General features: G+C 36.8%; 1 pseudogene; it reads left to right on the top strand.

Annotated features, from left to right (window-relative positions):
- Nucleotides 1–20,562: 20,562 nt before the first annotated feature.
- LOC149265607 (monocopper oxidase-like protein SKU5) lies at nucleotides 20,563–52,237 on the top strand (annotated as a pseudogene).
- Nucleotides 52,238–72,089: the final 19,852 nt, after the last annotated feature.

Consider the following 72,089-nt stretch of genomic DNA (forward strand, 5'->3'; position numbering starts at 1 on the left):
TAAATGTTCATATACTCCATTACAAGAAACTTGTCTTTTAAATATTATTTTAGAATACCTATCTACTTTAGGATGCCATTCTGAATAATTTTCCATCTTTCATTGAATTCTATAGTTGTATCCCTTGAGATCGTCATCTTTTTTGAATTGGTAATGTGACCCAATTGTGTTGATTGCTATTTGTGTTGGCTGTTGCGCATAAAACAAAAGAAAGGGATTATGTCTCATTGTGAGGAAGAGAAAAGCCATTTTGATATATTTATAGGGAAATCACCACTCCATATCTAGGTCGTTAATTAGGCAGATGATATGACGATAGAAATTATGTTAATTTAGGATTTTTCACTAGAAGGCAACCCTCGGTTTATATGAGGGAATTGTATTATGATTGAGTATTATGATTATGAGAGAGAAAGATAGAGGAGACTAAGTGAGAGTATTAAATTTCTCCATTTTTTTGGATAATATAAAAGGAAGGACTAGTTGTTTCTCCATGAATGTAGCCCAAATTAGGTGAACCACATATATATTTGTCTTTCTTGTTTTACTCATTTTTGTATTTATGTTTCTGCAATTTATCTGTGTATTTCATTTCTCTGTTAATTAATTTCTAACATTTTTCAATATGTAGTAAAACCAAGGGTATTATTTAATATGCCATAAATTCATGTGATATGTCATAGGTTCATTGAGTGAAGCCTTAGTGAGGCTATCGTTGCTAAGGTAGGTTGCCATTTGATCTCTACAACTAGCTAATGGTGTAAGGTTTTTCTACCATAAATACATAAGTCCTTAGTTAATTGTAGAATAGATCTGGGCCCTAGATCTAAGGAGATCAAATGCTTTAGTTATTTGGAAGGAGGTTATTCACTCTTTTGACGTGATTGAAAAAGGATTGGTTCCGAAAGTAGGTAATGGGGAGCAGGTTAGAATTGGATCAGATCCATGGGTTGGGAGTGGCCTAAAGTATTGTCTCCCACAAATATGGTATATCATCTTTCAGAAAATGGATTTAAAACATTGGCTCATGGTGAAGATCAGGGACGTTCCCCAATCTGGGAGAAAGGCTGACACTCAGTGCATCACCTTAATCTACAAGGAAACTGGACATATCTCTAACGACGTTTCAAAGCCTATCTAAATGAATTCGATGTCGGCATCAATGACAGGGAGGATTCACTGATGTGGACTCATTCAATCTCTAGAGACTACATATATGTTCAAATCAATGACAACACCATTCAACAATATCCCCTTTGTCATTGATGGAAACACACATGCTCCCCCTGAGATTTGTGCTCCCCCTAACTCCATGCTTCGATCTTCCTTTCTTGATTTCTCTCCCCCTTTGACATCAATGGAAAAGAGTTACTACCCATAACGAGAAAGACTATTTTTCTCCCCTTGACATATTATGCCTTTCACAACTATTACCGAAAAGATTTATCACAAGTCCATCTATAATCTTGTTGCTCCATAAAGCTGACAAATCTGCCCACTGTGTTGATTACTAATTTGGTGACTTATTCCAATCTGCTATTTTCCAATCTACTACTTAGACTCCCCCTCTTAAGAGTCCACAGGATAAGGTGTCTTCAAGTGAATTTTTCAGAATGATATATGTATCTATGTTGTTTCAGGATCATCATCATGAACTTTGATATTTTCTTCTCCATTTGTAGATTCATCATGGTTTTGTGTCTTTTCAATTCTTAAAAGCATGGCCTATGGCATTTCTCCATTCACCTATTCTTCTTGCTCTTTTTTTCTTATCCAAACATTCTTGTTTCTAAAATTGTTTTTTTCTCTCATGGAAGACTTCATTATGCTTCTGCAATCACGAGAGCTATGTCCATAGTTGTGGCCTTTGAATCATTTTACATTTTTCTTCTAAAATTCCTTTCTTAGAGATACTATCTTTACTTCCAATTTTTATTTTTCCTCTATACTTTTTTCTAGTTGGTTTTTTAATGTTTCTTCAATATTTACGACCTCTTCTTATTGGAATTTTAGGTTGGTGATGATATTCTTTGATTATTTAGCCTTATTGTTGAGGCTTTTATTGTTTTCCTCTAGTGCATTCAACTCATCTTCCAAAGTCTTAACGTTATTCCTTTGTTCTTTTAGATACCCAAAGCATTGATAAGTTCTTGTTGGACACCTAATCCTAAATGGGTTAGTGTGGAAGCTGAATAGAAAAAGTATTCCAAGAGACCTTGGGATGTGGAACCCAACGGTCACATAATGTACTATAAATGTATATCTCTTGTTAATAAAAATTGTACTTGCATGTTTTATCTTTCATATTCCTCTGCTACCCATGTGTGTGCAACATGGTATCAGAGCCAACTCCTTTTTTAGCTCTCATGATCCTTGTTTCTCCACATGATGTTCTGGTATATGCTCTTGTTTCACCATCTAGTGTGCTCAAACCTCGAAATCATTGCACTTTTTTGTACAAGTTGGTTGAAAGGGCGGACATTTCAAGTGAGAGTTATTGAACAAGTAAAATTGGGAGAATGGTTTTAAGGTCAAGTTAGAGTTTTGAATGTTGTGTCCATGCTAACATGAATGCCCATAATCTCGATGCATAACAACCGTGTGTGAGCTTTGGAGCAGCGTGGTTGGCTTTGGTGGTCTGTTTTGGTAACCAGTGTGGCATTGCATTTAAAACTCATTATAGTGCATTGATTCCTTGATTCGATTGTTGCATAAAGAGTTTGGTGGGCTGATCGTAATCTTTTATGTTGCACATTGATCATTTGCTGACATTTATAAAAGATATTGCTATGTACTGTGAGTGGGTATTACTTTTCTGCATTGAGTAGTAGTTGTGATCAATTTTTAAGGTGTAAATCTGACATTGAAAAAAAATGGCCAGAATCAGTGAAGTATTAGAGTTCCTCAAAACTCTCATATTATCTACTACTCATGATACACTAAAACTTAGCAAAGTTTCTCTTAGAGACATTTAGGTCTGTCTACAAAATGCACAGGAAAAGATTGATTTTTTGCACCTTCAATCTTAGCCACAGCAAGAAGAATTAAAACAGAGGAGTCATTCTGAAGATGTTTCTGTTCAGAACATTGAGACTGCAACCCATCAGAAGCAAGTCAATAATGTTACAGTTGGTTCAAATTTAGTACCCAATAAAGCAACAATTGTACATGAAGATGCAGAAACTCAGTCTGCACTTCCCAAGCCCATCATCAGACCTTGGGAACAGCTTGTCCACAACAAGCACAAAACTGGTCTTGGCTATGACAAGGACTTTTCCTTTCATATTCCAGACTACACCAAGCCCATTTAGTTTTAGAGTGTTGGATTCATTCATGATAGTTCACCTGCTCATCATGATAGTTCAGCTTTAGCTGTTCCAGACTCTGCCCCTCTTCCATAGCAACAACAACAACAACAACAACAGATTGTGAAATGCCAACACTGTGACCGAGTTGGCCATTTGAAAGATCACTGTTTTGATCTTCATCCATGTAAGCATTGTCATAAAACCAACCATTCTTCACACAGATGCTTCAGAAATAAATGTCCTGCAAGAATAAAGATTCATCTTGGATGGATCACTTCTTGGCCATGGGCATCAACAACCAAGAAAATATTCCAATCACATGTCAGAACTTGTTCCAGAGTATGTAACAGTCTTGCAGTTGAGTTTTCTCCATCATCTCACCTTGTATCTGACAGGGGGGGAAATGATGGTCATCTACAAGCTTCAAAGTCACATCAAGCGAGCCTGAGCCACAACCTGCCACACCAATTTCAGAGTTGTAGCCAGAGACAAAGATGCCCGTGAACATGCCTTCAGTTGGTAATTTGGGACACTTCCTCTAGAAGAAGACTTCAGCTTCTTGCCAGTTTTGGAAGAATTCCAGGAACGAAATTGAGGACACTTCCTCTAGCAGAAGACTTCATCTTCTTGCCAGATTTGGAAGAGTTTCAGGAATTGCATTAAGAATTCTAGTGTTGGTGGTCATCCTTAAACTACCACCCTTTATACCAACATTTCAGAGAGCACATTCAGCCTAGTGCTGCCATGTATTTTTGCACATTTTGTATTACATCTCTCTTCTTGGACTCATACATAACCCTTTGGATTAGGGGGGGAATGTTGGACACGTAATCCTAAATGGGTTGGTGTGGAAGCTGAATAAACAAAGTAGTCCAAGAGACCTTGGGATGTGGAACCCAACGGTCACATAATGTACTATAAATGTATATCTCTTGTTAATAAAAATTGTACTTGCATGTTTTATCTTTCATATTCCTTTGCTGCCCATGTGTGTTCAACAGTTCTGTTTCAAGGTCTACTTTGCTTTCTTCTTCAGCTTCTTTAGGAAATTTCTTACGATTTTCATTTGCAATCAATAAAATCCTTCTTGTGTCACTTTCACTTTTTCTTTCTTCATTAGAAGATCTGTTGTCTTCCTTTGAGTAGAGAATTTTCTTGAAGACCTTCCTTTTACCTTGTTTCTTGTATATTTTCTGATTTTTCTGCTTATGAAGACTTATGCAGCATAGGAGCTCAATATGGCTAGTTTACTTCTATTTGTTAGATGGAATGACCCTCGCATAGTGAGTTAAGTAACTATTGTCACAACTAAACAACAATCTTATCAGATTATGGAACCTTGGTTCAAACAATCCTCCAAGGCACCTAGGGTGAGATTTCATTGTCTGTGGGTGATGGTGAAAGGGTCGGTGGTGCGTGGGTTTTTCAGGCGACACCTCACACCAAAATAAGTTCTATCTGAACCCCACCCCAATAAACAACAATACTAACACTAGAATAGGGAAATATTTGTGTGCATGTTGAAGACATGCATGCACACTCAAACAATTTTATAAGTGTACCAACATTCTACAACCAATATTACACTCTCATGAAGGAATCATCCACAAGGGGGCTAGTTAAATATTTAGAGGGAAGCTTACTGCCTTATATCCTAACAATTATGATACATTTAACTACATTTTAAGGGGAGTATTAAAATAAAATGCCTAAGATTTAGCTTTGTTGATGCCCATGTTTGATGTGTTCATGAACTCCTCGAATAATTTTTGCAGAGCTCTTGATTATTTAACATTGGGGATGTACACATATGGTATCATCAACAAATTTTTAATGTGATATGGGTAGATCTTCCTAAAATTGTTTAATTTATTCCTTCCATTGCAGGGATAAAAAGGAAGGGAGACAAAGGATCCCATTAATTCATTCCTCTTGATGGGGAGAAAGTGCTTGTAGTGGATCCATTTAGTAGCACTTAATATAATGATGAAAATATTAATTTTTTTATCCATTTAATCCTATCTCTAGAAAAGATAAACACTAAGAGGACTTGGAAGAAGAAGGATTGACTTATTTTATTAAAAGCTTTGGGCAGGTCTAGTATAATGAGCATTCTTGTCCTTTTGCAATTTTTAAGTAATGCATGACTTCATATGAAACTGGGACCCCATCTATAGTATTCCATCCTTAGACATATCATTTTTTCTTCGATGAGACTAATTGAGGGAGAATAGTATTTAATCGATTCTTGTTTACCTGTATGATTATGTTTTATATCACATTACATAGGGAAATGGTACTAAGTCCACTTGGGTCAACTACTCTCTTCTTATGAAATTTATGAGGAACGATAATATTGACACATTTCTCCTATACTTTTATATAGTTTCATAAATATCCTCTCCAACTATTGGCCAACAAGCCTGGAAGAAATCATTTGCAAAACTGCCTAGTCCTAGCCCCTTGATTTTAGGCATTGTCTTAATAGTTGTTTCCACCTCCTCTATGGATATGTTTCACATCAATGCACCATTATTCTCTTGAGATACCAATCCAGGATGTGATGAGTCATTATATTTTTAGCTTCTTCTCTATTTGGTTTTATATCTGTCAAAAGAGTTCCATAATAACACACCACATCAAATTCCATTTCCTTCTTGTCCTTAAGTTTGTTTCATACCAGGTCTTTGAATGTTGTTATTTTATTGTGGTTCCTATGTTGCATAATAGAGTTATGGAAGAAGTATCTATTCATTTTCCCCTCCTTTAACCATCTGATACACTATTTATACCTCAACAAAACCTCTTCCTATTTCCTTCACTATTCTGGTTAGGATAATAAGCTAGCTTCCTCCTTGATCAATTCCTCCAATTTTCCTTCTCTGATTACTTCTTATTGAACTTGGCTAATTATTTCCTCTAACTCTTTTTTAACTTGGAATATGTTTCCAAATTTTTCCTATTCCATTTTTTGACTTGGGCTTTAACATGTTTCATATTTTTCTAGAATCTATACATCGGATATCCTTCAATGTTATTAACTTCAATCCACCATTATTTAATTTTTTGTTTGAAGAATGTAAAATATAGAAGCACTAAGCCTGAATGGTGTGTTTTTGGGGCTTTCTTTGATGTATAGATTTAGGTTAATCATCCAATGATCAAAACCTCCACATACGATAATTAATGGTTACACATAAATATCATTTTCCATCAAGATTTATGAGATTAAAAATTTATCTAGGATATACACCATCTATTGGTCTCCTCCCCTTATATCATTCTAGGTGAATACTCCATAGATGATGTCCCAATCTAGAATATGTAAGTTTTCCATCACCTCCTCTAATAGTTTTTCCTCTCGTTCTAGATTTTGAATTCCTCCTTTTTTTTTATAGTGATTTGATCAAATTAAAATCTCCTCCCAAGATACAAGGTATATTCCTTATGAGCGGTTGAAGGTTATAAATAGATTTCTGAAAACTTGTTTTATCTCTCGAGAATTAGGTCCATAGATATTGGATAAAAGTAGACTTGATTCGAGAATATAGGTTGGAATTGCATGATTAACATTCCAAAAGAAGAAAACATGTACAATACTAATATTTATTTAGGGTTCCATATAATTTCCAATCCCCCTACGTTTCCTTATGCATCTATTATTGTAGATTAACATATTCTAATGTTTGGTGGTTGTTGATTATATCTTCTTGGCGGTACTTTTTGTTTCTTGAATCATCATGAAGGTTGGTTGATCCTTCCTACATCTATTTATGAGAAGTATTTTCTTACCTTTATAATTTAGGCCCCTGTTATTCTAGGATATGATCTTCATTAGAGTTATGGTTACTAGAATTTCTCCCAATTCTTCTAAAAGAATTTAATTGCTTTTGAATTCCCTTTCCTTGTCTTCACTATGCATATTTGGGGTACTTTTGAAAGAGTGTGTATCGACACCTAGATTAGAGCTAGAATGAATGGGGATCTTTTCCTTTCTAGGCTGCTAACATTCTTGGAAATTCAGGTGGTTCTAGATCCATGTACTCTACTTTTACAATTTCCCACTCCACCTTTGTTTCTGTCATGATTACTTATTGCATGACGATCTTTGATGAAATCCTCATTTTTCTTCGGTTTTCAACCATATTGTTTGAGGCAATTATTGAAGCTTATTTCCTCTGCTTAAGGTGGTATGAGCTTTCTATGTGAGAAGTTTACTTTGTCTCTTATCGAGACAAAGTTTTTGGATTTTCTAATGATTTAAAGTTATTGCTAGTTTTGGGGATTTTATAGAAAGTGGAGGTAGAGGAGCTCTCTAATTTCACTTGTAGAATAGGGGATCTTAAAAAACTTAGGATCCTCGTTCTCCTGCTAAGTTTCTAGGGAAATGTTTGCAATTAGGGGAAATCCTTGAATAGATGTAAATATTCATGGCATATCCTGCATCTAAATGGGATCTGCTCATAGTCTAACATCATTTTACATACCATGTTGTGGTAATAGATGTCAATAAATTTTGGAAATAGTTAAAATATGTTCATATACAAAAATTCTTGCATAGAATATATATGATGCTAGCTTTATGGCTTCTAAGGTTTCTAGAAAATTTCCCAATGAATTTCCAATTCCTTCAAATTTCTCTTCTTCCCATAACTCCATTAGCAAGGAATGCATTCAAATTCAGACTAAGGTTGCCTTGAAATATTCTTTTCTTAGACTAAAGAAATATGTTTAGAATCTTAGAGATAGACTAGTTGAGTTATAAAGGTATGGGATGTTTTCAAATATTGATATTTTATCTTCCAAATTAGAAAAGATGATAGTGCGAAAAACAAATTTGGCTCCTAATTCAAGCTTCATTATCCTTTTGGCTTCCACTTCTATTGAATCCAATATGTTAATGTTTTCTCTGAGGGCCACATCCCTAGATGTTTAACAATCAAGGCATGATCCTTTAGATATTGAATGTATTCTCCTATCTTTCTCAATTAAACCTCAAACTTCACACAAAAAACTATTTTTGGCAAGCATCTACATAGAGTTCATCATTGGGGTTGCGATTTCACTTGACCTAATGGTGAGTTACTTAATTCTCCATTTGAGATGAATTATGAGAATGGTTTTATTAATATTTAGGAATTGCATTCTAGTGGTTCAATTTATTGTCACCGGTGATTAAAATATTGTAGGAGGAGAATCCCTCCCCACTATAGCCCATGTCATGCATAGAGTCATACAAATGCCCTAGAAAGTGATGTTAGAGGTTAAGTTTTTTATGGCTACATAACTTGAGTGTTTTCTACTCAAATAATATGCTATTAGTTCCATTGTAAACCTTAATTAACTATTTTTGTGCTAGAATTAAAATAGTTAGCTTGTGTTTGATTCAAGAACATTATAGTCCTTTCATGTTTATTTACAATGATGTCTTATAATTTGCATGAAATTCTTATTTGATGAGTTTTCATGTGTATTCCCCTTATCCATAATGATATAAGTCAATACTTTCATTGGATTTGTTAGAATTGACTTTGGTTCTTTTCTCTTATTCTCCTGGGGTTTTTGTTCACTAGCAAGGATTTCATAACAATGTTCTACCACACCTTTTCTATCTCATCTTTATACATGTGTAACAATTAACTTAAATGTTGTCTTTATTTTCTAAGGAATAATTACATATATGGTAATAACATTTTTGAAAGGCGTAAAATCAATAATGACTTTATTCAATATATATGCTTAAAGAGATATCCTCCATCCCCATAATCATTTTGATTGAGTTGGGAATGTTATATTCATCATTTTCATATTTTATCATTCTGCATTTTCTTATTAATAATCATTTAAGACTCAAAGACGACCAATAGAGTTTCAACGATATCAAACTCTTATTGTTTTATTCCCCACTACCCAAGGAAAGATTTTTAATGAATCCGTAATTTCTTAGGCTACTATTCGGATGCATACTTTTTGTATATATGATTTGTGCAAGAAAAACCTCATACATTGGTTCTTGATGTCTCCTATAAACCACATACACTATAGAGCAAGTCTCAATGCATTTTTCATGTTATTTACCTTTCCAAGTCTATTAATATACATATATTAGAAGTATTCCTAACTTTCTAAATGCAAACTCATCACTTGCCCCAATGCATTGAATGGAACAAGAAGCATTCCCCTCAAACCATCACAGGTTGAAACTATAATCATTGTGTACACCCCATTATCATTGGAAATATATGAAGTCAAATTCCTATACACTATCTATAATGCAATGTAACGAAATATCTTGCCAGCCCTACGACTAACACTTATATCTAATATGTTAGTTATGTAATACCTACCTTCCAATAAATTATAATGATAGACTATCTCCATTACACACATGCTAGTTATCTCATGTAATGATACCTCAAAATCTACACCTCATATATGCATATTCTCATCAGTGGGAAACTCTAGTGTATGTTTTCCTTTTATCAGTTGTTGTGGCATCTCATCCATTGTATCTTTTATATGTCTCTTTCATTCCTAGTTAAAGAAAAGCATAGAAAGTGGTAATAAAAGTGGACTTTAGGAACAATTCCTCACTTTAGATAAGTAGGAATTACTTAATTAACCAAAGGAAGGACAATGAGAGAGAGAAATGGGTTGTATAAATATATTATTTATTTCCAATGTTTTTTTATAGTGGATAGTATAGTGATAAGGAAGAAACTAGTGATTTACTTTAATCACCCACTAGAGTTTCCCACCATAGACTGTTAACCCACTTATAAATGAAATTCTTACTATGGAATCAATTTGGTAATTGCAAAATTCATCATAGGATCAACTCTTTCTCGATTCATTGAAGTGTAATTACATAGATAATATAACATAACTAAACATATATGAAAATGACTAGAATAAATGGAAAATGGTAGTGCAAAATCTTAGAATTATTAAAATGTCACTAATTTTTGCACCCACCCCATAGAGGGAGGAACAAGTGATAAAATAAATTCCCTAGTTTATAAGAATATCATATATTTTGAGGTAACTGTACACCAAGATATCCAACAACAAAAGGCATAATGGGCGGGGCAAATGACCAAACAACATCATTGCTACTCCAAGTCACCTTTTCCTCAACATCATGGTCAGCTACATATTCATTACATATTAGTGATATACCTATTAAACATCATTTTTCTTTATTATACACACTATGACCTATACGTTAGTTGTCCACATCTTCAAGTGTCATGAGGTTTCCCTATGTCTCTATGTATTCCATCTAAGAATTTGTGTCTACTAATGCTTCATTGCTTCTTAAACTTGCATACTATTTTAGTGGGTGAGCACAATTTTGATAGGAGGGTTCCACTCTTCCTACCCTTATTCCCCCACATGGATGGATGGGGAAAGCACATCATGTTTAAATTGAATGAGTAAAGCATATATATAGAATTTTTTCAAATCATGTCAAAATATTGTTTTTGGTATGATACTATGTTATTTTGAACATAAAACATAGATACATATTGAACTAGTAAATATAATTAGCATGACAATTGTATTATATAGCAACTATGTTCCAAATCATTGGAATGTTGAAAATGTAGTTCTTCTAGTCACTCTTTATATAAGTAAGTATGTTGCACGCTAGCTATTACATGAACCATAGCTAATAGAACTGGAATTTCCTAGGTAAATAACCTAAAACTGCAATAAGGCTTGATTTGTATTATGTGTGGAATAGAGGCAACTTGGGGAACAAACCTATGATATATAAAAAAGGATATATGGAAAAATCCATTTTCCATAGAACCCCAAGAAGTTTTGGGGTCATAGTGGTTGTACTATGAGGTGATGGCTTCAAATTCAAAGTGGGATAGGGTATATACACCTCCATAATTATTATTATTATTGCATATCGACATAAATTTATTTTATATTCTCTTCCTTCACATAGAGTATATTAGTTATTATTAGTCATGCACCACTATCTAATAATTATGGCATGGTATGATAACATTGATTAAACACCTCCTTTTTGCATGCCTTTATCAACATTTTGGTGCCTTTTGCAACAATATTTCAATTGAAATTCAAAATATGAAATCTCATTATGAAAAATTTCTTCATATTAGTGATGGATCATATTTGCTTCTAATTTAAAATCCCATTAACCATGTATGTACATATATTATGGAGATTTATCTTAATCAAGGTTTCTTTTGTTTTAAATTCTACAAGAGTTAAGAATAACGTATCTATGCATTTCTTAGTAAAGGCATGTGCATCTACCATATATGTACATTCCTTAATTAAGGCATCAATTATATATGTACATTTCTTATGAAAGGTATCAATTATATATGTACATTTCCTAGATAATGCGTCAACAAAGATAAAATAACATTAAACTTACAATCCAAACAACATTAACCTCATTATGTTCATTATCATGTGCCCAACTTTATGAGAGGAACATCCATTTTGACACCAAGAGGATTAAAAGAAATTTTTGAAAGGTTTCCACTATCTTGTAATGACTGAAGATAATGGGAATAAGTGGGATACAATGCCTTGAAAATGCATTTTGACACTAGTGGCTTCTATGTCATGCATAATGGTTGTTATTTCAGAGGCTAAGGAAAGAGGATCATCATCCTTCAATTCTAAATTAAATAGTTTTGGCATTAATTGTACTTCTAGCTTCTTTAAAGCACCAAAAACATTTGTAAATGGCGTAATATGATGACTCACCTCTTCATTGATTGATGTTACAATCAACGCATAGGCCTTGTTTTTCTTGTTCTCCCATATGGAAAGCTCCTTGCCAGACATGGGCTTCTTAGGAGGATTTCCTCCTTCTCCTTCACAAACTCCTTTCCAGAACTCATTGAAAATCAATGTGTGCTTTCTCTTTCTAGACGACTCATGGGACTTCTCTTTGCTAGTGAGAACTACTCCCGCTATGGAGATGAGTGAATGCATCATATAATTCTGAATTGCACCCTTAATAGTAATAAAAATATGAAATGTATCTACAATAAAATCGACATTACTTTTATATATAAACCATCCAGCTTAGGAAATCATCCATTCATAAAATAGATATGAATTGAAATACATCAAATATATATAACCTATATGTATTTTATCCAAATCAATGCACCTTAATATATGAATTATGTATACCCATCATATATTATATATGACAACCTTTCAAAAAACTCAACACACTTATCCAACATTCAACAGAATGTCGCAAGGAATTTAATATGTCATTCAACACTATTAACCAATGGATATAATGGCTTCAAGACAAAAACCAATGCACAAAACAAATATATGTATGCACAGTCATGCAACACACAATGAACAAAGAATTTCAACACACATTCTTCTTATATATGAGCCAAATACCATCCTCCAACATACCATTAACGCAACAATATTTACACAATATAAACGACCAATGCGCAAAGCATAGCTTAAATATGGGAATTCAAAAACTTTAAAACAAGGCATATTGTCTTCAACGATCAACGTTACATTCATGGTTTTTAGCGTTGTTAGCTACCTATACCAATAGGTTTCATTTTTCATGATTGGCAGGGGAAGTGCCAATATGATCTACTTTGGTGATGCAAAGATCTCATATTTGTGTGGAAAACACCTATCTGTAGTTGGTTGATGTTGACCTACTTCTGAATGGGTGATCCAACAGTCTAAGCTGGGTCATGCCATGTTTCAATTGTTTGTTGTAGATTAGAGAAAGAAATCTGTCCAAACTGTTTAATCTTGGCAGATAAAGTAGTTAGGTAGAGAATGAAGGTTCCCAACTGTTTAATCTGGGGCCTTGGAAGTAATAAGGCTAGCCTTAGATAGAAAATCAAAAGGAAAAAGCCAAAGGAAAAGAAAAGGAACATGAGGGTTTGCAAGTCTAAGTGCACCCTCCTTGAAGTAACAAAAAATGCTTGGCAATAGAATGGGTAGGTAGATGGGGTTGCAGAAGCATGATTTATGACCTTTCACTGGCCTAAGCAAAGGAAAAACATGGTGTCAGTGCAGATCTTCCTATTCAGCAGTTTTGTAGCAGCAAAATGAAGCATGTCTAACTTCCCAATCATCCCCCATCACATTCCTTGCTAACATCCCAATACCACCTTTGCTCATGAGATAAATCAAACTCATGGATTGATCCATGTTGCATAAAGAGCCACATTTCCTGTGTAAAATTCTTTTCATTTTGATCTACTCCCTAACTAAGTTTGTTTCCTAAAAACTTAGTATCTATCACTTCCCATTCACATTCCCCTCCAAAACTAACTACTAACTCTATCTATACCTAACTCCCTATGTTCCCCTCTCCCTATTACTATAGCATCATTGTGTATAAAAAACCCCAAAAAATAAGTATATTCCCTTCCCCTAGGCAATATAGCCTAATAGTCCTAAAGGGTTGCAATACAAAGAACTCAAAGCGCTAAGGCAAGACAGCGCTAATATAATGTTTTGGGATTAAATCAAGATCTGCTTGATTTATAGCCCTAACCCCATTTTTGTGAGTTAATGCCAATAAACCCATTTTCACCCACAAAACATTGAAAAACCCACTATGATGTCTAACCCGCGCTATTTGCAATAAACACCAATAAACCCACTTTTGCCCCTTACCCAAAGTTTTGATTAAAGCGCGCTTTTCACAAAAAACAAAAGAAATTATTAAAAAATGCCGCCGGTCCCGCCGTATCGTCCTATTACATTGGTTTCCCGTCGACCGTCGGATTTGGGCTTTCCCATCCGACGGCCCATATCAATATCGGGCCGCCCCCGATGTCCGGACTATAGCACCCGAAAAGTGTCAGAGGGTGACGTCAGGGCAGTGCCACGCGTCGCTCCCAGGTTATATCGGGAGGCCGCCTGCCAATACCACCCCCGTACAATAAGCGGTCCGAAATTACCGCTTACCGCTTTGGTTTACCGCCCGCCCACGCCATGCCCACGTCATGCCAAGTCAGCGTCGCGTCAGCGCCCGGCCCGCCATCGCTCCGACCTGTCTGCCACCTCATCAGTCCCCGTGGACCACTCACAGGCCGCCACGTCACCCTTCCGTACCCGACCCCACCCGATGACGTCATCCAAAAAACGCGCCAAAAGCCCAAAATGTCCATATTTTCGCCAAAATTCGCGTTTTTCTCATATTTTCACCAAAAGAACTATTGAGCTCTCTGCATGTAATTTACGATGTTCTCACCTCCAACCTGCAGAAATCGATTTTAGAGACCGTGGGCGCCCTCAATTCACCTACATTGCCACCATTTGCCGTCTGCACCAGGTATTTATCCAAGTTTCTCCTCCGCGTCTGGTTTTTTGCATAAATTCACCAACACAAGTGAGAAAAGAGAGGTCAACACTGTAATTACCTGCAAATTCTCGCTAACCACCATTTATCTCCAACTATAAGACCGAATTTACCTACAGAAGTCCCCATTGAGCTGAATTTTCACAAATTTACAGCTTGTTTGCGCAGTCGCAAACTGAAACCGCTGTTGCACAAATTCACCGGGAAAATAGCTCTTAAGTCCCAGCATTTGCTCATTGAACCTCTTTCAAGAGAATTTTAACTTATTTTCACCATAATTCAGCCTGTTTTCCTCTACAAATCGCCCTGCTCTTGCAAAATTCACTGCCCTGTGTTGCTGTGCCCAGAAAATCAAGTTCAAATCCATTTCCAAGTGTTAGTGGACCATGGAAACACCAGTAGCATTGAACATTCCACCCTTGAATGCCCCACACAGAGAGCTAGAATGGCAGGACCTGGGTGATAGAGATTACCAGATGACAGAAACACTCTCAATGGACACCAAATATAATATTCATGTACTCAATGAGCTGAAGGCCAAGCACCTCAGTGGAACTGATATTGTAGGGATTTGGGACTCCAATTTGCCCATTTATAACCTTCGTCAAGTCAATGTCCTTCCAGATTTAATTCATAGATGCAGTGCCAACTATGACCCATGTCAAAGAGCTGTCCTCAATTCCTCAGGTTCAGTGTTGTTCCATGTCACCCCTGAGGCTATAAATCAAATGCTGCACTTTCACACTACAAAGCCATTGACTCCTCTTTCCATGATCGACTTGCTAAAGAAAGGAGGCAAGCTGTCTAGTGCCCAAATCATAAAGATTAATCAACTATTCATTGAATCAGGCTCTCAAACTGTGAGGACCCCTCCTATAGGAAATGTATATTTCAATGAGTTGGGCAAGTTGCTTGTGGATTTGATCAGTTATGTCCTAGGTTACAGATCAGCTGAGGATGCTGATGAAACCATTCTGGCAATGATGTCTATCTTCTCCCCTGGAATGCCTCCTTCTGTGCACTATGATTATGCTGCATACATTGCCAATAAAATTCATGAGCAATTGATGAATCTAGAGAGGGAAAAGGTGTTTAGATACACTTCATACATCTATCACTTGTTCCTATTTTATCAACCTGATGGCTTCCCTATTTCTCTCAAGAAGTTTGATGCTCAGGGAAACCCAAGGTCTGTGGTATTTTGGACTTCAGTCTTTCATCACACATCTTATTCACCATACAGCTACTGTGAATTCATAGACCTCTTTATCCATCCAGCTATGTCCTTGCTATTGGGTACCCCTCCTCCAAGATTAACAAATGAGATGCAAAGGATTCTCCAGCTCTCAAAGGCCTACAGCATTGGGGATTGGTACTTTTACCAAAACCATACAGTGATCAGAATATATGGCTGTGAATTAGCCCCATATAGGCTGCCAAGATATGTCCCTATGAGACTCTTTGCCTTAGAATATTTCAGGCAATTTGGAAATGCAGACATGGTCCATTTCCACAGCAAAAACAAGAAGGTACAACTCAAAATCAGAAACCAGCTAGGCCCATTTCTTTATAATAAAAGGGAAGAAGGATGGAAAGAAGCAGATAAGATCCTAGAGGGCCTCCAATTGCAAACCAGTTTCCTCTGGTCACCCTATGACCCCAATCACTTCATTAGTCTTAGAAGGGTCAAATATAAGATGGCTAGTTATGATCATGTCAGGTTGCCTCATATTGAAAAATATGCGAATCTATTAAGATGGAAAGAGGGCACTCTAGAAGAGGCAAGTACTAGAGAAGAAATAGCACAAAGAGAAGCAAAGAAACTTGAGACGGAAGCTGACTTGTAACATTGTGGACAGGTTTCTTCTTCTTATCATACTCAACTTCGAGCAGCTGCCTCATCTTCTACAGCTCCCCAGTAAAAAGCTCAAACTACTCCTCAGGTAGTCAACAAAGGTAAAGAAAAAGAGATGGAACAGGAGCAGCCACCCCCTAGAGCAGAACAATAGAAGGAGCAGCCCAAACAGCAAGAAGAAATGGCTGAAGCTCCCATATCTACAGAGCAGCAGGCTCAAGAAAATGTGCCTCCTAGGCAGGAAACGATAGTGGAGGCCTCGGTGCTCCAAACTCCACTAAATGAAGAAAGAAGCAGGAAGAGGGATAGAGAGCAGGAAACTCCCCTCACCACATCAACAAATCAAGGGGAGAAAAGGCAGAGATTAAATCCCCTTTCTGAAGAAGAGATGCCTATTGGGCAATCCTTGGGTATGGGCCCCCCTAGTATGGAGGCATCTGCCAGTTCCTTTCAACAGGAACAAGAAAGAACAATTGGAGGAGAGGTCAGCTCCTCAAGCCAGCAAAGGAGAGCTGAATCAGGCATAAAGCAGCAGTTTATTGACATCAAGAAGAGAAATGAGCCAGTCAGGCTCCAGCTGTACAATCACTTGCTTAAAATGGCCCCTACAAACCAGCAGAGGCTTATGTCAGCATATGACATAACAGAGGGGAAAATGACTATGAGTCATTTCATGCCTACTATGCTGCAGCCACAGTCAGCTGCAGATTATATAAGAACTAATCTTGAAGTACTTGCAAAAGACATCCACCCAATGGACCAGATAGAGCTTCACAAGCAAACGGGTGAGATGGTTTATTCAACTCTTGCAGACAAGACCTTCCTTGCGCACAAATTACAAAACAGTCTGCATAATACAACTGCCCAACTTGAGTTGGAGAAGGCATCCTCTCAGGCCAAAGACAACAGGATCAGGTCTTTGGAAGATATTATTATAGAGCTTGGGCATGACCCAAAGGATCCCAAAGCTGTACAAGCACTGCTAAAGGAAAGAGATGCAGATATAGCAGCTTTGAGAAAGATGGTAAAAATTCCAGCAACCCTTCACCCTCAAACAGAAGAGGTTGCTCAGCAGAGGAAGGACCAGGATGTAGCAGCCATGCTGCTAACAATACACAAACAACTAGTACAAACAAAAGGGAAATTAGTAGAAACAGAGGTTGCATTACAGGCAGCCCTGCAGCAGAAAGAAGGATGCCAGACATCTCAGCCCCCTCAGCTAGTGATCAACCTTGAGGAGCCCCCTCAAAGTATCAATCCTCCCACAGGACAGACAACTGAAACATGTCCAAAAACATCAGCACCAGCAACAACATCAGAACAGGCTCCAAGCGTTGACATGCAGAAGATGATGAAAGAGATTCAAGTTCTAGAGGCCCAGATGGCAGAGCTGAATGAAGCCAAGGAGAAATTGGCCACAGTGAATGAAAAATATGACAAATCAAAACAAACTGTAGCTGAAAGAACAAGGGAAGTAAGAGCCGTTGAGAAGAAGATAAAAGAGCTGGAGAGAGAGCTCTCTCTTGACAAGGTTGTGGCTGAGATTAAGAAAGTCCCGTGGGCCAATATTGGCCAATCAATAACAAATCAATGGCAATACATAGAAACCATTCATGAGCACATGGATCTCATAGGCAGGGCACACCAGGAAAGTCAAAGAGCAATGGCATCTCTAGGCACTATGCCTGAGATAGCCAATAGAATGGTCAATGTCCTCAATATCTGCACAGGCCCTCAGCTGGCAGCAATAGGAATCACCAATAGAACTGACACCATCTTACTGATAAAGAGGGTCCTCACTTTGAGAAATCTGGTGCAGACATTGGATAGAAGGTGCCAGGAAATGCAAACAGAGGTAAACTAGTTCACAGATAAATTCACAGCATTGCATAGCAGAGGCCTTCCCAGCCTACTAAACAGTGTAGGTAGGTTGCTGTCCCATGATAACTATGCAAAAAGGGTGAATACATTTGCCACAAATCAGATCAATGCAGGATCAAGTATCCTAGAGGAAACAGGGCCTGCATCTGGCCAGAGCCTCTATGAGAAAATAGAAAATTTGTTTTTTATCATGAATGAAATTAGGCATCTGTTTGGAGTGCCTCCTAATTACTTCAAATATACTGAGGCAGATGAAACATTAGGCACAATTTTGAGACATCAGTTGCCTACACAGGAATGGTGGACCAGCATGATACAGACATTGCTGTGAACAAACAGGTCTTCATCAAGTTTTTTCATCAAAATATAAGTCATCATGTTCAGAAAAATTGATGCATTCAGTATGACTGGAGAAGAGTGGACAGAGCCAACTCAGCAGACAGATTCGGCCACTAAAGCAACACTGACAGGTACAGATGACAAGGCCGAGAAAGCTACAACACGACAGAAAATTAAAGGCATATCATTCAGAATTAATGCAGAACGCTCAACCGACTCAGTGGCCTCCAAAAGTCAAAAAGACTTCTGACAGAACTGAAGGGTATTCATTGTATATTTAGAATAGCAATAACTCTCTTATCTGCTATTCTGAAAGTTGGTGAACGCATTTATTAAGCAAATGACTCAGTGTTCAGATATTTTGTAAAAACCAATTGTATATATATCCCCTCGCATAAGCTTGTTGGGGTTGTTGATTTTCTCTTCAAAAGAACCTATGCTGTAAATTTCAGAGTTTTAATATAGAGAGCTAATGGAATTTCCAAAGTTCTGAGTTGTTTGATGTGTTGCGTTGTGATGGCTTACTGCTACAGGATTCCTGTGTATTTCATGGCACAATAAGATTTCTTGAACTCTTTTGTTATGTATTTCATTCTTTCATAATCCGTTCATGCTCTATATTTCACAGTTTAATAGCACAGAAAAAGAATAGTTTCAGGATTTGTTCATTAAATACCCTGAACTCAATCTATGCTGTTATGACTATTTTCCTCTAAGTATTAGTTATGAAAGTGTAATTCTTAACTGCTTCACCTTCAGACTAAAACTTCACAGTGACTATTATTCAGGAATTCAAATCTACTCCTGGGTGATATATCTCTTTCTCACATCACCAGCTTAGTGGAAAAACTCTTAATTGGCTTTCACTGGCTAATCATATTTCATCATCATAATTTTAAGTTTGTTTCATGACATATCTAAATGGCCCTGCAGTTCTAAGCAATCTTACTCAATACCTCAAACAACCCATAATCACAGACTCCATTGCCCAATGGAATGAAACTGTCTGAAGATCTCATCTTATATACTGAAAGACATCACTCAACCAAAATTTTAAAACAAACCCTCACCTCATAACTAGCCTAAGATCCTCAAGAACAAAGTTAAAAACTAAAAGAGAGAGCCCTATATGATTACAGGTTGGCTAGAACCTGTAATCCAAAGCTTGGTTAGTGGTTACCCCGGCCGTATTCCCTCAGGAGTCAAAGGGAACAACCTGGGTGTTAACATAAATGGTGACTCCACTGGGGAATGAATGAACTTTGTAACCCCCTGTCTGATTCTTAATACTGTAGATAAAGCCTGACTGACAGCCAGATAGCTTTAGAAACTGCCTCTGCTTTGCATTTGTAGGAGTGTATAAAAGCTGCCTCAGTCAATCTTTATTCAGTCTTAAGTGCCATACAGTTGTGCTATGCCTGATCAGTCCTTGTCAAACATCACTATCTCTTAGAAATTTCTCCTAAAGAAAATCACAGAAACTGGCTCCTAAGAAGAAAACTCGCTACACAAGGTCAAACCCAGATCCTGATCCATCACCTGAATTCGAAAATCCAAACTTGATTTCAAGAATCCTCAAGAGACATAAATCAGAAGGGACTCTATCAGACTCGAGTTCTGAAGCAGGTCTTCAAACTGACATTCCAACCCCTGCTAAGGTTTCTCCACATCCTCACACCACTGTCCGACAACCTCCTAGTTCTTCATCCACTTCACAAGGTATCATTTCAGCCACTCCATCAACTACACATACCCCTCTCATCCCCTTTCCTCCACTTGTCCCATTCGTTCCTGTTATCCCTATTGTCCCACCAAACATGGCTAATAGGTATGCTCCACTGTAGTTACCTGCCAATCCAGGGCCTATGCCTCAAGATTACCAAAGCAAGATTTCATATTTTGATGGTGCTGGCTCTTACCCAGCCCTTCAACATACTAAGAAAATGCAGGACTACTTTGAAAATTATGAGATAGATGATGATGGGGTTAGAATGAAAATTTTTGTGCAAAGCCTAACAGGAGATGTAAGATCATGGTTTAGGTCACTCCCAGCAAACTCCATAGCTGACCCTGAAGCCCTATATCAAACCTTTATCAACAGATGGGAGAAGAAAAAGGATCCACTTCACATTTTATCTGAATACAATACTATCAAAAGAGGTCCCCAAGAAACTGTCTTGGACTATTGTGCTCGGTTTAACAATATCTACAATGTTATTCCCCAAAATCTCAAACCCCCACCTGACCTAGCTCTATACACCTTTCCTGATGGGTTTGATTCAGATATGGCATACCAATTAAGAGAAAGAGCTCCCCGAACTTTAGCTGAAATGCAAGACATAGCAGTGAGTGTAGAAGCCAACCTGATAGCTAGGAGAAATAGGACTAGAACTGAAAGAAAGACTACCTTCAAAGAAGAGCCTTCAGGTTCGGATCAAAAATTAGATGCAATAATCACTGGTATGCATAGATTAGGTGACAAAGTAGAATCAGTTGAGAGGAAGTCATCATGGGAAGCACCACAGAATAACCCTATCAGGAATCCCAATTTTAGAAGAAACCAAAATCCTAATGTTGGCAAGGCCAGCACTGAAACAGAGGTTAGGCCTCCGTTCCAAGAAAACTATGCTGAAGCATCTACTTCTAATGAGCAGATAGATGATACCAACATCAATTTGATGGGCCTGAACGATGATCAACAAGTTTTTCTGAGTCAAGAAGATCATGAAGACGAAGACATAAGCCAGTTCCAAATTAGATCAGGTGAATCATTTGATTTCAAACAAGGCTATGACACAGCTGTTTTTGAAGTTCATAAACAATACAAATTGAGAAGCAGAACTATAAATGTGCCACAGCCTGAGAAAACAAAGGATAACCTGCAGCCTAAGAAAGCTATTGTCACAGAGCCTGTTAACAAAACTGATTCAATTACAAATGAAGTAATAGTTGAAAAGGTAACAGAACCATTTCCCTCAAATCAAGAACCAAGGGCTACACCTCCTTTACAGCACAATCCAAGCAGCACTTTCCAAAAGATGAGCAAAAAGGACAAGCCTCAAGATCAAAATGAGAATCAAGAAGAAAACTATAAGAATTCAATTGAGAGAGAAAGGGTTGTTAACTAGAACACCAAGACCCAATCTGAAAGACCTTTTGACTTAGAAGCTGAAATTGGAAAATTGAAGATAGCCATTCCTCTTTCAGAGCTAGCCAAGCATAACATTTACAAGCAACAAATCAAGAAGTCCCTTAAACTTACTCATAATAAAGATGATGTCAATTTATTGGATGACACCCCAGAACTACTTTTCGGTCCAGAGGTTGATGGAAAGATAGCAGTTACAGGAATACTACCTTTTTATGTCAGCTTGCATGTTCATGATAAGATATTACACAATGCAATGTTTGACTCAGGCGCCTCTCATAACCTGATGCCCAAATCAGTCATGAAGAGGTTGAATCTAGATGTTACAAGACCATATAAGGACCTATTTTCATTTGACTCCAGCCAAGTTAAGTGTTTAGGCTTGATAAAAGATCTATGTGTGTCCCTAGTCCAGTACCCAAATAAAACAATCTTAATGGACGTTGTAGTTGCTGATATCCCACCCAAGTATGGAATGCTGTTATCAAGATCATGGGGGGCTAAACTCCAAGGTTCCCTGCAATTAGACATGTCATATGCCACCATCTCTGTCTTTGGGCAACCCAAGAGGCTATACAGAGAGTCACTCATGAAATACATGGTGAGCAGTGAAGAAAAACCTCAAAATTTCCCTATTTATGCAGTCCATTTAGACATGGATTCCTTCATTCTGTTTAATGATGATATAAGCCCAATGAGTGATAACAAAGCTGTCATACTTGAACAAGATCTGAATATGAGTGAGCAATCATGTTCCCAAGAAATCAAGGTTGTGCAATCAAGTGATGAAACTGTTCTAGAAGGCAAACCAAGTGAAAGACAAAAACTCCAACTTATAATCCCAATTCATGGAGAAAACGTTGAAAATCCCCTAAATCAAGATATCCTATGGTTTCTTGAGTTTGATGGATCAGTCAACAAATTAGGGGCAGGAGCTGGAGTGTGGATTCATAACAAACAAAGCAATCATGCACAAGGTCGAGCCTATAGGCTTAATTTCAGATGTACTAATAATATGGCAGAGTATGAGGCTCTTCTGCTAGGCCTCAAACTGGTAAGATCATTTCAGGCCACAAAAGTTTCAATCATGGGAGATTCAGACCTTATTATCCAACAAGTGAATGGTAATTTTGTTACCAATGACAAAAGACTAATATCATATAGGTCTGCTACTCTTGAAATACTGAAGGCTTTCACTAAATTTCAGATGACCAAAATACCGAGGACCCACAACCTTCATGCACACAGTTTGGCTACATTTTCCAGTACATGCAAATTGCCTTTTGAACCCAACCATTATTTTACAGCTGAGATAAAACACAGACCTTCTGTCCCAAACAATATTAAATATTGGCAAGTATTTGAGGATGACACACAAATAAACAGTTTCTTAACCTTGCAGCATGAATTTTCAAGCTTGAACATTGATGTTGATTCTGTGAAAGACACACAGCCATTGAGTGAACAGGACCAAACAGCAATATCACCCAAAACAGCAAATCAAATACTTTGTCCAACAAACTTTGACAAGGAAAAAATACAAGAACTTGAACAATTACATTTTGATGAAGTAGCTGGTACAAAGGCTGAAATCATAGAGCTAAAGGATAACTTTCTACCAACAGGCCTAACTCCATTGGAGGACATTTTTGACTCAAATGATGTTCCTAGAAAACCAAAAATGCAACCCCTTAATGTTGCCATTGAAGAATGCAACATTGGAACTATTGAAAAACCCAAGATAATAAAATTGTCTGCCTCTTTACCTCCTGACCAGAAGCCTAAATACATTGACCTCTTTAAAGAGTTCCAAGATGTTTTTGCATAGAGTTATGAGGATTTGAAATCCTATGACACCTCTGTTATTCAACACACTATCCCTCTCAAGCCCAATCAAAAGCCATTCAAGCAAAAATTGAGAAGAATCAATCCTATGCTCCTCCCTTCAATCGAGAAAGAGGTACAAAAAATGTTTAAAGCTGGTATCATAGCACCAATCAGGTTTTCAGACTAGATTTCAAACTTGGTCCCCACAAGAAAGAAAATTGGGGAGATTAGGCTTTGTGTCGATCTAAGAAATTTGAATCAGGTGTCCCTTAAAGACAATTACCCCTTACCAAAAATGGATCACATTCTCCAAAGAGTGGTGGGGGCTTCAAGAATCTCATTACTTGATGGATTTTGAGGTTTCAATAAGATCCTAGTCCACCCTGATGATCAAGATAAAACAGCTTTCAGAACCCCATGGGGAACTTTCAAATATGTTAAAATGCCTTTTGGATTGAAAAATGCAGGAGCTACATTTTAGAGAGCAATGGATATTGCTTTTGCTAAAGAGATTCATGAGTTCCTTGTTATTTACTTAGATGACCTTACACCTTTCTCAAAGTCTGACCAAGAACATTTAAAACATTTGAGACAAATATTCATAACATGTAGGAAATATGGGATCTCCTTAAATCCCAAGAAGTCTCTATTTGGTTTGGAAGAAGGTAAGCTATTAGGTCATATCATTTCAAAGGATGGCATTAGAATTGACCCAGACATAATACAGGCCATCTTGCAAATGCCCCATCCAAGAAACATTAAAGAATTACAAGCCTTCTTGGGAAGAAGGTAAGCTATTAGGTCATATCATTTCAAAGGATGGCATTAGAATTGACCCAGACAGAATACAGGCCATCTTGCAAATGCCCCATCCAAGAAACATTAAAGAATTACAAGCCTTCTTGGGAAAGATCAACTTTTTAAGGAGATTTATCCCAAACTTAGCAGAATTGATCAGATTACTAAACAACATGCTAAAGAAGGATTCAAAAGTAAAGTGGACAGTAGAAGCAAATCAAGCTTTTGAAGGTATTAAATTGGCCCTTACCCAAACCCCAGTCTTAACAAATCCTCAATTTGACAGAGAATTTATCATTTTCTCTTTTGCCTCCCAGCATACCATTGCTACTGTCTTATTGCAGAAGGATGATCAAGGGAATGAAAAACCTATTGCTTTCTTTAGCAGAGCTCTTAGAGATGCACCTCTGAAATATCAGATCATGGAAAAGCAAGCTTATGCTTTGGTCAAAGCCATCAAAGACTTTAGGATCTACATCCTATACTCCCATGTTATTGCTTATGTACCAAATCCCATTGTGAAAGACATACTAACTCAAGAAAACTTAGAGGGAAGAAGAGGAAAATGGATTGCTAGTATTTTAGAATTTGACATTGAAATAAGACCTACAAAACTGATAAAAGGGCAAGGTTTGGCTAAATTAATGTCTGAAACAAACTTCCAAGCCTTGGACATTAACCAACTGGACAATGAACCGGAGCTGGCGACTCCAAAGATCAATGCAGCCTTTGAACAATCCCTGTGGTATTCTGATATCTGTTATATATTGCAAAACCTGTGTGCTCCCCCAGGATTGTCTAGAACCAAATCTAGATTTTTAAAAATGAAAGCTTCAAGATTTTGTGTTATAAATGGTAATTTACTATGGAAAAATCATGAAGGTATACTGCTGAACTATTTGAATATGGATGAGACTAACAATGTTATGAAAGAATTCCATGCAGGTGATTGTGGTGGGCATTTGTACTGGAAGTCCATTGTGGATAAGATATTAAGGGCAGGTTACTATTGGCCCACTGTCTTCTCTGATGTTAAAAAATTTACCACTTCATGTCACAAATGTCAGGTGTTTGAGGGAAAAAGAAAGTTACTACCACTTCCCTTAAAGCCTATTGCAACAGAAAGGCCCTTTCAACAATGGGGCTTGGACTTCATCGGGGAAATTCATCCTTCATCCTCAGGCCAACATAGATGGATTCTAACAGCCACAGATTACTTTACTAAATGGATTGAGGTTGTTCCATGTAGACAAGCAAATGATTCTACTATCATTCAGTTCCTTGAAACCAATATTCTTTCTAGATTTGGTTGTCCTGACAAGATTATAACAGACAATGCTGCTGCTTTTAGATCCAAGAAGATGGTGAACTATTGCCACAAATTCCACATTACTTTGGGCCATTCTACTGCATATTACCCTCAAGGCAATGGCTTAGCTGAATCATCTAACAAAAGTCTTATCAACATCATTAAGAAAGTACTAGAAGAGAATAAGAAAAATTGGCACAAGAAGCTTGTAAATGCCTTGTGGGCAGACAGGCTAACAACCAAAAGATCTATAGGGGTCAGCCCATATGAGTTGGTTTATGGAATGGAAGCCAAATTCCCTTCATCATTGGGGGTCCCTGTCATGAAGCTACTTCAAGAAAGTCAAGCTGAACCAAATGACATACAAAGAAGAATAAACCAGATTATATGTTTGCAGCAAACCAGAGATCAAGTGTATAGCAGAGTCCAAGTCCTACAAGAGAAGCTGAAGAAAGCCTTTGATAGAAGAACCAAGGCTGAAGATTTCTTCATTGGGGATAAAGTGCTTAAATGGGATTCAAGAAGAGAAGACAAGGGTAAGCATGGCAAATTTGACTCCCTTTGGAGGGGGCCTTTTGTTATTCAAGCACTACAAGGAAATAACACTTATTTCTTGAAAAATTTGGATGGCACTGAAGCTGAAGAGGGCCCTGTAAATGGCCGGATGTTAAAGCATTATTTTGACTACTTTCCATGTATATAGCATGGCTCTGCCCTGTACATTATCAGTTGTATATAGTTTTTCTTCCAGCATATGAATAGTTCAGTTTAAGAAGTTTTGTGAATAAGCAGAAATAGGCTTTTATTTCAGAAGTTCCACAATGGTGGCAGATTCCAGTTTTGAAGTCCAAAGAGGAAGTTTTCAAGTTTTGAGAAGAAGTCAAAAGCCAAGGCAGTCTGACCTGCTGTTCTTGGTCTTTCAAGTAGAAAAACCATCCCCAAGTGGAGCCACTGTTAGCTACCTATACCAATAGGTTTCATTTTTCATGATTGGCAGGGGAAGTGCCAATATGATCTACTTTGGTGATGCAAAGATCTCATATTTGTGTGGAAAACACCTATCTGCAGTTGGTTGATGCTGTCCTACTTCTGAATGGGTGATCCAACAGTCTAAGCTGGGTCATGCCATGTTTCAATTGTTTGTTGTAGATTAGAGAAAGAAATCTGTCCAAACTGTTCAATCTTGGCAGATAAAGTAGTTAGGTAGAGAATGAAGGTTCCCAACTGTTTAATCTGGGGCCTTGGAAGTAATAAGGCTAGCCTTAGATAGAAAATCAAAAGGAAAAAGCCAAAGGAAAAGAAAAGGCACATGAGGGTTTGCAAGTCTAAGTGCACCCTCCTTGAAGTAACAAAAAATGCTAGGCAATAGAATGGGTAGGTAGATGGGGTTGCAGAAGCATGATTTATGACATTTCACTGGCCTAAGCAAAGGAAAAACATGGTGTCAGTGCAGATCTTCCTATTCAGTAGTTTTGTAGCAGCAAAATGAAGCATGTCTAACTTCCCAATCATCCCCCATCACATTCCTTGCTAACATCCCAATACCACCTTTGCTCATGAGATAAATCAAACTCATGGATTGATCCATGTTGCATAAAGAGCCACATTTCCTGTGTAAAATTCTTTTCATTTTGATCTACTCCCTAACTAAGTTTGTTTCCTAAAAACTTAGTATCTATCACTTCCCATTCACATTCCCCTCCAAAACTAACTACTAACTCTATCTATACTTAACTCCCTATGTTCCCCTCTCCCTATTACTATAGCATCATTGTGTATAAAAACCCCAAAAAATAAGTATATTCCCTTCCCCTAGGCAATATAGCCTAATAGTCCTAAAGGGTTGCAATACAAAGAACTCAAAGCGCTAAGGCAAGACAACTCTAATATAATGTTTTGGGATTAAATCAAGATCCGCTTGATTTATAGCCCTAACCCCATTTTTGTGAGTTAATGCCAATAAACCCATTTTCACCCACAAAACATTGAAAAACCCACTATGATGTCTAACCCGCGCTATTTGCAATAAACACCAATAAACCCACTTTTTCCCCTTACCCAAAGTTTTGATTAAAGCGCGCTTTTCACAAAAAACAAAAGAAATTATTAAAAAATGCCGCCGGTCCCGCTGTATCGTCCTATTACATTGGTTTCCCGTCGACCGTCGGATCTGGGCTTTCCCATCCGACGGCCCATATCAATATCGGGCCGCCCCCGATGTCTGGACTATAGCACCCGAAAAGTGTCAGAGGGTGACGTCAGGGCAGTGCCACGCGTCGCTCCCAGGTTATATCGGGAGGCCGCCTGCCAATACCACCCCCGTACAATAAGCGGTCCGAAATTACCGCTTACCGCTTTGGTTTACCGCCCGCCCACGCCATGCCCACGTCATGCCAAGTCGGTGTCGCGTCAGCGCCCGGCCCGCCATCGCTCCGACCTGTCCGCCACCTCATCAGTCCCCGTGGACCACTCACAGGCCACCACGTCACCCTTCCGTACCCGACCCCACCCGATGACGTCATGCTGACGTCATCCAAAAAACGCGCCAAAAGCCCAAAATGTCCATATTTTCGCCAAAATTCGCGTTTTTCTCATATTTTCACCAAAAGAACTATTGAGCTCTCTGCATGTAATTTACGACGTTCTCGCCGCCAACCTGCAGAAATCGATTTTAGAGACCGTGGGCGCCCTCAATTCACCTACATTGCCACCATTTGCCGTCTGCACCAGGTATTTATCCAAGTTTCTCCTCCGCGCCTGGTTTTTTGCATAAATTCACCAACACAAGTGAGAAAAGAGAGGTCAACACTGTAATTACCTGCAAATTCTCGGTGACCACCATTTATCTCCAACTATAAGACCGAATTTACCTACAGAAGTCCCCATTGAGCTGAATTTTCACAAATTTACAGCCTGTTTGTGCAGTCGCAAACTGAAACCTCTGCTGCACAAATTCACCGGGAAAACAGCTCTTAAGTCCCAGCATTTGCTCATTGAACCTCTTTCAGGAGCATTTTAACTTATTTTCACCATAATTCAGCCTGTTTTCCTCTGCAAATCGCCCTGCTCTTGCAAAATTCACTGCCCTGTGTTGCTGTGCCCAGAAAATCAAGTTCAAATCCATTTCCAAGTGTTAGTGGACCATGGAAACACCAGTAGCATTGAACATTCCACCCTTGAATGCCCCACACAGAGAGCTAGAATGGCAGGCCCTGGGTGATAGAGATTACCAGATGACAGAAACACTCTCAATGGACACCAAATATAATATTCATGTACTCAATGAGCTGAAGGCCAAGCACCTCAGTGGAACTGATATTCTAGGGATTTGGGACTCCAATTTGCCCATTTATAACCTTCCTCAAGTCAATGTCCTTCCAGATTTAATTCATAGATGCAGTGCCAACTATGACCCATGTCAAAGAGCTGTCCTCAATTCCTCAGGTTCAGTCTTGTTCCATGTCACCCCTGAGGCTATAAATCAAATGCTGCACTTTCACACTACAAAGCCATTGACTCCTCTTTCCATGATGGACTTGCTAAAGAAAGGAGGCAAGTTGTCTAGTGCCCAAATCATAAAGATTAATCAACTATTCATTGAATCAGGCTCTCAAACTGTGAGGACCCCTCCTATAGGAAATGTATATTTCAATGAGTTGGGCAAGTTGCTTGTGGATTTGATCAGTTATGTCCTGGGTTACAGATCAGCTGAGGATGCTGATGAAACCATTCTGGCAATGATGTCTATCTTCTCCCCTGGAATGCCTCCTTCTGTGCACTATGATTATGCTACATACATTGCCAATAAAATTCATGAGCAATTGATGAATCTAGAGAGGGAAAAGGTGTTTAGATACACTTCATACATCTATCACTTGTTCCTATTTTATCAACCTGATGGCTTCCCTATTTCTCTCAAGAAGTTTGATGCTCAGGGAAACCCAAGGTCTGTGGTATTTTGGACTTCAGTCTTTCATCACACACCTTATTCACCATACAGCTACTGTGAATTCATAGACCTCTTTATCCATCTAGCTATGTCCTTGCTATTGGGTACCCCTCCTCCAAGATTAACAAATGAGATGCAAAGGATTCTCCAGCTCTCAAAGGCTTACAGCATTGGGGATTGGTACTTTTACCAAAACCATACAGTGATCAGAATATATGGCTGTGAATTAGCCCCATATAGGCTGCCAAGATATGTCCCTATGAGACTCTTTGCCTTAGAATATTTCAGGCAATTTGGAAATGCAGACATGGTCCATTTCCACAGCAAAAACAAGAAGGTACAACTCAAAGTCAGAAACCAGCTAGGCCCATTTCTTTATAATAAAAGGGAAGAAGGATGGAAAGAAGCAGATAAGATCCTAGAGGGCCTCCAATTGCAAACCAGTTTCCTCTGGTCACCCTATGACCCCAATCACTTCATTAGTCTTAGAAGGGTCAAATATAAGATGGCTAGTTATGATCATGTCAGGTTGCCTCATATTGAAAAATATGAAAATCTGTTAAGATGGAAAGAGGGCACTCTAGAAGAGGCAAGTACTAGAGAAGAAATAGCACAAAGAGAAGCAAAGAAACTTGAGAAGGAAGCTGACTTGGAACATTGTGGACAGGTTTCTTCTTCTTATCATACTCAACTTGGAGCAGCTGCCTCGTCTTCTACAGCTCCCCAGCAAAAAGCTCAAACTACTCCTCAGGTAGTCAGCAAAGGTAAAGAAAAAGAGATGGAACAGGAGCAGCCACCCCCTAGAGCAGAACAGCAGAAGGAGCAGCCCAAACAACAAGAAGAAATGGCTAAAGCTCCCATATCTACAGAGCAGCAGGCTCAAGAAAATGTGCCTCCTAGGCAGGAAACGATAGTGGAGGCCTCGGTGCTCCAAACTCCACTAAATGAAGAAAGAAGCAGGAAGAGGGATAGAGAGCAGGAAACTCCCCTCACCACATCAACAAATCAAGGGGAGAAAAGGCAGAGATTAAATCCCCTTTCCGAAGAAGAGATGCCTATTGGGCAATCCTTTGGTATGGGCCCCCCTAGTATGGAGGCATCTGCTAGTTCCTTTCAACAGGAACAAGAAAGAACAATTGGAGGAGAGGTCAGCTCCTCAAGCCAGCAAAGGAGAGCTGAATCAGGCATAAAGCAGTAGTTTATTGACATCAAGAAGAGAAATGAGCCAGTCAGGCTCCAGCTGTACAATCACTTGCTTAAAATGGCCCCTACAAACCAGCAGAGGCTTATGTCAACATATGACATAACAGAGGGGAAAATGACTATGAGTCATTTCATGCCTACTATGCTGTAGCCACAGTCAGCTGCAGATTATATAAGAACTAATCTTGAAGTACTTGCAAAAGACATCCACCCAATGGACCAGATAGAGCTTCACAAGCAAATAGGTGAGATGGTTTATTCAACTCTTGCAGACAAGACCTTCCTTGTGCACAAATTACAAAACAGTCTGCATAATACAACTGCCCAACTTGAGTTGGAGAAGGCATCCTCTCAGGCCAAAGACAACAGGATCAGGTCTTTGGAAGATATTATTATAGAGCTTGGGCATGACCCAAAGGATCCCAAAGCTGTACAAGCACTGCTAAAGGAAAGAGATGCAGATATAGAAACTTTGAGAAAGATGGTAAAAATTCCAGCAACCCTTCACCCTCAAACAGAAGAGGTTGCTCAGCAGAGGAAGGACCAGGATGTAGCAGCCATGCTGCTAACACTACACAAACAGCTGGTACAAACAGAAGGGAAATTGGTAGAAACAGAGGCTGCATTACAGGCAGCCCTGCAGCAGAAAGAAGGAGGCCAGACATCTCAGCCCCCTCAGCCAGTGATCAACCTTGAGGAGCCCCCTCAAAGTATCACTCCTCCCACAGGACAGACAGCTGAAACAGGTCCAACAACATCAGCACCAACAACAACATCAGAACAGGCTCCAAGCCTTGACATGCAGAAGATGATGAAAGAGATTCAAGTTCTAGAGGCCCAGATGGCAGAGCTGAATGAAGCCAAGGAGAAATTGGCCACAGTGAATGAAAAATATGACAAATCAAAACAAACTGTAGCTGAAAGAACAAGGGAAGTAAGAGCCCTTGAGAAGAAGATAAAAGAGCTGGAGAAAGAGCTCTCGCTTGACAAGGTTGTGGATGACATTAATAAAGTCCTGTGGGCCAATATTGGCCAATCAATAACAGATCAGTGGCAATACATAGAAACCATTCATGATCACATGGATCTCATAGGCAGGGCACACAAGGAAAGTCAGAGAGCAAGGGCATCTCTAGGCACTATGCTTGAGATAGCCAATAGAATGATCAATGTCCTCAATAACCGCACAGGCCCTCAGCTGGCAGCAATAGGAATCACCAATAGAACTGACACCATCTTACTGATAAAGAGGGTCCTCACTTTGAGAAATCTGGTGCAGACATTGGATAGAAGGTGCCATGAAATGCAAATAGAGGTAAACAAGTTCACAGATAAATTCACAGCATTGCATAGCAGAGGCCTTCCCAGCCTACTAAACAGTGTAAGTAGGTTGCTGTCCCATGAGAACTATGCAAAAAGGGTGAATACATTTGCCACAAATCAGATCACTGCAGGATCAAGTATCCCAGAGGAAACAGGGCCTGCATCTGGGCAGAGCCTCTATGAGAAAATAGAAAATTTGTTTTTTATCATGAATGAAATCAGGCATCTGTTTGAAGTGCCTCCTAATTACTTCAAATATACTGAGGCAGATGAAACATTAGGCACAATTTTGAGACATCAGTTGCCTACACAGGAATGGTGGACCAGCATGATACAAACATTGCTGTGAACAAACAGGTCTTCATCAATTTTTTTCATCAAAATATAAGTCATCATGTTCAGAAAAATTGATGCATTCAGTATGACTGGAGAAGAGTGGACAGAGCCAACTCGGCAGACAGATTCGGCCACAAAAGCAACACTGACAGGTACAGATGACAAGGCCAAGAAAGCTACAGCACGACAGAAAATTAAAGGCATATCATTCAGAATTAATGCAGAACGCTCAACCAACTCAGTGGCCTCCAAAAGTCAAAAAGACTTCTGACAGAACTGAAGGGTATTCATTGTATATTTAGAATAAAAATAACTCTCTTATCTACTATTCTGAAAGTTGGTGAACGCATTTATTAAGCAAATGACTCAGCGTTCAAATATTTTGTAAAAACCGATTATATATATATCCCCTCGCATAAGCTTGCTGGGGTTGTTGATTTTCTCTTCAAAAGAACCTATGCTGTAAATTTCAGAGTTTTAATACAGAGAGCTGATGGAATTTCCAAAGTTCTGAGTTGTTTGGTGTGTTGCGGTGTGACGGCTTACTGCTACAGGATTCCAGTGTATTTCATGGCACAATAAGTTTTCTTGAACTCTTTTGTTATGTATTTCATTCTTTCATAATCCGTTCATGCTCTATATTTCACAGTTTAATAGCACAGAAAAAGAATAGTTTCAGGATTTGTTCATTAAATACCCTGAACTCAATCTATGCTGTTATGAATGTTTTCCTCTAAGTATTAGTTATGAAAGTGTAATTCTTAACTGCTTCACCTTCAGACTAAAACTTCACAGTGACTATTATTCAGGAATTCAAATCTACTCCTGGGTGATATATCTCTTTCTCACATCACCAGCTTAGTGAAAAACTCTTAATTGCCTTTCACTGGCTAATCATATTTCATCATCACAATTTTAAGTTTGTTTCATGACATATCTAAATGGCCCTGCAGTTCTAAGCAATCTTACTCAATACCTCAAACAACCCATAATCACAGACTCCATTGCCCAATGGACTGAAACTGTCTGAAGATCTCATCTTAGATACTGAAAGACATCACTCAACCAAAATTTTAAACCAAACCCTCACCTCATAACTAGCCTAAGATCCTCAAGAACAAAGTTAAAAACTAAAAGAGAGAGCCCTCTCTGATTACAGGTTGGCTAGAACCTGTAATCCAAAGCTTGGTTAGTGGTTACCCCGGCCGTATTCCCTCAGGAGTCAAAGGGAACAACCTGGGTGTTAACAAGCGTGAAAAAAGAACTTTCTCAAACACAAAATGTAATCTCCAACACATACATACCACGATTTTCAGTAGAGATGAAATATTTGATAACTTTATTCCAAAGGAAGTTCGTTCTTATAGTGGTCGCTTAGCTAAGAAAGAAAAGGGAGTGACTCAACTCACTGAGAGAGAGAAAATATTGTGTCATAGGTGGTCTTGAATCCACAATAGAACCAAAAACCAAAACTCACGGTGGATTTTCAACTCATCTCCAAGTGACTTGAATGCATAGAATCTTGCAGGGAATATGACAAATAATAGAGGGACAAAATATAATAGAGAAAATAGGAGTTACATGGATATAAAGGGAATCCAAAAATGAGGAGTTGGCTCTGATACCATGTTAGGTCAGGAATTGGGTAACTCCATGAATATTAATTTCACTAAGAGATGGCATCAATCATACCTTGCTTCCTTTGTAAGAAGAGGGAGCATTAAAAGAGCAGTGCTTCCAAGGGAGTGTTGTTGAGTAGGAAAGAATTTTTACAACAAATGGAAGATAATGAGGCAAGTGTTTCTTTAGTGTAAATGATTTTCCTTTTGAGATTCAAAATATGTTGAATGAGTATAGTGACATTGTAGTGGATGAATTTCATAATGAGTTTCCACCTGTGGGGAGTATAAGTAATCATATTGAATCGATATTGGGAGAAAGTCTACCAAATAAGGTTACATCCAGAATGAAACCTCAAGAGAATTAAGAAATTATAAAATAAGTGCATGAGTTATTAAATTTATAGTTGATCAAAGGGAGACTTAGCCCATGTGCAATACTGACAATGTTTCCTAAGAAAGATGGAGGTTGGAACATGTGTACAAATTCCAGAGCATTAAACAATGTCACAATCAAGTAAAGATTTTATTTCACACACAGATAATTTATTGGATTGTTTGAGTGGTAATATTTTTTTTCTAAGATTTATTTGAAGAATGGATGCCATATAATCAGGATTAGAGAGGGAGAGGAGTGGAACATGGCCTTTAAAACCAATGATGGGTTGTATGAATGGATGTTCATTCCTTTTGGGTTGTCAAATGAACCTAGTACCTTTATGAGATTGATGAATGAGGTGTTAAAGGAGTTCATACAAAAATTTGTAATTGTTAGATATCATTTTTTGGGATTCAACTGCATTAAGTAAGTCATTCATGTACGACCATTTCCATGAGAGGTAGTTGTAACTGAGTAATTTCACATGAATTTTGAATAGTACACTTAGCACTCATTGCATCGGGTGATGCTCACAAGGGTGAAGAATTGGGATTGAAACTAGTTAAATGAATCACATAGCATCAATCATCACTTCTAGGGCTTTCACCCAGTAACCACGTCTTTCTGAGAGGTAACCCATCCCAGATCGCATCTGGCTCAAGTGCGCTTAAGTATGGAGTTTTCACCACAATCAAGCCCACTTAGCTTGCTACCCCATTTTCAAAACCTTAGAAAGTATTGTGCATCATGAACCATTCAAGTAGAGTTCCACATTTAAGTGCACTTGAGCTAGAGGCGATCTGGGATGGGTGACCTCCCGGGAAGTCTTGGTTATTGGGTGAAATCCACAAAAGTGATTATTGACGCTATGTGATTCATTTCACTAGTTTCAATCCAACTTCTTCACCCCTTTGAGCATCACCCGATGCAATGAGTGCTAAGTGGACTATTAAAAATTCATGTGAAATTAGTCAGTTACGACTACCTCTCATGGAAATAGTCATACATGAATGACTTACTTAACACAGTTGAATCCCAAAAAATGATATCTAATATAATGCATTGTGAAAACCCCTTAATATTCAAATTCAAAAGAGTGAAGGGAACTCTAATTGAATGGTACATGAGGCACAATACTTGCTAAGGTTTTGAAAATGGGGTAGCAAGCTAAGTGGGCCTGATTGTGAGGAAAACTCCGTAGTTAAGCACGCTTGAGCCAAAGGTGATCTAGCATGGGTGACCTCTGAGGAAGTCCTGATTACTAGATGCAAGCCCTGGAAGTGATGATTGACACCGTGTGATTCATTTCACTAGTTTCAATCCCACTTCTTCACCCCTGTGAGCATCACCGGATGCAATGAGTGCTAAGTGGACTATTCAAAATTCATGTGAAATTAGTCACTTACAACTACCTCTCATGGAAATGGTCATACATGAATGACTTACTTAACATAGTTGAATCCAAAAAAATGATATCTAATATAATGCACTGCAAAAACCCCTTAATACTTAAATTTGTAACTGTGTATCTAGATTAAATTTTGGCTTATAGTGATTCCAAAGAAGATCTCTTCAGACATTTGAGGTATGTGGTAGAGAAGTTGCAGTAAGAGAAATTGCTTATTAATTTAAAGAAAGGTTCATTCCTAAAGACAGATCTTGTATATTTTGGCTTTTTCATATCCAAGGATGGTTTAAGGATGGATCTTGATGAGGAAATAGCTAGAACTACGTGGCTTGATTACACGCTTCAAATTTAAGTATTATTGTTAAAAAAAAATCAACTTTGTGTTCTAAAATGTTCTATGAGGGATAATTTAATCAAATAAAAACACAGTGGAGGTCTTGCAACACACTTTGGACATGAAAATACTTATGAGGATTTGAATAATTTACTATTGGCAAAATATGAAGATTGATGTGCAAAAGTTTGTAAGTAGTTGTAGAATATGCCAACATGCAAAACAAAAGAGCTAGAATACAAGATTATATAGACCATTACCATTTCCAGATAGACTGTGGGATTTAGAAAGCATGGATTGTGTATTGGGTTTGCCAAAAATCAGAAGGGTAATGGTGTAATCTTTGTTTTAATGGATATATTTTAAAAAATGGCCCATTTCTTTCCTTTTTTTAAAATCAGTGATGCTACCCATATTGCTAATTTATTCTTTATAGAAGTAGTGAGATTACATGGAGTTCCTAAGAGCATTATTTTAGATAGAGATACCAGATTCTTGGGACGCTTATGGATGAATTTATGGAAGAATCTTGGAACTTATTTGAACTTTAGTTTAGGCTATCACCCTGGGTATATTGAAGTAGTTAATATAAATTTGGGGAATATCTTGAGAAGCTTGGTTTGAGATCATCCAAAGTAGTGTGATCAGGTAATTTCTAGGCTAAATGTTCCTATAATGATTGTCCAAATAGAAGAATTGACCAAAGTCCTTTTCAGATTATGTATAGAATGCACCTAAGAGGAGCGCAAGAACTCAGAAACTTGGGCTGGCCAAAGAAAAGGAGTGCAGTAGGAGAAGACTTTGTTATATCCATGCAAGAGATCTATGAACAAGTTGAACAAACTTTGTTGGAAATAAACCATATTAACCTAGAAGGGAGATTGAAAGGAGAGATTGCGAAAAGATTTTTAGTGTTGGTATCATCATTGGCCAGCTCACGAAAACAGATCACTCCATCTTTTACTAGCGAAATGACGAAGTTTTTCACCATGAAGTAAAGATCCAAAAAAGAGAACATATTTGAGGTGAGGCTAACCATCACCTTGTGATATCCACAACATTTCTCATGTTTTTTGGACATGACCTCATCATGTAATTTACCCTTTAGCTGGTAATCTTGTGACAACAACATATTCTTCCTACGAAATGTTTACTTGTCATAGAGTTGTTGTTCATACAGATAAGGAGGACTTTGGTTGCACATTTTGTAGACATTTGTATAAATGTTGATATACTCCATTACAAGAAACTTGTGTTTTAAATATTCTTTTAGAATATCTATCAACTTTAGGATGTCATTCTGAATAATATTCCATATTTGATTGAATTCTATAGTTGTATCCCTTGACATCATCATCTCTTTTTAAGTGTTAATGTTACCCGATTGTGTCGACTACTATTTGTGTTGGCCATTGCGCATAAAACAAAAGAAAGGGATTGTGTCTCATTGTGAGGAAGAGAAAAACCATTTTGATATATTTATAGGGAAATCACCACTCCATATCTAGGTCGTTCATTAGGCAGATGATTTGACGATATAGATTATGTTAAGTTAGGATTTTTGCACTAGAAGGAAACCCTTGGTTTATACGAGGGAATTTTATTATGACTGATTATTATGATTATGAGAGAGAAAGGTAGAGGAGACTATGTGAGAGTATTATATTTCTCCATTTTGTTGGATAATATAAAAGGACTAGTTGTTTCTCTGTGAATGTAGCCCAAATTAGGTGAACTACGCATATCTCTGTCTCTCTTGTTATATGCATTTCTATATTTGTGTTTCCGTAATTTATTTTTGTATTTCATTGCTCCGTTAATTAATTTCTAACATTTTTCATTATGAAGTCAAATCAAGGGTATTATTTAATATGCCATAAATTCATGTGATATGTCATAGGTTCATTGAGTGAAGCCTCTATGAGGCTATGGCTGCTAAGGTTGGTTGACATGTGATCTCTACAAGTAGCTTATGGTGTATTTTTTTTTTATCAAAAATACATAAGTCCTTAGTTAATTATAGGATAGATCTGGACCCTAGATCTAAGGAGATCAAATGCTTTAGTTATTTGGAAGGAGGTTATTCACTCGTTTGATGTGATTAAAAAGGGATTGGTTCCAGAAGTGGATAATGGGGAGCAAGTTAGAATTGGATCAAATCCATGGCTTGGGAGTGGCCCAAAGTATCGTCTCCCACAAATCTGGTAGATCATCTTTCAGAAAATGGATTTCAAACATTGGCTCATGTTGAAGATGAGGAAAGTTCCTCAATCTGGGGGTAGGGCTGACATTCAGTGCATCACCTTAATCTACAAGGAAACTGGAAAGATCTCTTACAATATTTCATAGCCTATATAAATGAATTCGATGTCGGTATTATTGATAGGGAGGATTCACTAATGTGGACTCATTCAATCTCTAGAAACTACATAGATGTTCACATCAATGACAACAACATTCAAATATATCCCCTTTGTTATGAAACTAGCTCACAAAAAGATAGAAAAGATAGATCAACGCCTTAGAATTCAGCCTCTTTTAGGGGGAAACCTCCTTTACATTACACAAATGAACAATTCTTGGATGATACAAATGACAAGACCTCCTTTCTATATATAGGAGTCTAAGGGGTCATAATATAATCAGAGTCGACAAAACAATAATAATGTAAGGGCACAATAATACGATAGTGGGCTTCTATGGGGCACAATAATAACAATATGGGGACTACATGGGCACAAAAATATAATAAGGGGTTTGTCCTCAATGCTTGAGTAGTTCTTGATGCTTCTGTATAAAATTATTGTCCTTCCATGTGGAATATTCAACGAGTAAGTTCTTCCACTTGATGAGATACTCTGAAATTAATCAATTTCGTAGCTGTTGGGTTCTTGTTTTTGTGACTGCTTCAGGTTCCAATATGATTTTTCTTTCCTCATGAATTTATGGAAATATTGTTTGAATTGGGATCTTCTACAACTTTTGAATGAGTGGCCACACTTCTTCAATGGGATATTTATCCACATCAAAAGAAAATATGACAAAATGTTGTGATAATAACAAGATGGTTCAATTATTTTGTTGCTTGAAAACATAGAAAACTATAGTAAGTAAAATTGCAAACATTTGTTCATTGTTGATACATGAGAATTTTCCATATTGATATGATTTCTATAAATTTTGAATTTCTTGAACATAATTCGCCTTTTAGTCTACTGTTTGCAAGAACAGTGACATGCCTTCACTTTCTACAATTTTGAATAATTATTATTCTCTATATATCTATTCTAAACGAAATCAATATGTTGAAAGATGGAATTGATTTCTTACACACAAAATTTGATGTGGCATAATGAATATATCTAAAATCCAAAAAAGTATGTGCCCATGCTATTTGGAGCCTTGCTTGAACATATCTCTTCATTGGATGAACCTCGCTTGAGCTTGCTCTGTCTCTCGCTTGGGAAAATCAACATGCATGAAATAGTTGCATCAACAATGATAGGGGATGGGGAAATAATACAAATTTGCAATATTGTGTCAGAAGCGTAATCTTCGAATGAAATCCTGTACTTGTCATAGAGTTGTTGCACTTACAAATAAGGAGGCCTTTGGTTGCACATTTTGTAGATAGTTGTTTACATTTTTATGTACGCTGTCACAAGAAACTCATCCTTTAAATATGTTTTGAGAATATTTGTCAATTTTAGGATGCCCTTATGAATAATATCCCATCTTTCTCCTACTTTTGAAAAGAGAGATTCATCAAAAAATTGCGAGTAATGTGCCCAAAAGTACAATAGAAAGTGGCACCAATAACGTGTAAATTATTGTCTTTGAATGAAAAAAAAATATAGATGAGCTTTGCGACCATAGAAGCAAAGATAATCACGAGCATTCTCATCATGATATGGATTTTTCCATGACTGACACTTCAATTTTCCCCCATGTTCTCTGTTCTTATCTTCTTGAGCTTTCGACGTTCCTTTGCACCTCTCAGTGAAATTGCTAGTTTTAAACAGATTGTATTGTTTTATTATTTAAAAGTTATTTTTAAATACAAAAATAAATTCAATATCCTTAAAATATTCAACTCTTCCAACTCAATCACAAAATTTGAAGAAAAACCTATAATGAATTTAAACCAAAAGTTTTAATAATTTGTTAGAATACACTCAACATCTTTCTTATAACTTCTCTATCACATGTTTCTTGAATAGTTCAAGTAATGACACTAGCCCTTAACTATATTTTAATTACGTTGAAGGTGTTCTCTATGTGGGATTTTGATGTCCAGACATTGTTCATTGCAGCGAATCAACGAGCATAGTTTTCATCCCCGCACTTATACAATTTTGACATATGGAATCTCCGTCTTGCCTCTCTATAGTGTTGTGTAGGGTGGGAAGTTGTGTATCTGTCTTTTCACGATGATAACCACCAGTCACTGTTGACCAACTTCGAAGAACCTCAACGACTACTATAAGTGACGAGTAGCTATCATGTTTTGTTAACATGTGCTTTCTCCACGTAAATAGCTCAGAAAATGGATGTAGAGTGGTCTTGAACACCCGAAAGAGCTTTCCAAAAAAGTCGTGTTGTCTTCTTGACACCCATTTCATAAAGTGTAGGGTTGGAATTCTGAAGGGTTTTTATTATATTCCAAAGCTTACATTTCTGTAGAAGAAAGCTTGTTCGAAGAAGAAAATAACTGCCGTGGGGGAGTACAAAATATTGTTGTTCCTTGTGTTTGTTTGAGTTTTCTTTAGAGAGGCCTACTATGGAGACCCTTTTGTTTTTTATGAATCGAATGTTTCTTACATTGAATTTGCCCCTTTGGGTGTGAAGCAACAGGTGATTGGGATTAATGGGTAGTATCTTGGACCATTGGTCAACTTGAAAACCAATTGAAATTTGGTAGTGAATGTTTTGAAAAATTTGGATGAGCCACATCTGATCACCTGGAATGGTTTCCAAAATCGTAGAAATTCTTGGCAAGTTGTTATATTTGGAACCAATTGTCCTATTCCAATAGGATGGAACTGAACCTATAATTTTCAGGCCAAATATCAAATTGGTAGATTTTTTTAATTCCCTTACCTTCACTTTCATAGAGCAGCTTGAGGGTTTGGAGGAGTTATTGTGAACAATCGCCCAGTGCCATTTGGAACTCCTGATGGAGATTTCACAATATTTTTAGGTGACTAGTATACAAGGTGTCACCAAGATTTGCAAGCATCCCTTGATGCTAGTAAGGACCTTGGAATGCCTAATGGAGTGATTTTAATGGGAAAGGGCCCTACCGTTACAATAATTCAATCCCCGCTGATATTGAGTATGAGACATTCAATGTTCAGCCTGAGAAAAGCTATCGCTTGAGGGTACCCAATGTTGGGATTTCAACTTCTTTGAACTTTAGAATCTAGAGTCATAATTTGTTGCTTGCGGAAATAGAAGGGTCCTATACATCACAACAAAATTACATGAACTTGGATATTCATGTTGTCAGTCTTACTCATTCCTAGTGACGATGGAGCATAATACAAGCACTGATTATTACATGGTGGCAATTGCTCACTTTGTTAATAAAACTATTTGGTCCAATTTCACAGGTTTGGCGATATTTCATTATTCCAATTCTAAAGGTAAGGCAAAAGGGCCTCTTCCATATGGTCTGGATGATTATTATGACAAGTACTTCTCTATGAACTAGGCGAGATCTATCAGGTGGAATGTATCTATTACGGCTGCTAGGCCTAATCCACAAGGGTCATTCAAATATGGATAGATTGATGTCACTCAGGCCTTTGTGTTGAAAAACAAGCCACCATAATTTATCAATGGGATACAATGTTTCATTTTGAATGGAATCTCTTACTAAGCTCTTGCAACTCCACTCAAGCTTGTTGATCGTTTTAATCTATCTCGAGTCTTCAAACGTGGCTTCCCAGAGAAACAATTGAATAGGACACCAAATCTTGATGTGTCAATAATTAATGGAAACTATAGAGGATTCATGGAAATCATTCTACAGAATAATGATACACCTTGAGAAGTTATCACATGGATGGCTATGCCTTTTTTGTTTTCGTGGTGGAATATGGAGATTAGATCAAAGATAGCAGAGGAACTTACAATAAAGGGGATGGATTTTCTCATTCCACAACACAAGTTTTCCCCAATGTCTGGACAACAATTCTAGTATCTCTATTAGGCCCCTATACTACTAGTGTAACCCCTTATTGTTATTAGTACAAACCCCTTATTATATTTTTGTACCCATGTAGTCCCAATATTGTTATTATTGTGCCCCATAGAATCCCACTATTGTTATTCTTGTGCCGTCACTATTTTCTTGTCATTTGTATCATCCAAGAATTTTTCATTTGTGTAATGTAAAGGAGGTTTCCCCCTCGAAGAGGCTGAATTTTAAGGCGTTGATCTATCTTTTCTATCATTTTGTGAGCTGGTTTCATAACATTTGGTATCAGAGCTTTGGATTGTAGGGTTTCGTTGCTCCAAACAAGTCATTGTCGCATTTTCGCTATCTTTTTTTTTGTGATGTTTCAGACACTAAAAGAAAACCCATTTGGGTTGAAATCATTCTAAACCTCGGATACAAATTTCAGATATTTTTGCACTACATTTGCAGAGATATGATCTGAGGAATTCAGCCTTTTTGCAGATTCCCGAATTACATTACAAACAGGTGACTTGGGGAAATTGTCATAACTCTCTCTCTGGGCATCATATTGAAATTTCGTAAGAAGTTACATAAAGAGGATAGGCTGTAGTTTCCTGTGTATAGTTTTCAGATCCGAAGGTCAAAACAATGACACATGGCACTTCATACAAGTTCTCTCTTCTGAAAAGGTATATAATCAGGTCATCTTGGGAGATTGTGCATAACTCTTTCTTGGAGAATCCAATTTCAATTAGACTGGTGGCATAGGAAGAGGATGCAGAGGACTACTACAGTTCAAGATTTAAGAACTGGAAGATTTGAAGTTACAGTGTTACATTCATTTCAAGATCGAGCTCCTAAAATCAAGAAAAGGCGATATGAGGAAGTTTGATGGCAAGGATCCGGTAAATTGGATACTACAGGTGGAGAAATATTTTGATCTACATGGCGTACCACTATTACAAAAGGTATGTATTGCATCTTCATATTTAGAACAAGATCATTTTTATGGTATAAAGGGCTTTGTTCTCATTAACAACTTGTTACATGGTCAATTTTCACGGAGGAAATGATAGCACATTACGAGGATACAAAGAGCAACACCTTCTTTAGAGAAACACCACAACAATTGGAAGAAAAAAGAGAAAAAAGGCTTTGTTACAAAGCGGAAAGCAAAATTATGGCAACAAGGAAGTTTAACCCTCACAACTATAAATACAGAGGTGTTGCTTCTCTTAGCCTTCCATAACCTACAGGGGTTACACCACAACAATTGGAAGAAAAAAGAGAAAAAGGTATTTGTTACAATTGTGATAGCAAATGCACTAAAGGTCATAAGTGTGCTGAGAAGAAAATATTTTACATAGAGTATGAAGAGGAGGAAGAAAAGGATCAAGAAACATCAAAAGAAGAGGATATACGCCAGGACCTAACCCCATAGAAAGAAGAAATGAATCTGACCATATCTTGTATAGCATTGGCAAGAATTACCACTCCTCAAACTCTCAAGATAGAAGGACATATCAAGAAGGAAAAGGTTCAAGAAGTGAAAGATCACATCGAGAAAGAAGAAATGAATCCAAACATATCTTGTAATGCATTGGCCAGAATTACCACTCCTCAAACTATCAAGATAGAAGGACATATCAAGAAGAAAAATGTTCAATAAGTGAAAGATCACATCGAGCATCAAGAAATGAATCTAACCATATCTTTTAAAGCATTGGAAGAAATTACCACTCCACAAACTCTCAAGATAGAAGGACATATCAAAAAGAAAAAGGTTCAAGCAGTGAAAGGTCACATTGAGCATCAACAACAAGTTATCCAACTTTTAAAGGATAACACAACTTTGGTGAAGAATCAAATGAAAAAACAAGTAGATCAACATTGTAGTGAAAAAACATTTGACGTAGGTGATTGGGTATTTTTACGGCTACATCTCAAGCAAGCTATTTATGAGAAGGAAATGTTGGAAATGCTACATGCACTTAAGAAATGGTGACCTTATCCAATGGGAAGACACTTCAAGGTAAAAATGGATCATGATAGTCTTAAATACTTTTTAGAACAAATGTTATCTTTAGAAGAACAAAAAAAATGGGTCACAAATATGTTGGGTTATGACTTTGACATCATCTATAGAAAAGGGAAGAAAATTTTTGTTGCAGATGCACTCTCAAGAAAGGACGAGGATGTGGAAACATTGTTTTGTGTTATTTCTATTATCCAACCAGATTGGATAAATGAAGGGAGGGATGAATGGAATAAGGACAAAGAAGTGTGGCCACTCGTTCAAAAGTTGCAGAATATCCCAATTCAAACAATATTGCCAGAACTTGAAGAGGAAGGGAAAATCATATTGGAACCTGGAGCAGTCACAGAAAAAAGAACCCAATAGCTATGAAATCGAACAATTTCAGAGTATCTCATTAAGTGGAAGAACTTACCCATTAAAGATTCCACATGAAAGGACAAGAATTTTATACAGAAGCAGCAATAACTACTCAAGCATTGAGGGAAACACCTTTTGAAGGAGAGGGGCATGTTAGGCCCCTATACTACTAGTGTAACCCCTTATTGTTATTGGTGCAACACCCTTATTATATTTTTGTACCCATGTAGTCCCCATATTGTTATTATCGTGCCACATGGAAGCCCACTATTGTTATTATTGTGCCGTTACATTATTATTGTTATGTCAGCTCTGATTATATTATGACCCCTTAGACTCCTATATATAGAAAGGAGGTCTTGTGATTTGTATCATCCAAGAATTTTTCATTTCTGTAATGTAAAGGCTGAATTTTAAGGCGTTGATCTATCTTTTCTATCATTTTGTGAGTTGGTTTCATAACAATCTCTATATAATGTTGGCATGTGGAAGATCCAAGACGAAAATATAGATACCTATAGTTGGGTTAGGAAAAATATGTAATGGTCATGAATCTAGAGATAAACAACAAAACTAAGTTTCCTCTTCCTAGAAACGCTCTTTACTGTGGTGCCCTCTTGCGCATGCAGAAGCCACATCCCGATACAAATGATGAAAAAGTGTCAGCTTCATCTATCAATGTTTGCATAATTACATTTCTAGGTGGCTTTCTAATTTCCTTGAGAATACTTTTACGCTAAATTAGCTTTCCCCAAAGAAATCCTTGACCACTTGCAAATACATTCGAGGATTTCTTGTGTGTGAAGATATGTTAGTGATATTAAAATTCTAGATATGTAGCAAATACTACTATGATTCATTTAAAGCAAAAGGGAAAGGTGAAGAAATTGTTGTTGAATCCATCTTGGGACTTGTGAGGACCTATTGACGTACATTTTTTTGGCATCGCGAATAGATAATGGTTGGTTGTTACTAAAATTTATTCATGCATTTATGTGTGATGCCATCTTGCTTTGGGTATTGGGATTTAGATTTGAGTTTTAGGCATAATTGTAGCTATATGGCCAACCAAAGTCTTAGGCATTTGTTGTATTTATTCATGACTTTGTAAGGATTCATTTGGATAGCTCGTCTAGCTCGTTGTCCTAATTTTACTATCGTGATATATATATACATATATATTGAAACTTTTTTTTTTTTTATATACCCGTCATTTTGATATTTTTCGAAATAATTAGCTAGTCAACAATGATGTTTTTATTTTAGAAAAAAACTGTATTTTACGACTAAAAAATGATAAAATGGTTAATGGGCATCAATTTTAAATCCTCGTGGAGATATTTGAATTCAAGGAGGTACTTTATAGTACCCAACTCTTTTTTCCTACTCAATTATGGAGGAATCATCAATAAATATCTCCTCTTTATTAGATGGAGGACTAGTCAATAAATATCCCTTCTTTATTTATTTATATAACATTAGATTTGGTGGGCCAACCACCCACATATTGGATAGAGAAACTAGGCTAACAACGCGAACCTTTCAATAAAAATTAAACATTCACACTTACAATTACATTTAAACATTCATATCAACATTCTTTAAAAATCCCTAAAAGATTATAGTAATAAGGTTAAAAATACATTCAATAGGACAAAAAGGGCTTATAAAATTTGAAAATAAATATATCTCTCATTAATTCCTCTAAAAATTGAGATCTATATATTAAAAATAGCTAACAAGTCTAACCTATATTAGAATACTTGGAGAGCTCTGCAATGTTGAAAGAACTCTACAATGAAAAAATAATCTCTTGCAAAATGATATGCCTCTTCTATCTCTCTCTTATTACATCATTTTATAAGTGTGGTTTTTGTGGAGATCACACTAACGTACCTATAATTTGGTTACAAGATCAATACAATTGATTTACAATTCATTATAGGTATTCATGCTTCATCATATGCCTGCAGAGTATATCCTACTCAATTGTGTAGAGTCCTATGCAATATGTCTTTGTGGAGTGTATTTCCTTCACTGAGTGCAACATCCCTTTCCTTTACACATCTCTTATGACTTTTTAATACTTTCAAAACTTCAATATTCCCCTTTTGCCAATATCCCTGCAACATTAATATGGCTTATCCTCAAGAAAAATATTGCAATTTGGTATGAATGATGTAGTTAATGGAACATTTGTGATGAAACAATGTACAAAAATTGGGATTCTAGTATCTAGTTCCTCAAATGAGTCTTGCACCTTTGGAGGTCTGTGAAAAATCTCATAACTACCTCAATGGTCATAGTTTCCTTAGTAAGCTTGAATGACTCAAGAGGCATTGGTTTTAATATCTTTCATCATTGCCGAGCTATTAAATGAGCTTTACAGAGTGTCTTATTATAAAAAGCTTGATCTTGAATTCAGATACCACAAAATGAAATTAAGAAATGAAGACATTCTAAAAATTGTTTTTAGAACACATGATGTGCAATGAGTACTTGGTCATGCCATTTGCCTTGACTATATGATCCTTCTACTTTTCAAAGCCATGTGAACAAATTTTTGCAACCCTTTCTTAGAAATTTTATGTTGGTTTTCTTAAAGGGAAGAAATATTAAGCATGTGGACAAAGTTCTACAAATTCTTTAGAACAATCAATTTTATGTAAAAATATCATAAATAGGGTTTTGGAAATAAGTAGTAGAGTATTTGGGTCACATTGTTTCAAAGGAAGGAGTTAAGGTGGACCCTTAAGAGATCCAAGTTATTGCAAAATGGTATTTATTGCTAACATAAAGAGATTTAGAGGATTTTTTTGACTCATGAGACATTATTGAATTTAAAAAAAATATTATGCTTGCATTGTGGACCCACTCATACCTATCTTGATGAAAAATCATTTGTATGATTGTGAGGCTACTTTGGTATTCTCTCTCTTAAAGGGTTCCACCTTCTACACCAATTTGGGAAACACATTATTTTGGTAAAACATTCATAATAGAATGTGATGCATCAGGAGAAGAAATTGTAGTAGTATTAACACAAGAAGAGGTATGTTTTTCTTTTGAAAGCAAAAATTCAAGGAAAATACTTGATGAAATATACATATGAAAAAAAAAAATCGAAGAAATTTTACCTGTAATAAAAAATATAGATAATATCTCATAAGGAGGTACTTTAAAGTTAGGATAGACCAAAGTAGTCCAATGCACCTTCTAGAGAAAAAGTTATCATCAAATGAGAAATAAAATTGAGCAATAAGGCTCTAGGAGTTATTAGTCCTAGAGCCTTGGTTGGAAAAATGCTCTCGTAGCCCTATAACAACTTGGGTTGAGTTACTTGTCTTAGAAGTCTTGTTGGAAAAATGCTCTGGAAGCCATTGTTGGGTTGACTTACTAGTCCTAGAAGCCCTAATTGGAAAAACACTCTAGAAGCCTAGAAAAGTGGTGGGTTCAATTACTAGTCATAGAGACTTGGTTGGAAAAATGTTGTGGAGCCTAGTAGCAAAAGTAGGTTGAGATACTAGTCCTATAAGCTAGGTTGGAACAAACACTCTAGAGCTCTAGAAGGCTTGGTTAGATACCAATTTGACAATGGTTTTGTTGGAAATGCTGGGGGGGGGTGAATAAGTATTTCTTTTTCAACTATTATTTTACCATATGAAACATTGATATTCAGAAAACAAGATGCACAACAAGTATCAATGATTTTATTAATATAATCTTTGCTATAAAATAGATACAATATATAAGTGGTTGCAATCAGTTTCCAAGCACCAACTTGGACTTTTGTGAGGCTCCAACCTCCAAAGCTCCAACTTGTTTCACCAAGGTAACAATCTTGGACTTAGGAGCACAAACTCCCAAGGACTTCAATCCTTCCAGTTCCTGAGACACCAGTCCCAAGGACACCAATCCTTTCTACTTTTGAGGCACCAATCCCAAGGACTCCAATCCTTCTTACTTCTGAGGCATCAACACCAAGGACTCCAATCCTTCTTACTTCTGAGGCACCAACCCCAAGGGTTTCAACCCAATCTTGTCATGGCATGTTTGATAATAATGTTCTGCTCTTAGAACTCTTCTTTACTGAGTTCTGTGTATTTATAGCTTCACTGTAGCCTCCTTGCTACAACATCAATGACAACTAGACTTCTTAGGAAAGAGTCTTTGCAACTATTCATATTGTCCACACAGAGTCTCCAATAGATGACCTCTGATAATGTCTCCACACAGCTTTAGTGAGTCTACTATTAGTTGCACTAAGCTCTTCATAAGAACCAACTTTCTGTTCAAGCATCTCTTCTTACTGTCACTACTTTTCCCTTCAAACCATGTTAGATAAAACTCTATTCATTACATCACAGAGTTATTCTTCAAACTGCATTGTATACTTAATTGATTCTTTCACAGGGTAACCTGATTAGCTGAGAAGCTCACCCTTCGAATGCCTCCTATCTTGTTGGTCCTTCGACCGTTTTATGTTCTACTGGACCTTACAACTGCCTCTATTTCCTCCAACATTTTCAACAAAAAACACAAACTTTCCTTATTCTTTGTTTTGTATCTTCCTGATGCCTCTGACCATTGGTTTCCTCTTTCTACTGCCCCTTCAGCTTCCTCGATGCTCGCTACAGCTTCCTGTGCATTGGCTTAGCCTCTTCGACACTTTGGCTTCCTCTGCACTAGCTTGTCCTCTTAAGCGCTTTGGCTTCCTCTGCACTGGCTTGTCCTCTTCGACGATTTGGCTTCCTCTATCTCTTCATGCTCACCAACACTCTTGGGACACATTGATTCAACGGCGAGGACCGAATACATAGAGAACAAACTTCTACATAAAAAACTGTAACAAAGGCCCCCTTTTTTTGTAAGAATATGCAAACACAAGTCATTATTGTTTCCGGAGAGAATTCATTGGAGAAATAGTACCAACAAGGAGGCCCCACCTACCACATCACCTTCGTAATCAAAATTGGATTCGTTCAGGTCTCCTCAACTATCGAGAGCATTTTTTAATGCATTTTTCCCATCAAACCCCATGCAATACAAATATTCAAATTCACAGGAATATATGAAAAACAACCGACCGAAACGCTAAAGGGCGGACTTCAAAAAACTTTACACCCACATCTATTCCTATATCAGGTCCACTACATATATCGCAATCGGCAGTCGCAGCTTCCTGATGGCTGATGGTTGATTCACCTGCAGATGCGATATGATATTGAATCAAAATGTAATGTTGCATCGGGTCCGCAACATGCATGACAATCAACACTTGCAAGAGTGAGAGCCCTTTGTGTATTGTAATATGCGAGTACCGATAAGACGGATGTGATATTATTATACACTATTTTTAATGCCTTCGTCGGGTCCATACATATATATCGCAATCGGTGGTTCGGGGGTGACAGCCCTTTATATATTGCGATGTGAGAGTCCAGATTGGCAGATGCAATGCTATTAAGGGTTGTTGCTATAACCCGTTCGGGTCCGTGTATATACTCCTCCACTCTTAACTTAACCCATAAATTGATTTATGCCAATATTATGTTACATCACATTGTAATGGTCTGTGGGTCCATGTATATATATATATATATATATATATATATATATACACACATCGCAATCGAGGGTTTTGGGTAGTGGCACATAACCGAACCCACCGATTATCATATGGCCGATATATATATACCCTGCCTCTATACTCTGATATATATATCTTTTCGCCTCCGATAGTTTATATCGCATATACCTATGTTATATACTGCTCCGCCTCTTTTAACACTTCTGCTCTTCTTTAGCTCTGCTCCTTTAACTCTTCCACATATATATGTATTCCACTCTTCTTTGGCTCTTTGATATGTATTACTCCCGATTAGACTCCTTGGCATATATTACTCCCGATATGGATGATATGCCTCCGATAGATCTATTTTTCTCCTCCGATGGCTCTGTTTTCTCCTCCAATAGCTCTATTTTCTCCTCTGATAGCTCTGCTTTTCTCCAATGTCTTCCTTTGGCTTTGCAATGTCTTTCAATGACCTTCTCTCATAACAGACTCTTACTCATGGCTTGGCTTTTTTGATGGCCTTGCTCTTGTTTCTTCATGGATCTACTCTACTTCCCCTTGGCTTTATATCATCATCTAGTATCTAGAATATTGCCATATTGACATCAATGACAACCTATGTCAAAAATCTCCCCCTTTGTTATTGATGGCAATATTCTTCTTCTCTCCCCCTTTGACATCAATGGCAAAGGAGTGCTCTGGGACTCCCCCTATCAAACTACTTCTGTTCTTCATGAATGGTAGGTCTTCGTGGGTTCATGACTCTCCCTGTCATAGTGCTCTTCTTTTTAATCAAGATAGAATGATTGATGCTTTATCATCAATTAGCACATTATTCCCTCTTCATTTCTCAGAACTACTTTATCATGGCTTCAATAATTCTTAAGATGCTCTACTTTAATGCTTTCAACCAGATTGCAAATATCCATACACCAAGTGTCCAAGTCCAGGTTTTTATGCTTCAATCCATATTGTTGTCTCCACAGTCAGAATTGAGAGGCCTTCATAGTCCGAATCAAGAGAAAATGTCATTGAAATTTTCTTTCTTGCTGTCTTTCTTCAGATCTGAGTTCCTTTGTGTTTCTGTGCTTCTCCTTAAGTCACTGCCATCCAATATTCAACATCATTGTATTTGGATGAAATGGTGAGAGGTTGTGCCTCACTGTTGCTGTATTTTCTAAGTGACCAGTATCTGCTTAAGTTATATTTGATTGCACGACATTCTTCTTTCTATGAGCCATCTTTTCCTTGTATTCTTGTTAATATTGATACCATGATCATAGAACAACTCTTGGAAACAAATCACTCCAAATCTTGATACATCAATAATTAATGGGAACAATAGAGGATTCATGGAAATCATTCTACAAAATAATGATACGGTTGTGAGAAGTTATCACATGGATGGATATGCCTTTTCTGTTTTCGTGGTGGAATATGGAGATTAGATCAAAGATACCAGAGGAACTTACAACAAAGGGGATGGAGTTTTGAATTCCAAAACACAAGCTTTCCCCAATGTCTAGACAACATTTCTAGTATCTCTAGATAATGTTGGCATGTGGACTATCCAAGCCGAAACTCTAGATACCTATAGGTGGGTTAGGAAACATATGTAATGGTCATGAATCCAGAGTTAAACAACAAAACTAAGTTTCCTCTTCCTAGAAATGCTCTTTACTGTAGTGCCCTCTCGCGCATGTAGAAGCCACAGTTCGATACAAATTATGATAAAATGTCGGCTTCATCTATCAATGTTTGCATAATTGCATTTCTGTGTGGCTTTCTAATTTCCTGGAGAATACTTTTAAGCTAAATTATCTTCCCCAAAGAAATCCCTGACCACTTGCAAATACATTCGAGGATTTCTCGTGTGTGAAGATAGGTCACTGATATTAAAATTCCAGATATGTAGAAAATACTACTATGATTCATTTAAAGAAAAAAGGAAAGGTGAAGAAATTATTGTTGAATCCATCTTGGGACATGTGAGGACCTATTGACGTACATTTTTTTGGCATCGCGAATAGGCAATGGTTGGTTGCGACTAAAATTTATTCATGCATTTATGTGTGATGCCATCTTGCTCTGAGTATTGGGATTTAGATTTGATTTTTAGGTATAATTGTAGCTATATGGCCAACCAAAGTATTAGGCATTTGTTGTATTTATTCATGACTTTGTAAGGATTCATTTGGATAGCTCGTCTAGCTCATTGTCCTAATTCTACTACCTTGATATATATAATTTTTTTTTTTTATATACCCATCACTTTGACATTTTTCGAAATAATTAGTTAGTCAACAATGACATGTTTATTTTAGAAAAGAAATATATTTTACGATGAAAAAATGATAAAAGGGTAAATGGGCGTCAATTTTAAATCCTCGTGAAGATACTCGACTTCAAGGAGGTGAGAGTGTTGTGAATGATCAGATTCAGGTTATGGTGATTAAGTTTCAGTGATTGGTTGAGGAAAATGTACTTGATGATTCTATTGCAGTTATGATGTTGTTGATGGGTCCAGTATGAAAATTGAATGAAACGTGGCCTTCAGATTATGGTGTTGTGTTCCAAGAGTATCTAGTCTAAAAATTCATGAAACGTGGTCGCTGGTAGAAGAGTGGAGTTTTCTGTAGGCTGGCACCTATGTACTAGTAAACGTATTGGCTAGTACAAGAGCTAGGGGGTTGTAGCTCCCTTCCAGTAGTAGTTGGAGAACCAGAGAAGGTTGTAGCCTTCTGCAGGTGGGTGCCTGCGTACTGGTATGAGTCTGCACAAGTACAAGATTGTAAACTGATTTTCTTATTATTAAAAGAAGACAAAGACGACAACATCAAGTGGTTTTTACCCACATTGGGTTTCCACCTTATATCTTGGTGTTCATGTGTGTTTCTTATGTTTGATTCTTTATTCTACTTTTACTGCACTGTCTAATAAATCTATGATATACTGGTTAAAGTTCAACACATGATAAACTATCTAAATCAAAAGTCTCTGCATATACGCTGGTTTCTTTAAGTACAATCATGTGTACACACGATTTCACTTAGTTGAAGTAGCGTATATAAATATGTTTGGGGAATTAAATTATTGATCTGATAATACTAATTCACCCCATCTCAGTATTATTTCCAACACAACTACTTTCCCAAGCCAAATTTTCTTATAATGGTTCTCCAAATGTAAGAATTGATCAAAGTCCTTATCAGATTATGCATGGAATGCATCCAAGATGAGTGAAGGAACACATAAAATTTGGTAAAGGAGTGCAATAGGAGAATATTTTGTTATAGTCATGCAAGAGATCCATGAATAAGTGAAACGAATATTGCAGGAGAGTATTCTTGCTAATATTTAAAGGAGATTGGAATGAGATATTGCAAGGAGTTTTTTAATATTGATACCATGATAGAACAACTCTCAGAAACAAATCACTCCATATTTTACTAGCGAAATGAGGGAAATTTCACCTTGTGATATCCCAACATTTCTCAAGTTCTTTCAACATGAATTCGTCATGTACTTTACCTAAAGCTAGTAATATTGTGACAACCACATATTCTTCCAACGAAACCTTATACTTGTCATAGAGTTGTTGTGCATACATATAAGAAGGCCTTTGGGTGAACATTTTGTAGACATCTGTATAAATGTTCATATACTATGTTACAGGAAACTTGTCTTTTAAATATTCTTTAAGAATATCTATCAACTTTAGGATGCCATTTTGAATAATATCCCATCCTTCATTGAATTATATAGTTGTATCTCTTGACATCATCATATTTTTTGAAGTGGTAACTTCCCTCCTTTGTTAGCCTTCAACTTCTTTCAAGCAACGTCTACCAACACTACAAAGAAGTCTTTCCTTACGCACAAAATATCATGTAATTTAACCTAATTGTGCCGATTGCTAGTTTTGCTAGTCGCTACACATAAAATAGAGAAAGGGATTATCTCACATTGTGAGGAAAAGAAGAAAAGTTTTGATATATTAATATAGAGAGCGTCACTCCATATAAGGAACCAAAATTCTTGGTTCAATATGATTGGGAAATATTATTTATTTATGAAAATATTTAACACATCAAATTATTTTTATGCATTTATACTCAAATATATATGAGACGCATACATCATTATTGCATATATACACTTTGACAACTTATACATACCACTGTGAAAGTATCAACCTTTACAATTCGACATAACAAATCATACATATGAAAAATAAAAATGATCAATAATATTGATATTTCTACATATAAATCATAAAGTAATGACACATTAAAGAAAAATAAACACCTACACATAATGTGCCCGATTAAATGTGATAATGTTTATAATGGAAATAATTTACTTTATTCACTTACATTTAATGTACTCCCATTAACACATGATAATTTTTTTTTATTTTTTTTTACAATAAATAAAAACAAAACATATCAATTTTTCTTAGAAAACCATTTTCTTAAAAAAATAGAAATATACATAAAAATAAATTTTGAAACTTATTCTAATTGAAGTCAATGTGTTAATTGATACATTGACACCTATAGTGTTTTATTTGTTTCGAGACATAGAGTGAACACAGACTCTTATTCGCTGAACAATAATGCATTCAAGGCTTTAAGCCTCTATTAACTCAACTCTACAGCCTAGCCAACTCCTAACCACTTCATAACCTCCTTACCTTCCATTACAAAAACAATTGAAGCATGCAAAGGAAAAAAACTATGGTTGTTTTAGATATAAGTCGAGCTGATTGTGATTGACCTAACGTGTGAGCCCAATTAATTAAGAGGAGGTTGAGATTTCATGGAGTACATGTGGGTCTACACTGACTCTTACTAGAGGTCAAGACATGAAAGAATTTTAACATGAGCTGGGGTCATCAGTTGACAGAGTCAGACCCAACAACTAACAAAGAAATCTCAGAGTTTGTTTGCTAGGTTAAGCTCTTGTGTGTGCATTTGAACAACCCAGGATGACGTAAGCCTGAGCCAACATCTTCAGGACAAAGGAGATCAGGGCCAATAGTTTACAGAGCTAAGTTTAGTGTTTGAAAGAGAAATCCTGGAGTCTGTCTCCCGGGGATATCCCTTTGTGCACAGTCGGGGATAGCAGGGGTGATGTAATCCTTGGTTGACATGTACAAGTGAAAAAACCTAAAGCGGGCTTTGTCACAAGTTTTGGTCATGTTATAAATGCAGAGTGTCGAAAAAAAAAGTTGCAAAGGTAACATCTTCTATGAGAGATAAGCCATCTTTCCTTTGGAAACTTGTTACAATATCGACTATAGTGGTTCTTTAGGGTTTTAGGTTTAATGAATACCTTTTGATATATATATATATATATATATATATATATATATATATATATATATATATATATATATATATTCTTGCTAGCGGTGGTTCTGGTTAGCTCTGACAATTAAAGAGTTCTAAAGTACTTGAGGGGAATCAAGACTTTAGACTCAACTATACACAAGTCGGTGACATTTAGCTTGATTGGATACTCTGATTCAAATCTCGATGGAGATAAATAAATTGTAGTATCTACTACAGGTTATGTTATGAGTCTTGGATCATGAGACGTCTCCTAGAGGTCACAGAAACAATCAGTTCCATAAGATTCCACAATTGAGGTAGAATATGTGGCAGCAACTCAAGAAACAAAGGAAATTGTGTGGCTTCGAAAAATTTTGGAAGATTTGTAGGAGAAACAAATCCATTCAACTCCTCTTTTGATTGAAAACACTTTTGCAATAAAGTTGGCCAAGAACATAAAGTTTCATGATTGAACCAAACACATCAATACAAAGTATCATCTGATTCAACATCAAGTTGCGACATTGTTCCACAAATGAGCATATAAAAAACATCTTCTCCAAAGATCTTGGAGAGGAAAATTTTGAAATAATCAAAATAATTCTTGGACTCACCAACATCACTTCAGATTAAGGGGGGGTTGGGGGATGTTCACACCTAATTTTGGTGAAAAAGTATTATCAACATTTTCGATTCTTTCATCTGCCCAATATGGGAATGAAGTAATATATGAATTATTTTATAGTGTTTCTATATGACAACGAGTTTTCAGATTTTCTATTCCTTCAAATTGGTTTTGTAATTTATTTAATATTTTCAGCAAAAAGAAAATCACATACCCTCCCAAATTGATTGTTGTTCCAAATTTTCATGTTTAGTGAGCTTGACAAGATGTTTGGTGAAGGATACCAGAACTTACCAAGAAAGGTAACCAATCTCTTATAGTCCAACATATAATTGATGTCCTCATATGCTTCTAATTTTCTTGAACTATGGCTAACTATTATTAATGCAAGTAGAGAGAGACAAAGGCGAGGTGGTTTCTTCAATATGGTGTACATAAAGGACCATTCCAAAGTCAGAGGAAACTCCTAAACATGGCTGACTCATCACACAATTACCATTGGATGGTCTATTGAGTGGTATTCATGGCATATAAAGAATGTAATTTTCACCATGAATGAATGTAATTTTCACTTGCAATGAAATTACAAATAATGCATAGATCCTATAGGTTTTTAAGGTGTGTAAATGACCCACCTTACTATAACCTTATTTTCTAATTAAGAGGGGTCTCAATCTAGCCACTATAGAGGTAGGGGACACTATGGGAGAATTTAAAAATTTTGTGATTAGAAAATTCGATACTAAATTTGATATTTATCCACATCGAAAGAAAATATGACAAAATGTTGCGATAATAACAAGATGGTTCAATTTTTGTGTTGCTTGAAAACATAGAAAACTATAGTAAAGAAAATTGCAAACATTTGCTCATTGTTCATACATGAGAATTTTCCATATTGATATGGTTGCTACAAATTTTGAATTTCGTAAACATAATTCCCCTTTTAGTCTAATGTTTGCAAGAATAATGACATGCATTCACTTTCTACAATTTTGAACAATTATTATTCTCTATCTATCCATTCTACCTGAAATTAATATGTTGAAAGATGGAATTGATTTCTTACACACTCAATTTGGTGTGGCGTAATGAAGATATCCAAAATTCAAAAATGTATCTGTCCATGCTAGTTGGAGCCTAGCTTGAACATATCTCTTCATTGGATGAACCTCGTTTGAACTTGCTCTTTCTCTGGTTTGGGAAAATCAACATTCATGAAATAGTTCCATCAGCAATGATAGGGGATGGGGAAATAATACAAATTTGCAATATTGTGTGAGCAGCGTAATCTTCCAACGAAATCCTGTACTTGTCATAGAGTTTTTATGCTTACACATAAGGAGGCCTTTGGTTGCACATTTTGTAGAGAGTGGTTTAAATTTTTATGTACGCTGTCACAAGAAACTCATCCTTTAAATATGTTTTGAAAATATTTTTCAATTTTAGGATGCCCTTATGAATAATATCCCATATTTCTCCTACTTTGGAAAAGAGAGATTCATAAAAAAAAAAAGAGTAATGTGCCCAAAAGTACAATAGAAAGTGGCACCAATAATGCTTAAATTATTGTCTTTGAATGAAGCAACACTATCGATGAGCTTTGCCACGATAGAAGCAAATATACTCGCGAGCATTCTCATCATGCTATGGATTTTTCCGCTTCCACAACCGCATGAATAATAATTTACATAAAATCTAATTCTACAAAACAATCTAATTTACATAAAATCTAATTGTACATGTCTTGCAGTACACTACTACATGTAGGGGGTGTTTTAAGACAATATTTAAGACAATATTTGAGTCAGTTGTCTTAACTTAAGAAAAAAAGAAACTTGTGTATTGTCTTAAATATTGTCTCTAAGCGGGTGTCTCAAAATATAATGTCTCGAAAATTTGTCTCTATAAAGACAATATAGAACACATATTATTATTGCCTCTATAAAGACAAGAATTATTGTCTATTAAGAGACAATTTGATTTGTCTCTCTAGAGACAATTTCATTTCTCTTTAGAGACAACTTCATTTGTGTCTCTTTAGAGACAATTACATTTTTGTCTTTTTAGAGACAATAGCTGAGATTAAAAACATATTGTCTCTATAAAGACAATATGTCCATAATTCAAACCATTGTCTCTCTAGAGACAATATAAAAAATTATTTAAAAATAAATAAATTTCCATAATTCAAACTATTGTCTCTCTAGAGACAACATAAAAAATTATTTAAAAATAAATAAATAAAATCATTTTGAATGTTCTTTCAAAGTAGTTTCACATTCAAAGTTCACAAATAGTAGTCGTGTATGAGAGAAACCACCACAGAAATTCCTGTCTGATAGAAACCAGCGCATATGGGTTATTAGTATTACCTTTGTTTAGCAAGAGGGGATTCAATTAGTTAGTAAATTTACACCCAAGTTTTACTTTGTGTTCCAACAAAACCTGTCACCCCTGTAAATCTGTAGGTTTACTCTGCCAATTAAATAATAACAAGCTATGTGTGTGGAGCGCTCAGTCCAGCATTCACATTTCCACACTAGTAATTACTAACATCACAATGCAGCATTCCATGCCTGGCGTGGTTTTCTTCCAACATACATGAAGACAAGCAACACTTCAGAAAATATTGCTTGAGCATTAAACATGTTAAACCAACAACAGATAAAATGTGATGCTTAAGCAATAAAATGGCATAGAACTATTTCCTTCAAAGCCAAAGTTACCTAGCATTGGCATGAATATAAGTGATAAATATATAAAAGTGAGGACTGAAAATTGATGTTGGAACACTCCTATAAAATCTAAATCATGCCAGCATTAATACAGAGCAGAAAATACTTTCCTCCAAGACCACGTGAGCTTAACATGGCCACCCATATATAAATGCAATGTCTAGCCAGCATATTTAATTGCTTTCAACTTTTCAACAGCGTGCCATCTTATAAAGCTTTAATCTCTACTTCAAATGGGAGTCAGAAGTTTGGATTTAAGATGCTACCTTAGCTTTGATAAGCTTTCCATCTCCGAGTTTTACTATAGTTAAAGAAGAATATGTAGGCTGTTGAATGGAAATGACTTTAGATAATGCGAATCTTTATGTAGAAATCAATCGAGAGCTCAATTAATGAAATGTCTATACCTTTATGTGTTTGAAAGACAACATATCCACAAGAATACCCAGGCAGGCTTGATAGCCAAAGTTATCAACTATGTAAACCAATTTCAGGGTTAAAATAAATCCTCAAACATAGCTAGAATTTTTAGAGAAAGTTTTAACAAGCCATAATATATTACGAGCAACAATCATCGCAACTACAATTTCCCCCAACAGTACACAATGAAAGGCACTTGAGAATTCTTGAAATATTTGAAGAGTACAAAAAGTTCTTGTGCAAAATGTGCAAGAGTATATAACAGAAAAAACTTTCTTAGCATATAAAAATATCTCTGTAATGTAGTTGAACTAAGATAGCTTAGCCAACTCCACTGATGAAAACATCTGCACAGTACCCAAATCACATATAGAGAGATGCGATAATACTATTCGAAGCCCCAAATAAAAATCAGAATTAAATGTCGGAACTCAAGAGCAAAATCCAATGATACAAAACTAATTGAATCTGCCAATCCCTAAATATGCAAAAGCATCTTAACAAAGCTATTCAAAAGCATCATCATCATCATCTGGAAGGTGTTGGACCGCAGCTGCTACAAGTTCTGCCTCGTACCTAACAATATAAAAGATTGTAAGCCAAAGTTTCAATCTTTTAGAAATGGAACAAATTATTTCAATAAAAGTTAACAAAAAATAATAAGAAAATAACATTCTACTTACTGCACTAGTTGACAGGACAACTCAAATATTATGGCAGTGGTTTCGGAAGTGATATTAGAAGATTCTACAAAAAAATTGAAATAAAGGAAAACTTTTGAAGATAATTATCACCATGTCTTCTTCAATTACCGCTTGTCCATATCAGGTCCATAATGTCTTTCCGTTTCACCAATTGATCTGAAATCAATTCCCTTCCCTTCATTTGCATTAAAAACATCCTTTCAAGGCAATAAGCCCAAACTTCTAAGAAGTTTTATGTATCCATTGTACCCTTTTCCATACTGAGATGCATCTTCCACTACAGAAGCATCTGACAATGATCGACATCTTAATAACCACTACTGTGTCTTGAACTTTGTAGTGAAATTCTTCCCGCTCAATGAGGATATTGAATTCAGGTACTAAAAATTCATTTAGATCCAATTGCCTAAAGGCTTTCCTATTTGATTTTATATTGCTTCTATGTGCTGAAACTATGTCCAATAAACTTTTAATTGAACTCCATGAAATTACTAAGGGTACTTATTTATGCCATTTTTTCATGGTTGTTAACTCTCTGTAGATGCCTTTTACAGCATCCCTGAAGCCCTTTTCCAACGCTGATACAACCTACTACAGCCTACCCAACCTCTATTTCTCACTGTTATTGCCTATTACAAATCACCCAGCCTCTGTTTCTCATTGGTTAAGGTTTGTTACAAACTGCTCAACCTTTTTTTCTCCCTACCTGAGACTATTCTAGGTTATCTATGTGACTTCTATTTATTGCTAATCAAGGTCGATGACAAACTTCTCAAGCTTGTCATTGAAGAGCCTGAATGCATAGTACATACCCACGTTTCTTGAGTGTTTGCAATTAACACCAGGGGCCTGTGGTCCTGTACAACCCTACTCACGCTTGTTGAGAGTTTCCTATTGTTGCCCAAGGCCTGTACAGTCCTTCCGACACCTCTAAAAGAGTTCCCAGACATTTTTTTCCTTATCTGTGAAATGTATGCAATTATTTTTCTTGTATATGACTTGTTACAGCCCTACCCACAACTTTGTATCACTGCCACAACTTCGTATCACTGCAATGAACAACTACCTCAAGAAGCCTGCATGTTGTTAATGTGATGTACACAAGCCCAAGGAAGTGTGTTTATTGTAGTACCTAAGCCCTGGTGCCGTGATTGGTGTTGTTGTGGAAATTCTATAGCTCTTACTACACTTCTATACTGATTTTTGGCTGAATAAATACTAATTTTTCCTAGAAAAATAGTAATAGTAATTTTATGTTGACCCATCAAATATTAAATCACAACATTAACTGACAAATAAAAATTCAAAACTAACTACAAACCAACTTCGGGATGTGATGTCTTCATCTTAGTGTTTGCTTGACTCTTCATTGTTTAACACATGCCAACCAATCCTTTTGTCATGCCACCCTTTCTCCAATATGTTGTAAATGCATAAAATAATCACAGAAAACTAAAAGCACCAACAATGAAATAGGGAATACCTAAAAACGAGACAGATTACCATTTTAAAAAATCATTATATCTGTCCAAATCAAAGTGACTCTTCATATTGCCAAGTGACACTTCATATTCCACTAACCTAAGCCTAATCAAAAGCAACTTAAACTAATCTAACTCATTACATAACAACAAAGCTAAGTCACATGGTTTGGGTTCAAGTATCGGTTTGGCAATGATTAGGTTCAGTTCGAAATTAGATTCACACACACACACACACACACACACACACACAGATATATATATATATATATATATATATATATATATACATACATACATATATTAAGTTTGAAATGAAATATAGGATAAAATACTAAGATATCAACATCAATAAACATACAAAATGCTCTCACGAACATGGAAATTGCAAGGATAGATTACAAGCTTGAGTTGTGACATGACGTTATGAGTTTTAATCTATGGACTTGGTCAATGATCATGAGGTTCGATGAGGTTTGCCAAACCTCAAAAAAAATTAAAGTTTGCCAAACCTCAAAAAAAATTAAGGTTCGCCAAAATTCAAACCCCAAGGTTGAAGTTCAACGAATCTTGTGACATAGCAGCAAAGTACCATTGTGGTACCACGTACTTTATAAATGTGCGTGACTAAAGTACACCCTAAAGGCTATATGACCATCACGCAAACTTTATCATCTGTACTGAAAACAATTAGTCTAACCTTTCTTGGTCCACAAAATTCTTTCACCTTAAGGTTAATATAATTATAATTTCACACAACCCTAGTTGATTTATGCACGCCATTATGTAAAAAATGCAACAAGTTTGATTTCTCCTAAAGGTGTTAACCAAAATCCTGCTAATAAATGTGAATAGACAGCTTTGTAAAAGTTAAAATGGCACTATAGGTAAGGCCATGTTCTTGTGCACAAGAAGTTGAAAGTCAGAAAATGTATGCTTCAAGTAGCACACTTCATTAGAAAATGCCCAAAGAAATGAGTGGTAGCATGACTTTTGTTGAGCAGAGCATCACAAGGAACTTTATATCCAATATACCAGCCAGAAAAATATTGATATGCAAATCAATAGATGGTTGGTTCAGTTCTATTCATGATCATTGTGAATCGTGATTGCTAAGGCTGGTCATCTAAGCATTCTAATTAGTATCATGAAGATGACATACGGGACTCTGAATTTGCTTTGAGGATGGGGAGAAATGTTCCAAGGGCCTTTCTAATATATACCCTTTAATTTTGTGGTATAATTGTCAAATCATCATCGGATTATTCATTTGATGGGTGCAATCATGCAATGACCAGTAAAGTTTTCAAATTAGCATAAATTGTTGAAAGAGGGAGAAATATGATGGCTTCTTTGTGCGTAGTGCCTATCCTTTTGTGTCCTTCTCTAGCTCAGATTTGCTCCTGCCAATCTATCTGTGTATCCATCTCTATCTACCTATCCATCTGTCATGCGGAAAGAGTCAATTTTGCGGACAAAACCGACCTCCCTAGAAGCTAAGGCTTTCTAGTGACAAACAAGACAAGTAAACACTACCTTTCTCTAAATATGCATTTAGAATACAAGTAATCAGATGTTTATAACATACCTTTAGTCCAACGCTTTGTAGTAGTCCAGCCTCGCCGATCCGGATGAGCTCCTCCTTCTCTTCGAAACCTACATTCACTAAGAAGCCAAAAGATTACATAGCACCTGAAAAACTTATAAAATAAAACATATTCATCATACAGACTAAGGAGTATATGAGACAAATCATGTATTACAATCTGTTGAGAAAAGTGAGCTTAATTGTATTAAGTGGAAACAAAAGAAACCATTACAACCTGAGCCTTGGTGTTGTGCAGGTCCCTCCTAGGGTCTAGCAAGAGTTCTCCTTTACTTTGATCAGCTCACCCACTTCCAAATAAGGCTAGGAAAGGATGGGAATCTCTCCTCTCAAGCTCTATAAGGGAGTCCTAATTCCAGTAGCATCTACCCTTAGGAATGTTCAACTTTCAACCTTTTCCTCCCTTTGGCCCAATGCTTGTATTTATAGTGCTTTAGAGGAAGTTAGTCAGGTCCACCATCAATGGGATAAGCCCCTCTTTGAATGGGATAGCTCCCCTCTTGATGGGATAAGTTCCTCTTTCATAGGGATACATGAACCATCTGGAGGCGCTCAATACACGTCAAACAAACTTCTAGAATGCTCTAGAATCGACCACAAGTAACTTTTTTGAAGTAAAACTCGCGCCTTTTGACCTTTACAGGGGTACGCACCCACCCCTTTACAGACAGAGCGTACAAGTACGCAGGGAATGTGAACTTGAGGTGCGTACACGCAGGTAAGGCTAAGAGAAACTGCGTACCCAGAGTTATATAGATTTTTAATGACTTTCTCTCTTTCTTGGAGTTTGACATGGAGAGCAGAGGTATGAGGCTTGCCAAGGAGGATAGTATGACAGTTGATGGAGCCATACTAACTGCAAATAGTCATGGCGACAAATTTTAGTGTAACACCATCCATCCCTCTATTCAACTATATGCATGTCTAGATATACGTATGTAAGCATGCAGATCTATGTTTTATAGTGTGTGCTCTCCTAAAATTTGGGATATGCATGCACATTGCATTTATAGGGTGTGCCTTGGGAAGTATGTATCCATTTTTACTTTTTCTCCATCTCATTTGCAAGGAGAAAAGATATATCGAAGTGGTTAACACTAAATAACAAGGACTTGACAATTACTATACAATAAATAAACCATGCTCATCCTGATTCAGGGACCAAATAAATTCCCTGGTCCATTAAATCAGAGAAACATACACCAGAGAAAATTCAGGAAAACAAAAATATTCGATAATACAAAAAATTACAAGCTACACAGCTAGCATCCTCAAAACTGCCAGTGCTCTAGTTGCACCTCTACTTCAGTTAGGTCTTTTTGAGCTTTCTTCCTACGATAAAATATTGGGCAGTCACGACTGCAATAAGGATAGGACATCAATGTAAGTATAAAAGAGATAGTAATTGTAAAAAAAAAAAAAAAAACATCCTATTAATTAAATACAAATACATGATCACACAAATGTCACAAAATACATCCATAATGTAAATTTAAATCATGTTATGAAAATGTAATACTTGAAATATAGCATTCAAAAACCTTGTGCAAAGAACATCTTAGTGCAGAGAGCCTTGGCACTGCTGACATTGTGTCCATAGTTTACCAAAGAGCATTTCTAATTCCCTCACTGGAATTGATCAAATATTAGTGTCATATGATAGAAAATCTAGGTGAGAACAATAGACACAAGGCCTACTTTAAATTCTCCAAATAAAGAGTAATGGTATTAGAATACCAGCTTACCATTTGTAACTATTTTCTGATACAATTCTGCTTCTATTCCTTTGCAATGTGAACAAAGTGTCTGATCTTCTTTGCTGCAATGGCAACATGAAATCAGGTAACATCATGAATTTCAGTATGAAGCAACCTAACCAGACATTCTTATTATAAGAAAGCTAGACACTTTCTTATAAGGAGAGCAGGTATGGAATCATGCAACCACGTAGATTTTTCCACATCAAAAAGATGAACCCTAGTAGCTTTCTAAAGCCAAACTGAAATAATAGTTACTCTCAATTGTGCACTACTATAAGCAAGGAAACCACATGCAGGACACCCTCTAATTGTATTAACTAAATACCTGATAGGTGTTTTACAACCAATACAACTGAATTGTTTCTTGGAAAATTTCATAAATCCACTATTTGAAGGAGTTGATATGGAAACTGCTCGTGTGTGACTACCATGAAGAACCTCCTTGATTGCATTCTTCAAAATGGGCTCAAATATTCTCAACGGTGGCTACAGAGTGAAAACAAGCACTAATCAAAAACACTTAGTGATGCAGGAGCATCAAGACCATTTTGTTCATTGTAAATATGTGATTAAAGGGGGTGTGACACTTTTTAATATTTTATGAATTAATTTGTTATTTTTAATAAAATAGGAGGAAGTGAGGATTTATGTAAATATCTTTTTATTAATAAAAGGATATGAGGAAATTTAATTAGGTGAAGGATTTTAGGGATAAAGAGCTATCCTTTAGGGATGTTGAGAGATTTAGGGGTTTGTTGAGGAATTGAAGGGATTGAGAATTTAATTTAATGATATTTTTAAATTGTGTAAACAGGAAGAAGTTGGAGAGAAAGTGAGCGTGAGGGTTGAGTGTGAGAAGTGAGCAAGGCTATAAGCCTTCAGTTGTAAAAGGGCCATAGATTGTATATCTGGCCATGAAGAGCAAGTTCTGTGTAAATATTTGTTTTATTTGAATATGAGCATGTCGAAATCGTAATTGTTAAGTGGATAATTGATGATTGTTGAATTTCGTCTCTGTTTGTAATTGAATTAGATGGCGCCCATATATGCAGTTATATTATGTTATAATGGATGAGCGTAAGGGGAAATATATGCCCATGGTGCGTGCAGTGATGAATGGGCGGTTAATGGGTGAAGATCTGCGTGTTATAACTATTGGAGTTGTCCCATGTGAATTGTCGCTGTCCCATATTCATATATGCTCTATTGAATATTTGATGGCCATTGTATGCATTTAATGGTGGGTTGCTGTTAAAACTAACAATGTAATGATTATAATGCAGCCGATGTATACGCAAAGTGCTTGAATGTCGATCGTATGTGTTAATTTCCAAAGCAGTGCGCTCTATTTACAAACCGTGGGCGTCCGCGTGATTTATTCTCCGGTGTAACTGTATTAGGGAGTGTGTAACAGTGTTCTTTCCTTGGAGCAGTTTGCCAAGGCGAGGCTCTGTTTTGTTTTCCTGAACGTTATGAATGCAATTATGTTGTGTGTAAATCGAATGACAATTTGTATAGATCTATGTGATGGAAATGCATTGGGTTGATTGAAGCGCCGAGCATATTGTGTAAAGTAGAATGCTGGAAATATTTCACATTCGATTTTGATACAGTAGGATTTGGGGTTTAAAGTCGATCTAAGATTTTATTACTTTCTGTGGTGTTATGGAGTGAAACTTGAGTTTAATAAGAGTCGATTTGAATGAATTATGGATTAATATGAAGTCAAAGTACTGTACACAAGTCTGGTTGCGTTTATTGGTTTATTACATCTCATTTGCGGTAATGATTGTTGATATGATAATTACGAAGTTCAAAAGCAGAAATGTTGAGAATTCATACCAGAGCGAACTGGAAATTCTGTTAATTCTCTGTTAAAGGCGTAAGCTGATTAAAATCCTGTTGTATTGATTGGCTTTCGTATTGAATACATTAACATTTGGGTGAAAATAAAGGAATGTATGAGTGGCAGCGTATCGATCAGCTATTCAAATTGGCAAGGTGTCGATCTGTAATAAGATGGTAGTAATATCAAATTGAGCTTATATGGAAAGAAACAAATCCTGAAGGCGTTCTGAAAGGTGTAGAGGTGGAATGAAAAATGTGAAGTGAAAACCACGTTTAATGACAGTGTTTGTTTGAAACAAAGGGTGATCGGAGTAAAGGAGAACGTGTCATTGGAACGTTCTGTTGTAAACCAGTGAAGCAGTTTATCAAAGGTAATGTAGAATCTGGCCACATCGTTTCGCATTTGAAGGCTACCATTTATTGTGTGATATAGCGCAAGCCAATTTCGTTTGAAAAAGGCGCCATCTCTATGATCAGCAGATTATACACAGTGTTGAAAAGAGATGAAAAAGGTAAGCAAATGAACAGGTTTTGAGTTAAATATTTGGGTTGATTATTTTGAACAGAATGGGTGTGGGAATTAGAATGTAATTGGCAATTACACTGTGGCCTTCGATTAAAGGAGTGTCGATTGTGAGTTGCAGTTTGAATTTTAAGTTCTAAATAAAAAAACTTCCGCATGATAGAGACAGTTGGTGACTTTGTAATTTTGAAGCTGAGATAAAAGAGAATTTGCATGGTAGGTGAGGTTCTTTCCATTGCAGGTTGACCCTGAACTAATATCACATACTTCCGCAAATTGAAGTGTAATGCAAATTGCAAGCAAAAGGAAATTTTATAGGTACAGTTTTGATGTATGCGTGTGTGCATTGAACAGCTTGAGATTCTGGGCATCGCAGGGGTTTTCCCTGCGTCAATTTTTGGTATCAGAGCTGGAATAGCTCTGTTTGAAGGATGAAGTTTTTTTATTAATTGCATGTGATAAGATCAGATTTTGAGACTGATGAATGTTGCAGCACAGAGATGCCGTGCAGGTGGGAGATGAAGCGAGATCAATAAGATCTTGAAGGTGAGATGTTTTTTGATTTGAAATTTATGATTGAGGTTTATGGTTGCAGAGAAGACGATGGCATTGAACCTGGCATTCAGCTGAAGGCTGAATAAGGAGGACAATTGCAGTGTCCTGAAGAAGAAGGTGAGTTGAAGAGATAGCCTGAAGAGAGCAGAGAGAGTTCTCGAAAGGTTCCAGAGGCAGTGAACCAGGTACTTACCAAAAGACTGAGTGAGGAGAGCTTGGTGAGGTAAGTGGCGGCAAGACAGGAGAGCTTGTTGCAGAGGCTAGTGCAACTCATGGCAAGTGAGAAGATGATCATGGAGGATGAAAGAAGAGGTTCAGAGGAATGCCACAGCAATTAGATGACTGCAGAAGTCAGAGAAAGAGAGATTGCAGTAATGAAAGTGCAATTGCAGGTACTAGAGGAATGGCTGCAAGAGCAGGAAAACCAGAATAGAGGATGGATCTTTCCACTGAAGGGAAAGAAAGTGAAATGGCAGAGGCTACAACAGAAAAGAGATCGACAGATAAACATGCAGTTGATAGAAGAGCTGAGAAAGCTCGAGCAGATAATGGATGTACAATTGAGACGTGAAGAACTCAGAGCAGCTGAGTTGGAAGAGGAGGAGGAGATCATTGATGATTTCTTAAATTATTGGGCAGATCCAGATCAGCTGGATAATGTGAACTCTTGTGTTTTTATAGCTGACAGTTGTGATGTGATTATAGGTTTTGTTGAAGAGGAAGTTCATGTGAGTGAAGAAGATGATCAGCTGGAAGAGCTGTTATATGAACCAATGGTTAAGGTTGATGAGACTTGTAGTTTTCAAACTGACAAGTTGTGTATGAATGCAGGGACTATAAGTGATGGTGATGTTATGCTTCAGCAATGCTACAGGGAAATTGTATTGCTAGAATATTTGTTGAAAAATTCGGAGTATGATGTGGGAGAAAGACTGGTTGACAGTCTTGAGAATTCTTCAAAGGATTCTTTGGGCAAAGAGAATCAACACACTGATGTGTTGATAGTGGAGGAGAATTCAGAACAGCATACTGAAGTGCTGGCAAAGGAGGATAAGGCACTGATGCCTTCTGATTTTTATTCTAACAAGTGTTTTGTGAATGCAGGTATTGTTGCAGAACATTTGACTCAATTGAGAAGTCAAATGAAGGAAGAAGAAGTTTTCTGTTCTAGAAAACAAGAGGGCATGGATGATTGGGTGGATGTGAAGACTGAACAAGTCAGAACAGAAACAAGCATAGAAGCAAGAAGTCAGCGAGTGACAATGCAAACTGAGCAAGCCGTCTTAGCTCAGCAGACAGCAAGAAACCAACAGCCGGGAGATTTAATAGACCATGAGATTGAAAGTATCAGAAGACTGATGACAAAAGAATCCCAGAAGAAACCAGCAGTAGCAAGGAATAGAAGCAGCAGAAGCAGCAACAAAATGAAAATAGAGACAGATTGTGAAAGTGAAGCAAGTGGAAAGTTACAACACAAGATATGGGATCCAGGCATACACAGATCCGAACACATGATCAGGCGATCATGTTTAGTTTAACGTTGGGAGTCTGATGCAGGAGCATCAAGACCATTTTGTTCATTGTAAATATGTGATTAAAGGGGGTGTGACACTTTTTAATATTTTATGAATTAATTTTTTATTTTTAATAAAATAGGAGGAAGTGAGGATTTATGTAAATATCTTTTTATTAATAAAAGGATATGAGGAAATTTAATTAGGTGAAGGATTTTAGGGATAAAGAGCTATCCTTTAGGGATGTTGAGAGATTTAGGGGTTTGTTGAGGAATTGAAGGGATTGAGCATTTAATTTAATGATATTTTTAAATTGTGTAAACAGGAAGAAGTTGGAAAGAAAGTGAGCGTGAGGGTTGAGTGTGAGAAGTGAGCAAGGCTGTAAGCCTTCAGTTGTAAAAGGGCCATAGATTGTATATCTGGCCATGAAGAGCAAGTTCTGTGTAAATATTTGTTTTATTTGAATATGAGCATGTTGAAATCGTAATTGTTAAGTGGATAACTGATGATTATTGAATTTCGTCTCTGTTTGTAATTGAATTAGATGGCGCCCATATATGCAGTTATATTATGTTATAATGGATGAGCGTAAGGGGAAGTATATGCCATGGTGCGTGCATTGATAAATTGCCGGTGAATGGGTAAAGATCTGCGTGTTATAACTATCGGAGCTGTCCCATGTGAATTGTCGCTGTCCCATATTCATTTATCGAAATATGTTCTGTAATCAATATTTGATGGCCGTCGTATGTATGTAATGGTGGGTTGCTGTTAATACTAACAGTGTAATGTTATAATGCAGCCGATGTATATGCGTTATAACGGTAAAGTGCTTGAATGTCGGTCGTATGTGTTAATTGCCGAAGCAGTGCGCTCTATTTACAAACCATGGGTGTCCGCGTGGTTTATTCTTCGGTGAAACTGTATTAGGGAGTGTGTAACAGTGTTCTTTCCTTGGAGCAGTTTGCCAAGGCGAGGCTCTGTTTTGTTTTCCTGAACGTTATGAATGCAATTATGTTGTGTGTAAATCGAATGACAATTTGTATAGATCTATGTGATGGAAATGCATTGGGTTGATTGAAGCGCCGAGCATATTGTGTAAAGTAGAATGCTGGAAATATTTCACATTCGATTTTGATACAGTAGGATTTGGGGTTTAAAGTCGATCTAAGATTTTATTACTTTCTGTGGTGTTATGGAGTGAAACTTGAGTTTAATAAGAGTCGATTTGAATGAATTCTGGATTAATACGAAGTCAAAGTACTGTACGCAAGTCTGGTTGCGTTTATTGGTTTATTACATCTCATTTGCGGTAATGATTGTTGATATGATAATTACGAAGTTCAAAAGCAGAAATGTTGAGAATTCATACCAGAGCGAACTGGAAATTCTGTTAATTCTCTGTTAAAGGCGTAAGCTGATTAAAATCCTGTTGTATTGATTGGCTTTCGTATTGAGTACATTAACATTTGGGTGAAAAGAAAGGAATGTATGAGTGGCAGCGTATCGATCAGCTATTCAATTTGGCAAGGTGTCGATCTGTAATAAGATGGTAGTAATATCAAATTGAGCTTATATGGACAGCAACAAATCCTGAAGGCGTTCTGAAAGGCGTAGAGGTGGAATGAAAAACGTGAAGTGAAAACCACGTTTAATGACAGTGTTTGTTTGAAACAAAGGGTGATCGGAGTAAAGGAGAACGTGTCATTGGAACGTTCTGTTGTAAACCAGTGAAGCAGTTTATCAAAGGTAATGTAGAATCTGGCCACATCGTTTTGCATTTGAAGGCTACCATTTATTGTGTGATATAGCGCAAGCCAATTTCGTTTGAAAAAGGCGCCATCTCTGTGATCAGCAGATTATACACAGTGTTGAAAAGAGATGAAAAAGGTAAGCAAATGAACAGGTTTTGAGTTAAATATTTGGGTTGATTATTTTGAACAGAATGGGTGTGGGAATTAGAATGTAATTGGCAATTACACTGTGGCCTTCGATTAAAGGAGTGTCGATTGTGAGTTGCAGTTTGAATTTTAAGTTCTAAATAAAAAAACTTCCGCATGATAGAGACAGTTGGTGACTTTGTAATTTTGAAGCTGAGATGCAAGAGAATTTGCATGGTAGGTGAGGTTCTTTCCGTTGCAGGTTGACCCTGAACCAATATCACATACTTCCGCAAATTGAAGTGTAATGCAAATTGCAAGCAAAAGGAAATTTTATAGGTACAGTTTTGATGTATGCGTGTGTGCATTGAACAGCTTGAGATTCTGGGCATCGCAGGGGTTTTCCCTGTGTCACTTAGCTAGAAAGAATTACTATCTATCAAGATATATTTGAAACACTGTTGAAATTTTCAGAAAAGAGCATAAACTGCAAGTGATCATGCTTTGGTCTTTCACCTTGCTCAGTTGATTCTCCAGATAATATTGTGGATCATAGGGATGTTATTC

Source organism: Pinus tabuliformis, chromosome 6, assembly GCF_031772625.1.
Source record: "Pinus tabuliformis cultivar Carrire ecotype Pingquan chromosome 6, CPIR1, whole genome shotgun sequence".
Classification (NCBI taxonomy): Eukaryota; Viridiplantae; Streptophyta; class Pinopsida; order Pinales; family Pinaceae; genus Pinus; species Pinus tabuliformis.